This window comes from Epargyreus clarus, unplaced genomic scaffold (genome assembly GCF_041222505.1).
Source record: "Epargyreus clarus isolate Ecla_fem2 unplaced genomic scaffold, WU_Ecla_fem_2.2 ptg000018l, whole genome shotgun sequence".
Lineage (NCBI taxonomy): Eukaryota > Metazoa > Arthropoda > Insecta > Lepidoptera > Hesperiidae > Epargyreus > Epargyreus clarus.
This window is the reverse complement of record NW_027332226.1, coordinates 11,991,289-12,063,377: the sequence shown is the minus strand read 5'-3', so window position 1 is coordinate 12,063,377 and position 72,089 is coordinate 11,991,289. Positions and strand designations below refer to the sequence as shown.

Below are 72,089 nucleotides of genomic sequence, written 5' to 3'. Positions count from 1 at the left end.
AGGGACTTTATGTTACATTTTTATACTGGTTACCATCCAGAGTTACAGCTTTTAGTTCTAAACTCTAGGTTCTAAGTTCTTTAAATTCTTAGATCCTGAAATCAAATTTGACCCTACATTTTGAAAGCCAGATGCAAGCTGTGCAAGTAAATATCATAGATAGTGCGCATATAAAAAGCAGAACTAATTTTAGTACATATATTGCCATTCAGTTTTATTCCTATCACACACACAAACACACTTATTTATCGTTCATCGTACAATCTCGCTGTCACACATGCTTATGATTTAGTATGATCTGTACTGCGGAAATTTTAGTACAGGGAATACGTGTAGTGTTCTTTAAAGCAGTTCATTCGGTACCATTTGTACTTTTACTAGTTCTTTTCAACTGACTTTCAGGAAAGTTTATCTTTAAATCTAATAGGGGTAACAGCGAACAAGCACTTCAGATGTTAGCCACTGCCGCCCATCATCATCATCATCGTCAACCCATCACTGTTCCACTGCTGGGCACGGGTCAAGTGGCCAAGTATATTTGTTAAGATTTCTCAAGTATGCAGATTTCCTCAAGATGTTTTCCTTCACCGTTAAAGCAAGTAATAATTACTTTCTACGCAAATAACTTTGAAAAATCAGAAGTGTGTGCCTGGGATTTGAACCTCGGACCCCTCGATCAAAATGCAGATTTCTTAACCACTAGGCTATCACTGCCGCTCCTAGACATATGTATTTATTCTCAGATGGTCTGAAATTGGTTTGATGTCGCTACTCCTAAAGACTATATTTTAATGCTTCAAAATGGATACCCTCACATTAACTGCTAAAAGGATTTCCAAAGATCTTTCATATCCCGCAAAAACTAACAGGTGTAATAATGTTATGGATTAATGTTATCACATACACACATGTCATTCATCAACTTCATGCATGAAGACCTGGTATCGTATGAGGTAGCGGGTTGGTTGGTTGGAAATGTATTTGTACTATATAACCGTGAAAACATTCACACACACTTTCACACCCACACATACAAATACATGCATCGTTCTTACATTGACACATGCAACCACGCGCACATACATGAGCTTATAACTAATGTAATATTTATCGAAGTGGCGAATTTGCAATCTCCCTTTTGCTAAAGGACATGGTTGCAGCATTTGGATCCAGCAAGTGAGCGAAATTGCCGTGCATCATGCAGTCCATCTGATAAGTGGTCTCTGTCCATAGATTCTCAGTCCTGTAGCCAACTGTAAGGTGAAGTCCTACTGTCCTGACTTTAATGGCTGGATACAAATGTCGCCACTCCTTGAGGATTCAGATGACAGCCTCTTCTGCTAGTAAGTCTGGCTATCACACGTTTTATATCATCACAGATCATCTGCGGAATACGTGTGACGGTGGTACCTACCCATTCGAATGCGTGCAGCCGATTCTACCACCAGTATCACTCACACACTTCACACTCCACACCACACCCTGCCGGAGTCGAACCACAGTGGGTTCTACCACCTTCAAGCCTACGTTCCAACACATGCTATGGCATATTGTTGCGAAGTAATTAACACTAATTTTTATTTATCACTTGTCAAGTATCATACACATATTGCACTTACAAATACACTGCGTTGATATCCATATACCTACAGTCTACACATTTGACATCAGGTTAAGCATTATAACTACCAATATTATTACTAATTTCACACGCAACGTTTAATATTGTTAAACATTATAATATGCAGTCCACCTGATGGTAAGTGGCTGCTGCCGTCCATGGACATCTGTAATCAACCCCAGATAAGATTATACTTCTATCTGAGGTCGGCCACAAGTGTACTGCTACCCCTGAGGTCTAAGCTGGAACGCCTCGGAAAGTATGTCTCCCTTACCACCCCCTTCAAACCAGAACACAGCAGCGCTTAACTGTTGTTATTGGCAGAAACGGGTGTGGCGGTGGTGCTGCCGGAGTCGAACCACAGTGGGTTCTACCACCTTCAAGCCTACGTTCCATCAAATGCACATCGTTGCGAAGTAATTAACACTAATTAAAATTTATCGTTTCTCAAGTATCATACACATATTGCACTTACAAATACACTGCGTTGATATCCTTATACCTACAGTCTACACATTTGACATCAGGTTAAGCATTATGACTACCAATATTATTACTAGTTTCACACGCAATGTTTCACATTGTTCCCATGTATCATGGGATGCTTACGCAATCTACACATGGATTTTATCCCGATAGATCTCTACTAACATTGTCAGTATGACGACTTCACTGGTACATTATTTACAAGGAGCATCTATAACGATCGTACATTGGTGATGCAAAGAAAAATTAAGGAATATTCAATTTATGTTCGATTTTGTAATTATGTAATTTTTAACTCAATCAATAAAACATTTATTACAATTAATTAAATTTCCATATACGATACATAATTATACAGGTTATTAATTTTCATTTTCATCTCATTCACACCTTCCCAGACAAGTAGATATTACAATTTTATAAATATTTAATTTATACCAAAATTACATTGTTTTTGGAATATACTTTAAAATATTTAAATTTAAAAAAATCAAATCAAAGTTTCTATATTTTAGTTTTATAAAAATCAAAGAAATTACTGTAAGAATCGATTGTTCATGTTCACTGTTTTACGCCTAATATTTAGGGTTATCTTAGAATTTTGATAATTCTATTGAGAAATTATTTGAATTAATTTTCATTGACACCTTTTCTATGCATCACACAATGTCACTATCTCCGTGTACCCTTAAAACTATTCATATGAATTATTAACCAATATGTAGCATACATGAGGCGTGCAGACCATCTGATCCGCTCGTGCCGCCTGGACATTTGTGATCACCCCCAAAGAAGACGCTTGAGGCTGATCACAGATGAATAGCTACTCCTAAGGACTAATTTGGAATGCCTGAAGTGGATATTTTCATTACCACACCCTTTGAACCAGAACAAAGCATGAATGACACCTGAAGAGTCGCTGATGTATAACTCGGTTAGATGAAGAGCTATGATTTTACCAAGTGCTAGGATGTTTACAATGTCTGCAGGAAGGTCATAGGGTTATGTCACGACCGCGACCCTTTGGCTTTTGTACATTACGGTGTGTGTATGTGCCTGTATACATGCCCTGCACACAGAAGCTTCAAGAGACGAACAAAGAGGTTTAGAAACGCACTAACTCAGAGAGGATATCTTTATCTTCCATATTTGGCTAGGGAACCAGCCAGTGATCTTCAATAGCATCCGCGTGTGTGTATGCCTGAGTACAGACACGGCGAGAGAAGTAGAAAGAGGATTACAAACTCAGGGAATATATCTCCATCTTCATCGTACGCGTTTAGCGAGGGAACAAGTTGTAATGTTCTACATAAAACAATAGCCTGGAGCTCCAACTACTTATGTTCTACTTCAAAGAGTTCGTTGTATAATATATACATATTTACATTATGACTACCAAACTACTGTACTAAGACGAGGTTTGAACGGTAATTCTCGAAAAGTAACCTCTTATACGTATAGTTACTATTATTTAATTACATATCAATGAAAACGTAAACAATAAAAATAATTATAACATAATAATCTCAAACGAAAAAGGAATATAATTAATTATATACATAATTCAATTTGAAGTAAATTGGGGGATCAATAGGGACGAAAGGGTCTTTCATAAGGGTTAAATATCAGGGTCAGTTTATATGGATGTCACAACGCCTTTCGGTAAATCAAATATTCTACATGAATATAATAAATTACTCTATTTTATAAATTCATATTGAATACTTGGCTTGATCATTTCTTATCTTTTCTTTTTCTCTCTCCTATAGCGACAGTTCTTAATGTCACATTGTCCGCTAGCACGTTTGCATGCATGTTTCGTCGATACACGCATGCAAATATGCTGAAAAGTGCATGAATGCGCATGACGCATTCAAAACGGACTCCGCTGCAGGGTTATTTGGACTATTTTTTTTTCTTTTAATGATTAAATTAAATATAAACGTAAATATTTATTTAATATTCTCCAAGATTTTCCACCAAACGAGGTGATCGTGTTTGGGGAGCGTCCACTAATCTCAATTTGAAGATTTTTATATATGCAAGGTGTTTAAAAAACCTTAATAGCGTGATTCAGAAACGTATGTCGTCATCTCTCTGCGCACATTTTCTCGATTGCATTTTGAATTTATATTAATAACATTTAATATTTACATATTGATATTCATTGTCATTCATTTAATATGTAACTTTTTGTAGTAACATTAGCATAAGAAGCTTGCTTTTACCGTTCATTCCCCGTATCTACTATTATTATAGATCTTTGGTTTTCGTTCGTTAGTTTTGCCCAAAATGTACAATTGTAGGGCGCTTACAGACTAAACTAATGTTAATAACAGCATTGTGTTCCGTTTATATCTTATATATTACATCAAGATCATAAGACTAGGTATGTTATCTTAAACAAATTTTAACAATCATTTCTTAATTAGGGTATCACTGAGACATTAGGTAATGGCTGTATCGCTTTGATAGACTGAACTTTAGAGTTTCATAGTATTGCACAATAGTAAAACGAAGATGTAATTAAATTAGTAAATGATCTTGAACATAATATTTCTTTTTATAATATAGCAGTAGCAGACGAGCATGCAGTCCACCTGATGGTAAGTGACTACTGCCATGGACATCTGTAACAGCCCCAGATAGGACTCGATATTCCTAGCTGAGTTCGGCCACAGATGCACCGCTGCCCCTGAGGACTAAGCTGGAACGCCTCGGAAAAGTATGTCTCCCTTACCACACCCTTCAAACCCCAACACAGCAACGTTTAACATTGCTGTTATGAGGCAGAAATAGGTGTGGCGGTGGTGCCACCGGAGTCGAATCACAAAAGATTCTACCACCTTGGTAAGTGGTCATTGCCGCCCATGGACATATGTGACCACATAGAACAGGAACAGGAACAGTTCTACACGATGCCGCTGTCTGTGACATGTTGCTACTGAGAACTAACTTAAGGTGGTCATTATTTATGAAAGTGTAGCATTTTCGAAATAAACTATGGTACAATGACTATGATACAGGTTCCATATTTCAGATCTCATCAAAGACGATTACATCATTACAACGACTTTATATCACATTGTATTTATTACACTCATCATTTTCTTAACCTAATGAACCACATTATTCGCTTCCACCTCACGCACGTCAAAAATAAAAATTAAAGAAAAAGTAGTACTGAATCTAAAAAGAAGCTTTTAACTTAACTTTTTTTCTAACGTAAATTAAAAAACGTAAGTCACAAAGTAACGTAAATTACAAAGTCATTAAATTAAATTACATCGTAATAATAACGGAATTCGAATTACACACGAAAATAATTGAATGAACTCATAAATAATTAAGTAACAACAGAGTTAGGGAAACAACATAACAATTAATAATAACAATTTTTACCCCTATATTACACGTATTATTAAATGCAGATGTGCTTTGACGCCTTTGACACAGAATAGTACCCATACATTTAGTTTGTGACCTAAGATTATTTTTAATTTGTACCTTGTTGTTGGTAGTTTGTTACTGTTGTTTATTAATTGATTTGAACTCTTATAAGATTTGATAGCAAAATGCATTTTTCACCACCTCTGATAATGACTGACTTTTTTATCCAGTATATTTTACGGTGATCCGCGTGGCGGATCGGTCTGAGTATCAGTCCGCCACGCACACTGTTCCGGGTTTTGATCCCCGGTTCGACAGATATTTAGATTTATTTTTTGGGTCTGGGTGTTTGTGTATTCGTATTTGTGTGTCTAAACGACCCACGCCACAGGGAATGCTAGTGTGGTGCTGTGAGTGTACAGAGCGCCTTTTACGACACCCACTGATAAAAATATTTTTCGCCGGCACATCATCATCATCATCTCACCGCATCATCTCTCTAGGTCTATTTTGTAAAAAGATTTCGTAGGACCAATGATACAACTTCAAAATAACTCAAAATAACTTACAGTGTGGTTAATTATAAGTGCTAGAAGTCGCCTTCAAATCAGCAAAAGTTCGTGTGATTTAATACAAGAAGTAATAAGTATTTTTTACGTCCCATGACACAAACTTTTCTTTTTTGAACGCGGCTTAGTATTTACTAAGTTGTTTGTCACACTGAAATAGATAAATATTGAAACTGAACTGAAATAGACATAATTAAATATTGTTTTCGTAAGAATACACCTAATATATCCGGGATATTAGTTGTATTGAAATAAGTAAACAAGAAGTAAACAGTTTCATTGGTTACCTTTTAATAGCTCTTACAAATACTTTTAATTGGTTTATCTTTTCTGTTGGTATATTTTAGTGGTTTAGTTTCCTAGGACGAAGATCAAACTGATTTTTTACCACACTTTTATTAACTTGGGCTGTATGTATGTATGTAACGGAATCTTTGCACTCGATTTTTACCCACTTTGAACGGTCCGAATAATTTAAAACTTGGAACAAATTTTGAACAATCAAGAACCGATGACAAACGATTTTAATCATTTTATCCCATACTGCAGAATAGGATTAATGATTTTCTTTGCCACCAAATAATTTAATTTCTCATTAACAGTGTTTTAAAGTGCTAGAAGTCTCCTTCAAATCAGTAAAAGTTTGCATGGTATTGATTTATGTAGTAAAAATAAGCTTTATTCTTTGTGTGTCCCAAAATGCAAACTTTTCTTTTTTGGACGTGGCTTAGTACGTGTATATAGTTGTTATTACACTACTATTGGGTATGTAATCAAATATAATTTATATAAGATTGACTTATGTGTGTGCTAAGATTTGCACTGCAATTAAAAAAAATAGCTGACTAATAAGGATAGATTTTACACCAACAGTTTTAGGCAAAAGTGCTAGAAGTCGCCTTCAAATCAGTAAAAATCTGCGTTGTTTTCTTATTGGTATTATTTTAAACTTACAGTTTTTCGTCCAGAGACGCCAATTTATCTTTTTTGAACGCGGCTTAGTATGTGTATAAGGTTATTTTCACTGTTATAGGCTTCAAATTAGTTAAGTATAATATTATTGTCAGAAACGAAACAGTAAAAAAGTACTTAACATATTCTCTATACTAACAGTGTCAGTCAAAGTGCTAGAAGTCGCCTTCAAATCAGTAAAAATCTGCGTTGTTTTGTTACAGCTAGTAGTAAGCTTAGGTTTTGTGTCCAATGACGCAAATTTTCCTTTTTTGGACGCGGCTTAGTATGTTATGTTGTACAGTTAATGCATACTGTTTAGTGAGAATGTCGTCAAATATATCACAAAAAAAAATCGAATAGTGTTTCAAAAAAGTGTACGAAGTCGCTTTCAAATGGGTAACATTTCGCATCGTTATCAAAATTGTTGTATTACTCGTACATTTAGAGATATTTTTCTTTATGACTTTTAACGCAAAGTTTCCTTTTTTGTCTGTCACTTAGGATTTTTATATGCTTGTCAGTCATTATCAAAAGATACAGAAAAGAAAAATTTTCGAACATTTAGATTATTATACAAGTAGGGTTTACGTTCAAATTTCTGTAGTTGGTTTTGATACTGAAAATACCCTTAGTCGCCTCTTACGACACCCACGGGTTGACTGGGGGTGGTCTATTCGATGCCGGGAACCACACGGCGCGTGTGCGTGTGTTTGTGTGTTTTGTTACCTTTTTTCGCTTTTCCTTTCTTAATGGTCTAAATACTTATATCTACTTATGTATCTACTTATATGTACTTATGTGTACTTATATTTATGTTATATCTAAATGTTTTATACACTATATTACAGAACAAAAATTTGAACTCTGAATTTATAATCGTGACATAATTATTGATTGATTAATCCAAATCCAAAGTGTGGGTACTATTCAGTGGTTAATGACAGATAATTTATTATATTAGAGGTATTGTGGTTTGTTATAATATAATATTATCATTATAAGTAGCAGCATCAATTTATTCAGTACCACATGAAGAATACTTAATTATTACTTACTTTTTACTTAATAGTTACTGGTTGACATGTGCTTATATGTACATTGCACAGTCGTATATCTTACAAATATTAAACGATCTTGTCATCTGATCTATGAAACGTACAAAATCTGTGTCCGTAGAGTATAATCACAAATATACAAAATCCGTGCCCGTAGAGTAATTGATCAAAATGAAATAAATGCCATCAAGTGCGATAGAAGTTATACAAACCATTATTTTAAGTGTGTCTGTAAATTACGCGGTTTTTTAGTGCAAAGAAACAGGAGAAACATTATAAACCTGATTTAATTTTATTTTCGTTCCTTATTTTTGCCGACTTCGAAAATTGAGGTGGTACTTCTATTCGGTTGCATGTTTAATTTTGCCTCCCATGATATTTTGGTCATTTCCGGTTTATCGATTTTGTACCCTACGGACACGAAAAATACCTTACACTATACTAATAATAAACGTACCCATTATTCTTAAATGATTTATAGTTATAGATGGTTTTAGATCGTGACAATTTCAATACAAATTTAAAGATGATAATATTTGTATAATAATCTAACCCTGGCAGAAATGCCATTGCCATGCCTTTTTGTACCGGAGATTCATATTTTTGCGTTTGCATCAATGCACGTTTTGGGGACTCGATGCGTCCAGCGTTTTAGTAATTGCAGTAAAGCTGCATTGCGTTCAGTTGCTGCATCGAGCGTCCAAAAGCAGGCGGCGCTCAAAGGTGTCCAGGATGTAGCGTTTGATCACTACATCTTGTTTCCGAAAAGCATTACAATTCTGGATCGCCGATGCTAAAAGTGCAAGGTCTAATCGGGTAATAAGCTCCCTTAGCCGCCTCCTACGACATCCACGGGATGAGAAGGAGTGGTGCTATTCTAGGCCGACACCACACAGCCATGATAACCATAATTAGCTTGCAAGATGTTCTCAAAAAATCGGGAGATCTCAGTATTTCCGTCAAGAAGTTTTAGGTTAATTTGTCCGTTTCCAAATTTCACATTATACTTGTGCAATGACAAGACTACTGTCAAATTTAATTTCGGATGTGCCTTTACTCACACAGTATTTAATTCTTAGATTGATTCAAATTTTTCAATGAAAGACAATACAATCCTATAAAATCATGTCAAATTGGCGACATAATTTTCTAGGTTTCTAAAGCCACGTTAAACCTTTCGCGATATTTGTAACACTGCAGTAGGCTCTGGAAGCTTGGACGAAAATACGGATATCTCAGGTATAGAGAGAGGTACTCTGTTTCTCTAATTGTTTGCGACTATCCTAATATATACATGACGATGAGTACCTATTTGTTTCAATCAGAATAATTATCCACGTGCCCAAAATGGCTAGGAACTAGGTGACTCTGAGGGACACATTAATGGCCTTTTGGATGATAAATGATTTGATGGATGCAATGAGGATTAAATATTTAGTTCTTATTACATTAATTGAGCATTATATTTTCATTGTTGCGTTACAAAACAGCTGATGGTAGTATATTAAAATCGTTAGGATTATTAATCATGGTGAAATATTTTTACAAGTATTTGTTTGTCAATAAAATGACTACCACTTTTGTTAATTTCGGCGAATATTATAACGCACGTAATATTTAAAACAACGATTATCCGGTAATCTGGAGGCACGGCAGTGCCTCCGCCAAGTCGAGCCAAAAGATATGAATTTTAGATTTACCTTCTTAATATGGTGCTTTCAACGCGAAATATCGCATTTATGATTAATGGTGGTTTGATATTGTAGGCTCTCTGGTACCAACAGTGTTTTGTGCTAAAAGTTACGTCCAAATCAGTAATAGTTTACGTTGTGTTATAATATACTCGTACTTCAAGAGTTTATTAAAAAGCTGTGGTTTTTTTTTCACAAGTGTCCAATGACGCAAACTTTTATTTTTTGGACGCGGCTTAGTTATATTAAGATGCAACAAACTGTTAAATACCAAAGCCTTAGAATGTCTATAATTTTATATGATTTTTTCACAATCTTTGCACTACGTCATCCAGATATATAGTTTCAAAGTTATTACGTACGTTATAAATTAGCGCTATGAATAGGTGTTTTCTATCTGAAGATATTCTTATAATTTGCAATAGTTTGAAATATTTGCCATTAGTTGTCAAAACGACAAAACCTCAGATATCAACCTATTTCCAAACCAAATACACATGAACAAAATTATCACAGTTTTCTTTATATGACCGTTATTATTATTAAGTTCTATCATATACTTAACACAATTTATTACAAGATTAGAATTAGATTAGCTTAGTATTAAATTAGATTAGGTCAGGTTAAGTTTTTTATAATATAGGAGTAGCAGACGAGCATGCAGTCCACCTGATGGTAAGTGGCTACTGCCGCCCATGGACATCTGTAATCAACCCCAGATAGGATTAGATATTCCTACCTGAGGTCGGCGACAGATGCGCCGCTACCCCTGAGGACTAAGCTGGAACGCCTCGGAAAAGTCTGTCTCCCTTACCACACCCTTCAAACCGGAACACAGCAGCGCCTAACACTGCTGTTATTAGGTAGAAAAAGGTGTGGCGGTGGTGCCGCCGGAGTCGAACCACAAAGGGTTCTACCACCTTCCCAGAGGTAGGTTTCCACACGTGTGAATGTACCTATTTGAATTTATTGATTCATTGGTGTTTCGGTGATCGAATTTATTTATAAAAATAATGATATACACAACTATGATACAAAAACAAATTAAAAAAGTAACTATTTTTGTATTTTTTATGTTTTATGTTTTTTTTTTCGTTTATACAATTTTTATTTTGTGTTTTTTTTGTACTTTTTTATATTTATATGCTTTTTTGGTTTTTATTTTTTTGTAAAAAAATATGTTATTATTTCTTTATTATATACATTCGCTATTCCTATCATACTGATATCCCAAATACGAGCGCATTATTATATTTTATACTAATTATTTACAAGCTACTCATTTTGACTAGATCACTCTTCATGAGAAATTTCGTTCCGTACATGGAGTCAATTTGACTATTCAAAATTAGTTCGGAGAGTCGACATAATATTTGTTGGCAAAATAATATTTTTTGTGACTATGATGCTTAGTTCATTTTCCATGTAACAAAACTAACAACTATGAAGTTCAACTGACAATTGCTGCCCAGAAAGAAAGATCAATATGAAATCGGTAAAAGCTGACAACAGCTTTAAACGTTTTGATTTCTACGACTTCAATGACTTCTAAGTCATTCACAAATATACTGCTAGACTTGAGGATTAAGTTGGAATGCCTCGCGTAAGTATTTTCTTTTCCCAAAACACAACTTAGCAGAAACTGTGAAGGTTGCTACAATTTGATGTAATTTAGAATTAATTTGGAGGTTTACCATAGTTTACATGATATTTATCAACGTGCTGTGAATCGTATCGATAACAGTAAAGATTAAACTGTATTGTTAATGTTGTTAATATTTATTTCAACATATCCAATAATATAAGATTTTTTGAAAGTTATGATGTGATCTCAAGGTGGTAAATAACCAGTATAAATCCGCAAAATTTAAAATACTGTTTGATTGGACTTTATATGTTTTACATCGTAACTATCGACGATAACCTTAACAGGTATGCCATTTAAGTTGAAAATTAATTCTTTAATGTGTTTTATTTAAACTTTTACACTTTGCAACTCTCTATCCTAATTTCAATGTGGCTAATTTGACTCCTGTACAGTAATTTCATCAAATAAAAAGAAAAAAGCTTATACCTAGTATTTACTCTCATACACGACTTAATACTGATTACATAATAACTTAATATATATTTACCATTCGAAAGACAGCATTGTGTAAGCTTCGATAACTTACATAATTTAACTTAATTTTAAACTTACGATGTAGAAATTACAGGCTAATACAGAACCCTTGCCTTATTTGGTATTTCAGTAAGCTTTTAAGTGCAAACTTAGTTTAATATTAGGCCCAGGTTAAGTTTATTTATATACATAATACATTAAATTAATACTGAGGAAGACTTTTCAGCGTGAAACTTGATTTTTGTTGTTTAGATTGTTGTTATAATTTACTTAAATTAGCACCTTATTGAACAAGAATATTTTTCACAAAATGTGTTCTAAATAGATTTTTTAGAAGTGGAAGTAAATCGATAGGGAAGGCGAAGATGCTTTATGAAATATAGGAGTAAAATAGGAAAGGAGTAGGTGAAGAAAGTTTAGAGAAGGAAGCATGAACATTTTATTCACAAATATCGAAGGGAAAATATGGATAGATTTAAAAGAAGGATAGAAGATAGAAGAAGGTGAAGTAAAGAGGATAGAGGAAGAAGAGGCGAAGAAGAAGAAGAAGAGGAGAGAAGGAGAGATAGAAAAAATATATAGAAGAAGAGGAAAATGGAGAGGATAGCAACATGAAGCAAAAAGGTAGAGGATAGATAGGAATAGGAGATTGATGCTTTTTAGTAATTAATCTCGAGTGCTTTGTACCTTACGTTTTTTAAACTATTTAACATTTTGCAACTAAGTCCTTTCGCACTAGTGTTTGGTATAAGTTAACTTTTTTGTCATTTTTTTTTCTAAATGTACATACATGTCATTTTAAAAACATGCGATTATCATCTTCAAAGCATCGCGGTATAATTTCTGTTTTTAAAATTCCACATAGTTATATATGCGGGCAGTTTGTATGCCACATAGTCATATATGCGGGGAGGGTTGTAATTACAGTGACTTTATAAGTCCTAAAAGTCATATTCAAATCAGTAAAGAATTACGTTGTATGTAATGTCTATGGTATCTCTTTAAAATGCGTCCAATGCGTAGTTCTTTCTCTTTTGATCACGACTTAGTATATTTCTAAGTTTTCGTCTGCACTGTATTTTATATTACCATTATTATTATTTTCGTAGCTATATTAATCATTGTATTGTATTTGAAATAGATATCAATGAATTGTTTTACAGTACCATTTTAGTCCTAAAAACCAGATCCAAATCAGCAAAGTTTACCTCAAGGGAGTGTTGTTCTTCCATGTGTCCATTTATGTAATCACGTCATATATAATAGCAAAATGAAAACTTATCTGTTTTGGAAGTGATTTAGTGCATTTTCTTGATGATTATCACTGTAAAATTTATTTACCGATATCATTTTTTAAATTCGCATTTTTAGTTTTAGATCAGCCATTCAAACTTTTGTAGTACTTCCAGAAAGAGTAACTTTACAATATTTTCTTGATTAATATTGAACTTGGTTCCTATTTTAGTTACATGTATAGTGTCTCTAGCAGTCCTAAAAGCCATAACCAAATAAGCAAAAAAATGCTTGGTTTTAATGATGTTTATTATATATTGCTTATATTACTAAGCAAAGTACTAATTACTGACCCATAACGCATTTTTTTTTATTTTGGTCATGACTTAGTATTTATTTAGGTTTTAAATTCCACCGTATTATGTAACTATTTTTATACTATGCCAGTGATTTTACAGGTTTCATTTTCATATTTTGTTTATAATAGTTTTCTATTGAGGTTCTAGTGTATATTAGTAATGTTTTCCTTTGTATTTACGTTGCGATGCGAAAGGACGAATGTGGTTTAACTGCTGAGTATTAAGTCAAGATTTAAAATACTATGTACAAGGGAAAATCGTATATAATATTCGACCATTACTTAAAGCCAAATGTGGCTCATATTTAACATATGCGTAACCGCGAGCATAAATCTAGAACTAAAATAATATTTGGCATATTGTGCATGATATGATAATTAATCTTTAAGTTAAATCACAAACGAAAGTAAAGATAAAATAAATAATATAAAAACGAAATAAATAATTACGCACTCTCAGATACCAGCGAACCGCGATGTTTATCAATCAATATTGGTCTCCATCCATCATAACTAAACCTTGCTGATAAATAATACAAATTTGTACCAATAATAATAAAATAATTATAAAAAACAAGAAATAAAAAATTAAGTCGTGACAATAAATCATTGAATAAAAATAATAAATAAAAAACCTTATTTTACGAGTAGGCATTGAAGGTACTAATTATATACAACTATTATGGTTATTGGCCGTACCACCAGGTCATAACGCCATTCTCATTACATATATTTACATTATTAGATATAACACTATAAGCCGCCTTCTATTTATCAGAACTCGTACTAAGCGAAAAGGTATTGTCACAGTCTAAGAACATCCCTATTTAGTCAGTCCTCGTACATTAATTGTATGGAGTACTGAATAAATGAGGGTTTTTGTCAACGATGCAATAACTTTTCGTTCAAAGTACTACGGCACTACGCAACTAAGTATCATAAGATGGGGACAACTGTTTTTTACTAAATTAACTTATATTCTAAATATCGTCATAGATTCGTAGCCAATCCTCGAATATATGCATTTAGTTTAAGAGATTTAGTTGTTTTAACATCTTTACATCACAACTACTACTAACCTTACCTAGAACTACTCATGTCACACTTTTTGGAGGCCTTATTTACAGATTCAAGAAGGCACGCATACCATATAACAAAGAATAGCTATTGATAGAAGAAGTATTAGCATCAAAGAAATTAACGTTATTAATACTACATCTATCTAATATTTTGATTCCAAAGATCAATTGGACAATTACTTAATACTATAAATTGTCAAATTTCAATGTGGTTCAAATTTGGATAGATTAAGTATTAATTATACGCGTTTATCGTATTTTTTGTTTAATTCTAGCGTTATTTATAGCATTGTTCTTATTAAGTTAATAGGTCAGTTGTATATCCTTTTTTGGTTTTCTAATAAGTTACTTTTGTACAAGACTAAACTTTTAATATAACACCAAGGCATACTCGAAGCGATCCTTCTTCGAAGGTGTTCTCTTTCTTATCCTTAACTTATGCTGTAAAGATAGAGTTAAGCCGTCCACCTGTCAAATAGTTGTCAAGACAAATGAAGAATTTCACTCATGTATATGTTTTTTTGAAATACCCTAAAACCCTTTATTAAGCTCTCCAACACTGTTCATTCCTCACTGATGAGGGTTCCAACTTCATTATTGATCTTGACACTCTTTGCAACCAGTTTTTTTCAAGATTACTTTTGTGTAAAGTCTAATATAGGTATAGTCTATAAAATAGTTTATTTAAGTTCCTAAAATTTAATTTTATACGTAGGACATTTGGCAAGTGGACGGGTCGTATTGGTGATGCAAAGATTCGCACTAGCGGTTTTTTAGATGTCTGAAAGCAGGATTCGGTTGGATGTCTGACAATTTTATTTCAAATAAACCATTCCGATGTTATACAAAATCAAAATCTTTTTGGGCCTAATTACAACAGGCGACGAAAACTCATCCCAGGACCAAGCCACCAAACTTGGTCCCAAACTAACTCACGTAAGTATTATATTTTTACCACGCTTTTATTAGCTTGGGTTGTATGTATGTATGTAACGAAATCTTTGAACTCGAGTTTTACCCACTTTGTATGGTCTGATTAATTTACAATTTTGAACCGATCAAAATACACGATTTTAATAAATTTATCCCATTCTCCTCATCGGGATCGTCAGGAATCAGGATTAACAATTTTCCTTGTGCGATTTTAGCGTAATTTTTAGTTTTTAAACTATAATTATTTAAGATATTCAAACACCGTGTAATTTCCAATCCAACTCATCCACGTCATCATATCGTAACAGTCCTTCTGCAAAAATTTTAATATTCACTTAGTTTTAGATGTTTTATAAACAGTTCCCTGATGTTGACCATTATACTAAAACAAACCCAAAACTGCTACACACTCTGTGACACTGTGTGATTTCGTCACATAATTCGATGATCTAGCACGCTACCTCAAAACATAGAAAGTATTCAAGTCGTCTGTTATAAATTCAACTTCGTCTAATTGTATTAATCTAACCAACTTTTCACTATATCTTTTTAAAAAGTCATTAAAAGAAGCAGTGCAAAATTGGTTCATAACACCCAAATGCCGTCTAAATTTTTGAAATCTAGTCGAGTCTTTCTAGTAATCTTTGCATCACAAATAGTAACAGGAAATATAGTAAAGATATATGTATAAGATACGGAGGTATACTCAAAAATTAATACACATTCAGAATATTAAGGGTCCTTATTTCTAATATAAATTAGATACTGAGATTAGATAGCACGAACATCGTATCCCTTCTTCGCCGCGGTTGGTAAGCGTTCGCCCGTTAGAAATGGATTCTCTGGCTAAAAGAAATAATGTAACGTAAGAAAAAAATACCGAATGTCATCAAGTACATTTTATATTTTAAATTAATGCCCTTGTTGGCCCTATCACTAATATTGGAGCTTTGAAGCTTTGGAGCTTTGAAGCTATTTGGAGCTTTGAAAGACAAACAAGTAGCATAGGAATTAATTAGCGTTCATAATTTCGGACGTAATATAATTTCTGAAATATTAATTTTGTATGGAATTGCAAAGGTCATTTCATTATACATGATAACCATGTTTCATTTGCTAGTTGAATCACCAAAACGTTTAATTGATTTTGATATATCCTGTCATAAAAATAAGAGTAGATGTAAATACTTGAGAGGATAATAACTTCTGAGAAAGCGATATTTTCTCCTGTATATTCTTAGAAACAATAACCTAGATACATTTCAACAATATATATATATATATTAATAATCAATGTAGTTACTCTTTTATGTTTAAGTCTTAATTACTGTCTCATTGAATGATTCTGTAACTATTGCGTTTTATTTAGCCACCACGCTCAAGTCTATGTAAAAACTTTCAACCTAGCTTAATTTGGCAATGAAAAATTATTGTAATATCTAAATGCTTATGTCTTCTATATACTTACGTCGGGTTGGTATTTCTTAGCGACCAAGTTCTTGTGATGGTCGGGGTATCTGATGTCCATCTCGTTGGGGGACTCTGGGGGGCAGCTGAACATGTGCTCACCGTCACACATGCACCGCTGGGACAGCTGGTACTCTCGGCTGAAGGCCGCAGTGTTCTCGAACTCGGTGATGCAGCCTTGTTCTTCTAAACCAACAAAATTTAGAATTAAATTTGGCTGCTTAAATTGTAATGCTAATAAAAAAATGCAATGTTAGTGATGGGATACGAATTGTATTGGATTTTTCTGCAAAACTAGATTCAATATTAATTTGGTTTAGCAAGATATGCTTTGAGGAAGTTTAGCTTATTTCTATATTTCGGTGAATTTAATTGAATTTTATTTACCAATAGTTTTAAACATTTTAAGGCCATCTAAATTTGAGGCCAACTGTCTAAATTTCAGTACTCACCTGATCTTGCTGAAAAAATCTATTGATGAAAATATCAAATAGGATTACTTACCAGTGTAGCCAACGGGGCAGGGATTGGGCGGGTTGCAGTAAGCGGGAAGGACCGCGTCGGTCTTAATCATTTGGCGGTTCAGCACCCCTCCTGATGGTTGCAGGCGCTGTTCTCCCTCGCCTGCTCCGCCGGTCACATATTGATGGCCCCACAAGGAACTGTCGAAAACTTTACTGTCAGCACTAGCGCGAGGCTGCTATCACTATTTCTAGCTAGTGGTACATGAAATAATGCTATCGATAGTAGATATGATTTCGACTACCTTAATAGTAGTTAGTTGCATTCAATAGCACAATGGATACTATCCATGGGATTTACTATTTAGGTCATTGCATTAGTAGTATTAAATTATAGATAAAAGGAGATGTTTCATTTTCGGCCATCTCATGTACACTATATCTAAAAAACACGAATAATTTGTATAATTGAAGAAAAATACACATATATTTTGATAACCTAAAGTATTCCTGTTTAAAAATATTTAAAATAAGCATTCCTCATTGAAATATTAAATATGGCGGAATACTGTCAATGTCAAGTTTTCAAAACTGTCGATGTCAGTCAGGGAACCTATGTGTACCCCACACATAGGTTACTATACTCTTTGGATGTCGGTAATTCTGTATTTCGCTGTTTTTGTCGTAAAGTTATTGTTACCTTAGTACTTTACAACCATGCCTTCTTTTTGGGTATCCCGTTATTATTTCTGAATTTAATTAATTATAACAAAACCACCTTTTAAATAGTATCTGGTTTTATAGATGTAAGTGCATGTCAAATTAAAAAAGAAGAAGTTGTCAATTTGATATGTGTAAAAGTGGATATATACATATTATATACTAGGAATCCAATGTAAACGTTGAATAAATATGTACTGATGAGAAGATTCCATTTCAATTCTGAATATGTTTTTGCTCTGTGCTGCTTACGATTTTGGACTGATTGTACCTTACTTGTTTACCCAGCTTATGTTTTATGGACTTTTGTGATTTTCGTGCGATCGCTGTGGATTGTGTTGACAAGGATTCAATATCATCAGGTAAAATATACATCAGTTAGTTGTATTAATCGTGATATAATCGTTATTTCTCTTTTTTAGATAACTACAATAGCAAGACAAGGACATTCTTGGGATGACAAAATAATCAGTTATTATTGCAACTGCATCGCTGGGCAACGAACCGTACTCGTAGGTAGCTGCGTTCACATTATGACCATTGTTTGATGTTTGGGCTGAGATCGTCACAGGATATTACAGAACCTGCTACATGATTGGATGAAAATATTGATAAGGGAAGATATTGAATAAATAATGTATCTAAGTGAAGAATAAATAAAATATTATGTAAATGTGTACCCAAAGTTGTTTTATTTACACGTTTAAATGTTTTAACTAAAATAAATTGGTATAGAAGTGCATATTTTGGTATGTTTGTTTTAAGTCAAGATTTATGAAAGTAAATATAATTAATGTTTATCAAATATAGGTATTGTTTCTCAATACATACAATGCAATATTTATATATCTACGCCCATTCGCGAAAAAATATATTAAAAAGTATATAATGTATATAGTAAGTTAAAATAGAATGACAGATGACATTATTACGGTAATCACTACCGCCATGATGTTTTTCAACTATTGTGTTGCAAGTTTAAGTGTAAATTATTGTTTTTTAACAATTAAACGAACATGATTTGAAGAAAATGAACCGCTACGAATTGTTCTTTGCATGTTATCTTAGTTTTTAGTATAGTGTACAAAAGGTGGCCGGGAGCCCATACATTTTGAAACATCTCCTTTAGAATTTTGAGAGAACATATAATATGGTATTTACAAAAATTTATATTGCTTTAGCTACATAGAAATCACAATGCATGTATATTATAGCTTAGCAGAGCATACATTGGATGAAATTTTGTTACTCATTTGTAGCTTTAGCACAACATGTTATATTAATATAACACCACAAGAATCCCCTTATTCATAAACGGCCTAAAAGTAAAAATCATAATTTAAATATCTTACATTATATAAGATCACAGAAGCAACGTACATAAGGAGAATAACCGAAATATGGGTAACGTTATGAATAAGAGGACCAGAATATTACAAATAAAAATAAAGAAACAAACACACATATTGATAGCGACAGCACAATTAACACAAAAATAGAAGAGCAACAACGAAAAACAAATAATGCACATTTCGTGTAGCCGTATAGTCAAAAACACATAGCTGATGTAAAGTTGTTACCTGTGCTGCAGGTATTCCTGGTCACGAAGGCTTGGGTTGGGGTTTCCATCGATCAGCGAATCGTAGTCCAGTTGTTCGTGTTCCAGCTCCTTATTGGCGCGCGCCATCAGAGCAAGGTGTCTCTCGCTGGAGGGGAACTCGAGGTAAGAGGAGGCTGCATCGTTAAAGTCCTTGCCCATCCTCTCGACCACTTCACGCAGCAATGCCTCGGTTAGGATTTGGTCTTGCTGCAAGTTTATATTGGGTTAACTAAAAATACTTTCAAACCTGGTGCAAGATATGTTGAGTTATTTATGTAATATAGTAGGATTTGAGGTTTTAAGAAAACTTGTATCCAAATGTAGAGTGGGTCTTTTCACAACGTATTCTAACAATTAAATTTATTTTTCGGCTATGTTTACTAGTTATCTCTAAGTTGAGATTGCGACCATCCATTTAAGGTTTAAATCAATGTCTGAAAAGAGCAGTTTTAATGTGTCCAAAAAAAGAGAAGCTACTTACAGGCCTTACCCCAATAGAACCAAGGGGGGTAAATGCTATTGTTCCGATGACGCTTATCGCCAAAATTAGTATTCCTCGGGGTGCCATTACGTATCTGAAAAGAAAGGAGAAAACATTCAGAAAAGATGTACATAAACCACGAAGTGTTAGTCAAACATAAGTTGTGACCCGGGAAGATATTACGTTTCAAGAAAAACTCTAATGGGTAGCCTTCAACCGTATATTATTTATTTATTTGAAGTAAAAAACGAGTCATCCGTTCCATAGTGTATGGCTTCTACTGTTTGTGAATATGTGCTATCAATTCCAAATAGGATTGAAGTCCAATTGGGTGGACAAAAATGCGTCGCTAATTCAACCCTTAAGGACCTTAGCGTACTTCGGGTGAATCTTTTTTACTACACTGTTCAATTTAAACCAAAGCAGTAGGTGGTTCTGGAGTTAAACCATAAGAGGTCGTATTATCAAATAATGGATATCATTAATTATCGCTTAAGTTTTGTTATACAACTTGTTTAAGTTTGCATTTGGAGTCACCTAGCTTAGGTTATCATCATCATAATGTCCTTTATGAAGAAGTTTGATTATAAGTGCAGATGTGTAGATTTCATATACTCTTGGTTTATTGTTGGAAATGATCTTTAAAAAAATATCTTATTATTGATCATATTGCCAATTCGTCATATTCCAATCCGGTTTATCTTGATCCTGGTAATTCTAGACGTTAAGTGCCGTTTTTGTCTTTTTTTAAATCGTCATATTGTCTAAGAAGCTCGATGTTTGAACAGGGCGAATCAGCACTTCACGTCGGGTCCACTGCCTTTGCTTCTGGATCACAAGTTAGGCCCCACATGGAGTACTGTTCATCCCTGTAGGACGTTTCCAAAAACCGAAAGGTTCTTCAAGCAGCAGCCACTTTTAAATTGATAACAATGTCACAAATATAAACTTGCAGAAATTCACTCTCTATGGCGAACTGTGTAGCAAGGCAGACATCAGATAAATCGGATCTGCAAAAAGTTGTTCCATCCGCAACCAGATAGTCATCAACACGATGAATCCTAGAAGTAAGTACGAGGACTTGTACACTATTATATTCTAGAATGTATTAGAAGACATAAGGAGGTAATATAAGATATGAAGAGACGCTTAGCGGTTAGTAAATACAATTGTTTAATCTGTGGCATCTATATTTTTTCCAAGGCAAGATCGAAATCAATCAGATGATACAATACTTGTTCCGAAACGACATAACATGCTTGTTTAATGTTTTTGGACGTAAAAACTTGTCCGTAACCATTGTGTTCCTACGCGTAGGTGTCAGCGATTAAGATACTATCAAATGTTTTGGCATTCGGCTTCTTTGAAATGTCTGTCTTCTTCAATGAGTTATAATTGATTCGAATTAATTAGAATATCTAACATGATGGTCAGGATATCCTTGGCATAATGCTTGTCACATTTCAAGGAAGTCAGTGCACAAAAAGTATGAATGAAAGGTCGTTCTGTATTGATTTAATTATGTAACTTCGGTGAATTGTAATAAACAAGCAGTGTCATCTATTTATATGTGGTAATTTCCAGTCTCATTATTTTAGCTGATCGTTTATGTATGATTTTCTTGAGATGAGGAGTAACATAGACTTTATTCTCAAGCTGTCTAGTAAGAAAGTACAGAACATAGAAGAATATATTAAAATAATAGTACGCCGAAAAGTTTAGTAAGTATTTTGGTATATATGTCACATTTGTGTGCATATTGTCTCAGTGCCTATTATTTAAAAGACAATGAAAGAAAAAAATAGAGTCAAAGATAACATTTATTTAGAAGTGCTATATAATAACTAGGATATTGGTTGGTAGACAAGAATGAAAGAATTTTAATCAAAAAATCCGAATATACTGAAGTCATTTCTGAAGTTATAAGTAACTTGTAGTAACGTGTAAATTTGTAGTATTTATGTAGAATAAAAATATAATCCTAATAATAATCTTTCAAAGAAGCAATAAAAATCGGTATCTATATTTCACGGAAAAATTGAAGTAGTACTTATTAGTAGTGAGAGGAAACTTTTATTGAACGTTACAGGTCCATTTCAGATGACTCAGCACTTGAGTAAGTTTCAGTTTTTATTTCATGGTAATTGGCTTACTCAATCAGGAAATAAGGGAATTCAAAGTACATTCCTTGTATTAAAATAAACACATATTGATGAATAAATAGACATGGTACAAATTGTATCGTTGTATGTATTATGATTACCTGACAGCGAAGGTTGATGTTTTCCGAGCGTATGTATGTACAATTGTACATAATATGTGGAATTATGTGGAACAGTTTTTTTAAATAACTCTTAGTGCGGATTGCATCGAAAGCCCGTTTAAATTACCGTTAAAGTTAAATATAACAGCAACTTTGCGGCCGGTATATTTTTTTTAGATCATATTAGACACTCTGTTTACATCGTTATCCAACGAAATATATTGAGCGCCGACTTCAGAAATATGTACTAAACCAACATTTATTTCAATTATTTTTTACTTTGTAGTGATATAGAAGTCGGTTGTATTTTTATGTTAAAATTTTTTTCCGGATATTTTTTCGTAGTTCTCAGGAGTCCTTACTTCCTAGTAAGAGTGTTGATCTATATCATAACAAAATTGGTTATAGATTTTGACGGGCAATAGTTTACATATTAGGTATATTAGGTACTATTTACATCAGGCGTTTTGCATGTTCATTTGATACTAGATAGGTCGCAGATAGTAAAATAACATCCAGAATTAGCTGACGTTTCATTTTACTGGCGTTGGAAGCAAACATACTTTGTATACCTATAACATTTATGCCATTATAAATACATGAGGCACTACAGGCGAAGTAGTAGTGCTAAGCATCTATTTCTAACGAGCTGCGCCTCGCGATTTCACCCGCGTTTAGTTATAATTTTCAGATTTCACGGGTTTTAATTAAACTCTATTATTTCCTTTTTCTATACTAATATTATAAAGAGAAAAACTTTGTTTGTTTGTTTGGTTGTAATGAATAGGCTCAAAAACTACTGGACCGATTTTAAAAATTCTTTCGCCATTCGAAAGCTACATTATCCACGAGTAACGTAGGCTATATTTTACAGGAAATATATTTGATAAATAGATTTTGAGGCGGTACAAAGTTTGCCGGGTCAGCTTGTTCTTAATAAAGGTATAAAATATCAATGTAAAAATTATAGTTCTTCTAAAATTGCCAGTGAAAGTCCTGACAAAATCAGCCTAGCCGTTTTGTAGATTAGCCGGAACAAACAGACAGACAGATAACTATTTTAATAATTGTTTTTTTGTGATTGATTTGTGTGTCCACCAAATTTAAGGAATGTGTAATTAGTAAAAATATTTGATTTTGATAGTACAAACAGACACTCCCATTTTATTTATTTATATAGATAAGTTACTATTATAGACGGTCTTCATTTTTTTTTCAAAAACGATTTTAGTGGTATCTTCCTACGTACAACCATTTCGAGATGAGATTTGAGATATAACTGCAAAAAGAGTATGTTGCTCATTTGTTTCGACAAATAGACGACACATATGGTAGAGTGGTCACTATACAGCAGAGGGTTTCGGTGTCGATTCCCGGCCAATTTTTATTTGTCGAATCTTAGTGAGGTCTATGAGTGTGAAAGTGTATTTTAAATTTTTATCTATTATCTTTGCGCCTTTGTTTACAATGCATGATTTCTAATGCAAGGTTGCATGTTGTAATGTACCCATAATCAATGAGGTAAATCAGTGCACTGCCTATTATAAACGCTATCAAGCCTAGTGGTTGAAACTCGGCCTGTCGATCGACGGGTCTGAGATTCAAATCCTACAGACGTACCTCTAATTTCTCGAAGTTATGGGCATATTAGCAATGTATCACTTGCTTTAATGGAGAAGGAAAACATCGCGAGGACACCTGCATACCCAATATATTTAAAAAAAATCTCAAGTCTTAATATGAAGTCTACTAAAAGGCACTTGAACAGCGCGGTGGACTATGACCTAATCATTCTTATTCAGAAGACCCGTGCCCAGCAATGGGACAGTGTCGACGTTCTCGAATTAAAACTAACCGAACAGAGAAGTTGGTTTTCTACGGGTCCCTTTACCTTTGTGCCTTGTGTTATTAATAGTGTTTTGCGTGGGCGCCTTAACGGGAAATACCTTGCAGATATTTAGTTATATCAGGATCAGGTTGGGTTATAATCGCGAAAATTTATAAGCCTCCATAGTTAGGACTTGTTTTGCAATGCTACTTGGTTACCTAGGTTTTTAGGGTTCCGTACTCAAAAGTTAAAAAACGCGAGTCTATTAGTATCCGCTGTGTATCCTCTACCTATCTGTTACAGGGCTCTATCTCTTGAAAATTTGTAAAAAAGTGTATTATTATGGGCATTATAACAACAACGCAACAACAAATACTAAGTAGAAAAAAAGTTAAAAGTAAGGAAAATATTTCTCCCATCCCTTAATTTTGACCTTTTTAAATTTTATATCCACAGCAAAAAATGACAAATTACAGCAGCAAAGGCGAAAAAGTTATTTACAATAACTATAAAAAGTTATACTCCCAATATTTTTTACTACTTTTTCACTCCTGAAAATAACTGTTTTGAGTTAAATAACTAAGTGTAACAAACATCGCCTATTTTTACCGTAACTGCCTATAAATAATAGCAAATAAAGTATACAAGAAATGATATTTCAATAAACAATATTCAATATAGTATACATAATAGATATTTCAATAAACAGCGTTTATAACATGGATTCTCCTACCGGTAAAGTTGGTTATTTACCTACTTGTGATAAAGTACCGGTTATCAAGTACAAAGTAGCCGGCCCATTCACTGTATTCATTCAAGCTCTGTGCCATAGAGTAATATAATATAGAGTTGCTAATATGTTATTATGTAACAGATAAATTTTTGAATACGACATACATTGCAATAGATAATTTAGTTAACACTATTGCCAATATATCTAATATATGTAGTTGACATATAGGATTTAAAGCAGGACGTCATGCTACGCCTCAGGACTAACGACTAACTTTACGTAAAAGGCAGAATTACGTGACGTCGGTTTCTTCTTCATCAAAATACGAATGATGCTTATGGTTTTATGGATGGCTTTTCCCTTCCAACCATTGCTTTTATCTATCACGTTTAATTATGATGAAATGTGTGTTCTATTAATCTCTTGTTCCAAAGAAGATGTTACATAACTGTACAATTGCTTTATTCAAATAACGTGTATTAAACTTTTTCCTTTAAATAACATTTAAGACTTGCTATATAATATGTTAATTCAATATGAATTAAGTGGAAACTCTACATTTAGTTAGCCTACAGTCCATCGTAGGCGGAGTCTGTAGCGTCCTCCGCCCGCGCCCTGCCTGTCGTCGCTTATATCAATCGTAAACATTGGACCAAATATAATCTTACTACTAAATTTGCCCTTTGTTAATTACAAACTGTGTAAATAAGTCACAAGTGGAAAAAATAAATGAGAAAATCGATTACGTAAAAAAGTTCCGGGTTAAAAAAGCCAAATACAAGATGATTCATTCAAGCAAAGTTTTTTCTATGTTATTATTACTGTCATTCGTATCTTCAACTAATAATTATGTTATTTTAAGATGTTTTAAGAGACCCCAAAAATAGTCGTGTTATCGAGCACCTATATTAACGAAATATGCATGCTTATTAGAGATGCGCCGAATAGTGGTTTCACCGAATAAACGAATACCGAATAATATTCGGTTTAACCTTTACCGAACCGAATATTCGGCCGAATTATTCGGTTTATCATATCTTTATTGTCAATTTGCCAGTTACTTGTGTTCATTATCACTTAAAAATGTTGATTTGCGTTTTAAAAATAATTACTGATTAAAGGTTTAAAATAAACGTTGATTATACTATCTATAGATTAAGTAATAAATGTGTTGAGGTTTCAAAATAAATGTTGATTTGAAGTTTAATTGCTTTATTTTATTAGTTTTATTCAACACATTCTTCATAGGATTGGAGTTTGACTTATAATATAACATAAATCTTACATAAGAAGTTTTGTGTTTTAGTCCTGTACCATGTCATGTACACAAGAAAATAGAAATACTCGAACCGAATATATTCGGTAAGTAAACCGAGTAATTCGGCCGAATACAAATAGCAAAAAAAATGCCGAATATACCGAATACCAAACGAATATTCGTCTCATCTCTAATGCTTATTAAAAAAAAACAAATAGTACCTATATGTATAGCTTTATAAATATAGTCAGTAACATGAGCGCGTTTTAATAGACGCTTTAACAAGAAGCTAGCTATATATATACTCCACTGGTTAGTAAAACGTTTGTTTGATTCTGCGTTTATCAATACACGTCAAATATTTTGATTGCGTTCAGTAGTAATAATAGACGATAGGTATGATAGTACAAAGACGCTATGGGAGTTACAAATCTAAATTAAAAAATGTACTTACAGTAAGTACACGTTACACGGTATTATCGACTGTATATTTATTATTCTTATCATTTTACATAAAATACTTTTTCTGCAATATAGAAGTATAAAACGAACATGCAATCCACCTAATGGTAAGTAGCTACTGCAGCCATAGTCATTTGTAATAATCTCTAGGTTAAATTTGATTCCTGTCGCGGGCTGAACACAGATGCGGTGCTATGCCCGAAGTCTCGTGTTAAACCTATCGAACTTTACTAGCTATAGGTACCTATTTGAAATTCTCCGTTCTCTTATCTTCATAAATTTATGCTCAAATCGTTTACTCGCTTGTATTATATTACTTTGATAGTCATTCATAGTTTCATATGATCTTCGTTTACAACTCTTCATTTTTTCTACCTTTATCCATTACGGATAAATTTCCAATATATAAGATGTACAAGCTTAATTTTCTGTTTCATATTTCTTCCTTGTATTTCCAATGACTATGTCATTAATACAAACTACTCATATAGTCGTAATGTTATCATTTTATTCAGCTTTCTCTGTCTATATCAGTGTAACTTATTAGTATAATTCAATTAATACTTAGTTTAGCATTATGCAAACGTTTGCTCCACGACTTGGCGCCAGCCGTGGGCGGGGTTTGAAGCGTCCTCGCTCACGCCGGTATGTGTTGCGGTTATCGATATTCGACAAACATTGGACGTATGTTTGATTGATCGATTGTTTCACAAAAATTACTATAATTAAATTAATACTTAGTTTAGCATTATGCAAACGTTTGCTCCACGGCTTGGCGCCAGCCGTGGGCGGGGTCTGAAGCGTCCTCGCCAGTTACGGTATGCTATGCGGTTATCGATATTCGACAAACATTTGGACATGTTATTGACAACTTATTGACGATTATTTGACACGAACTGTTTTATTAAACAAAAAATATCAGGAGTTGCAGCTTGAAGTTTTTTATCGTATGGTAATAAATATAAGAATCGTTTAATGTTTAGTAATAGTGTTTTACTGATTAATATTTTCACAAAAAAATCGTATAAGTTTATTTGATTACTAACTAAGCATTTACTTATAACATTAGTGGTATGCGGAATAATTAAGCATTAAACTTTATCATCTTAAAACTTTTGTTTACATGGGCCTAAGTATCTTAGATATTGCTGTATCGATTTTGACGGGCCTTATAAAAAATATTATATTTTAGTCCGATTAAATATTTTAGTCCAATGATTGCAATCTATAATTGCAATGAAAAGTAAAAAATAAGAGGTTCCACCAGTAAAACCTTGTATGTCCATAAAGAATTAAGAGATCTACATTTTTGGATCATTCCCCAATTAACAACAACAACTACTAATATTTCTATACTACTTCTTAAAGTTCCTATTACGAGTCTTTCAAGGACCCAAAGTCGTTATAACTTATTCCAATAAAGATTTTATCCAATTCTTGTGAAACTTGCGTGATCATAAACAATGCCATATATTAAAATAATGTCAGTGACACGAACTGGCGTCATAAAACAATCTTATCAGATCTCTGGCGATGGTATCATCATTTTATATGTCTCTCTCCTTATATACGACACTATTTCGAGCGTTATATATGACCTGTAATGGCCAATGCAACATCGATTATTGTATCTCTAAAACAGAATTAAAACCTACAAGTTCACATTCATATTAAATATCAATAACTGATAATAATTATATTTCTAGTTTATATAATAGAAAGAATAAGACTTATTTAATGTCCACTAGACTAGAGTTACATAACTATTATCAACTTGTAACGTGACTTAAACATAAACTTGAACATAATATTAAATTTGTAATGTGGTATCTCCACACAAATTCAAACGTGTAGATAGAGTGTTTGATTTACTTTTTGTACCAAATTGTACAAAACAAATTAAGCGGAAAGTTTGTAAAGGTTTGGAGTTTGCGTCAAGTGCAACCGTGTGAACTATAAATAAATAAAATAAAGATATTATAACTCTCGATAACATCACGTCACAGCACTAGTCGTAAACCAGTTGGCGAGTGCGGGGGTGCGGCGCCACGAAAGTACGACGTATATCTAGTTTTATATCGACAAACATATACAAATTGACGGGTAACCGATACGCTACCGTTGACCGCCTCGTGCTGCCTTTACACTTTGTTACTTGTTTTGTCATACGTGTTTCAATTAAGTATTTGTCAATTTGTTTATTTTGTCATAATTCAAATTCGTCATATAATATTTAAATTATCGAATAAACATTGCTTTTATTTTTATCGCAGTAAATGGTTTGTGGCTATTTTTGATATTTAACAAGTCTCTTATCGTAATGTGCTTTTGCGATTGAATTTTCATAAACACTCAAATATTTTTTTGGTCGAATTATTAAAGTTAAGTGTTTGTCAATCAAAATATTTTCGTACGAAGTCAATTCTTTACAGAATTGTTTTTGATCAATAATACCTCTCGTAACATAATAAGTAAGTATATATTTATACATCTATTATATTGCAGGTATATATTTTTATACCTTCACCTCAGTTACTAGTAAGTAAATTCTAAGGCAAGAAAGTTAATAATGCAAAGGCAGCATTTGTTTCTGTATAGCAATATTAGATATGAAATTTGAGCTTTATTTCACTAATTTTAGTATCTAGCGGCGGCTTAGAAGCCTACTCCCCTTTGGCTAATAGCTGATATTATAATTAATTTATTTAAACGGCTATCACAAGGATATTTCAATATTTCCTAATGGTTTTGTTCAAAGTGCTAATAGTTCGAGTTTGAGATTTGTGAAGGTTGGTAATCAAAGGACTGATAACGATTTGGGAAAACGGTATTTGAATGGCGAATATTATTTATAAATTTCAGATTTTTTCATCAGGTTCTCCCTGAAGACGATCACATGCATTACTATTCCTGAGGATTAAGATGACTACTTCATCTATTCAGCCAACCGATATTCACACACCACAACTTCATCCCATACACCGCAAAGCAAGAACTGATTCCTGCTAGAAATACGTGTGACAGTGGAACCTTCCCGGTCGAACCATATCATATGGATTTACATCTCCTTAGGTAGCAGTGTCCACTTTCCATCAGTACTCTTAGCATGACTTTTCAAAACATCCATCAATTTTACATTACGTTTACTGAATCCATTATTCTGTTCCGTTTGCTTCCGTAGACTGAGTAAACGTAACAATAAGTAAGTGCTCAAGTCTTTTTGTCTGCCTCACATGTTCGCATAATAGAGAGACAAAACATAAAGCGCCATTTTGTCACATTAGACATTTAATGTTACGTTACTGACACTATAGTTTTGATACAATCCGCTAGGGGCGCTGATTGGCAAATGTATGGGCAAATACGTAAACAAATACCAAAACAGTCATATTTGTCAAAACGTAAAAACTCATGGTAAGGGTACAGAATTGCATGTTCGTTTACTACTTCGATCTTATAAAATGCCATGTACAATTGTACAATTGTACAATAGCTATAGTTGACAGGGCGTTTTCACCTAAGTCTACGTGCTACATTAAAGTTGATGACGTATAAGTTTGAACATTTCTGTACGTTTGACTTATTAGTAGTCAATGCGTTTATGTATCATTTAAATAATGATTTGTTGATATGTATCAAAGCGGATATAACAAATTGCTTATAATTATAATATGTGCCTTTAAAGAGAGAATCGTAATAAGTATTATGTAATTTCAATATCTTATTTATTTCAATTTAACTTTTGACGTGCTGGTTAATAATGAAATATTATATTTTTTATTTTATATCACATTTCGATTTTAAATTAATTGAAGACCGTATTAAATCTTAAATATTGTAAAAATATAATAAAATGATAATTAAATATTGCACTAGGTAAATAAATTGTACATCTTATTATGTTAAATGAATTTATTGAGATTTTTTGTAAATTTAATTTAATTTGATGAATTTTTAGATATTAATAAGTAATAAAAATATTTTTTCCATCTCGGTAAAATTCTTACATCTGTGATATATTATATTAATGTTTACTCTTTATTAAATCGTGTAATATCTTTGTATGACGTAACAACTTTGACCCGGTACTCATTTTAGGCTAATTTAGACACGTACGTAGAAATGACTTATCGATTATCCTGGAGTTAGGCGAGCGATGTGTGACTGAAATTTTAATTAGATCCTACATACTGACGTGTTCCACAATTATTTAGTTCCGTGACACATAGTGCCCAATTTACCATAAAAGAAAATCATTCAGTTTTTATAATTTATTTATTTTACCATTATAAACTATTCCATTAATTATAAAATAATTGGATTTGTGAATTATATCTAGGATGTTAAAATATCGTTTTAACTTTTTGTCTGTAGGCACGGTGGTACGTACTGAATCGAACCAAAAAGGGTTCTAATGCCTTCAAACCTTTCACGCCTTCAACACTTTTTCATTATTATGTATTAGTTTAATTTCTATCCTTATGCTTTATTTCCAATACTAGAAATAACGTGATAATGTTGTTGACATCACAGATACACAAGACATATGGTAATATTGAATCTGTCTCCATGGGATACTTAATAAAGGAATTATTTTACCACCCCAACCTCCCTATCAGGGAGAGCGGGTTGTGGGTCAGACGGTAGTCTCGGCAACCGGTTCCACTCGCCCCCATTACCCCAACTCCACCATACCTCCCCCACCCCCGTATCTTTCCATAACAGAAATCAATAATGACTGTCTGCTACCCCTGGCAACTGTCTATTGTTATTATTGAAACTCGAAATATCAAATTTAGTTTTTAATGTCGGACTGTTCTTTTTATGTTTATTAGTTATACCTACATGTATGTATATATTTTTTAAATTAATTTAAATGACGTTTCTTTAACACAATTTGAATTATATTATTTTTGCTGCTCTTTAATAAACCCGGACAAACAGTTAATTTTCGTCCCGAATATAGTTAAAATAATAATGAATGGAAAAAAATCTTTCCAGTTTTTTCTGTTCCGTGAGTTCATAACAACTAATTATCGATTGGCAATAAGTTCGCTGATAATTGATAATAACACGATAATGAGACATTAATGTGCTTCAGATAAACTAACTCACCGTATAAAGTGCACTTTTATTGTTTGGGGCCTCACCCTATTCCAGTGTTTTGAGGCAGCGGTAAAGTTAGCGTTGAAAGGTCAGGGGCGAATCCTTGAGGTACAAAATCAATAGTCCCAGACGACTACCACGTACAAACTTCACGAGCAAGAAAATAAAAAATAATATATTATTTTATATATATTTGTATTAGTTGTAACATAAATGTAAGTAAATTCATTTATTTTTATGTTTTATTGATTAATCTCAATGTTTTTGTTTATTATGTACCTATGTTCATATATTAATATTACACAAATATGTTTTTAAATAATTGAACGCGAGTAAATGTTTCAGTAAAACCAACAAAGGAAATTGCTGGTGGACAAGCCAGTCTGAGATGCAACGCGCATGTCTCGATGCTTAATCGATAAAGCTAGATTGCCCGGGCGAGGTAAAGCGCGTTTGTTTCACTGCAACCTCGCTGATGCCATTGTGTTTAGTTTTATGTGTAAAGTTTTCCATATTTTCAATATTTTTTTTTGAAGTTAATAGAAAACATTTTTATTTTTTATTTATTGTAAAAAAAAATCGTAATATAATATTGTAAAAATATAAAAAATCCATACGCACCAGTATGTCCGTAGCCAATTGTTGAATAACGAACACTACTAAAATATCTGATAAGAAACTACATTTCAAATCACAACTTGTTCAAATTTTCAAAATTATAGAGATAACCGAAAACTAAGGGAAAGCACCCTCAACGCTCAAAGGTCAAAGATAAAATAACGCATTGCCTGCAAAGCGCCACGCCCTAGATGCACCCACTGCGCATGTCCGTATGCATGACGTCAATAACTCTTCAACTCCCACCCCCCTTTTCCACCCTTCCGCGAATATATCGATATAAAGATATTCAATATAAAACTATCAAATAGAACAAATAATGTCTTTACCTGAGATTTTAACAGTATATATCTGGAAACTATTGATTATATCTATTTTATTAAGAGTAAAATTGATAATTATTTTAAATTAGCCTGGAGTTGATCCTTTTATGTAATTTAAATTAGTTGTTATTTTTTAATTTATTATATTTAAGTTAAATTTAAAAACTAACTACTTAAATTTAAAATTATTTTTATACGTACCTAATTAGGGATATCTTCTTTTTTTCAAAATAAATAATTGTAAAACATCGAACACAACACCATTATATTAAATTTGAGGTTAAATCAAAACTAAACTGAAGTTAAGCGTAAACCTCTACATTTATTATCCAAGAAACATATTATTTAAAATAAACCACCAATAAGTTGAACTATAAAAGAGATAACATACTAAACGAGCGCACTCAATGAAGGTAAGAGATGATATACCGCCCTGCAAGAGACACCCCGCCCGGGATGCACCTTGCGCATGCCCGGGTGCACGAAATCAATAAATACCCCCGCGCCATCCAGGCCTAGGCGTGTCCAGACTGCCATAGAAGTACTGAACAAAAGCCTTTGTTGATGAAAATGTCTGTCATTTTTATTGATAAAATGACAATATTTCGACGAAAAAAGCGGTGAAGGATATTTTTTATATAAATAGCGATATTACAATATTACTGATAATAAATGTTTTATCATACTATATTAAAACACCTGAAAATGATTTTATTCTTAAAAATCACAAATATTGTAAAAAATATTGTAGTATATAAGTGCCAATATCGTGTCAAATTAAAATCATTAAAGATTTATCATAAATAAATAATTTTATTTAACAAAATATATATCAACAAATTTTTAATTATTGTATTCCTAAAAGTATAAAATGTACTATAAAGCTTTGCAAGGATTATAGTAAATAAGTAATAAAAGAGATGTTCAACTAACGGAAAAAGGAAATGTAGCTTTCGGACAAAGGCTTCATAGCGCATCATAGTAGCGCATCTGCAAAGGACCACGCCCGGGATGCGTCTCATTACGCATGTTCATCTACACAAAATCAATAAATCTTACTGCAGTGCCGATCTCTGGACATATTCAGATGAGTAATATGATAAAATTTATCTTTAGACGATTTATATCAAAAAGAGGTTAAACCTGTAACTATGTAGCTTTGTAGACCCAAATAAGCTTTACATTTCTTTTTATATAAATTAGAAATCAATTTGAATGGTTCAAAAAAAATATATTATGAAACATTTACAAGTCATAAAATGATATTATAAAAGTATCTCAAGAAAAGTTAGAGGAAAAAATATTATAAAATATATATCTTACCAATCAATGTAACAGCTAGTTGGTAAACTGTGTAAGCACCAATCACTCTTAGACTCAGTAAATTAAAAATATTTCACTTCAAATACTTAGTTAAAATTTTTGACTTAAGAATTTCTAAACTGTTTTTGTAAGAATTAAATATTAGTACTATTATAGAAAATATAAAGGGACACCTAAATGAACTACCAGGCGCGCGGGATGAAGGGCGTAGAAGATATCCGAGCTTATTGTAAAGGGCGCTCAGACCGGGATGCATCTCATTGCGCATGCTCTTGTGCATGAGATCAATAAATGCCAACGCCCAGGTCGGGAAATTTCCAGAGTTGCGTAATATATTATTTTAGCTTTCACCTGGATTTTATTTTTCGTTGCGAAATACTACAAAAAGTGCATACAGTTTGACAAGTTTGGGCGTGGTCTCTATATAATCTATATAATAAGTGAAAAATAATTTGATTTCATTTGAGTACCGAATGTAAATCTTTCATAGACTTTATTTGTTAACCTTTTAAGATTCGTTTTTTCAAATAGACTATTTATTAGTGACTATTTTCATCGATACGAATATACGATCCATATTACCGATAAATTACAATGTTTTTCAAATCAAACGAACGGCAATAATCAGACATGAATACTATAATGCTTAGAATGCCAAATGAAAACAAGGTCAGACTCATGCCTTATTTATGTAACAAAGTAAAAAGGGGTTTGTAGTAGAAAAGGGGCCAGTGAAAAGGGGCCGGAGGAAACAATTTAGACCCTTTCAAGTTCAAGGGCGTATGCCTCGATTATGATTGTCAAAATGTAACATCCGAACAAAGGCTATATAATGGCGTGTCTCCTGAAGGGGACCACACTCGAAATGCGCCTCATTACGTATGTTCACGTGTACGAAATCAATAAATTTTACTGCAGTGCTGATTTCTGATCACATTCATATGATAGTAATATTAAAACTATAACTATTAAGCTAACATTATTTGTTTTCTTTTTATCTATTTAAACATGTAGCTTGTAAAGTTAAATAGGTTTTACATTTCTTATTAAAAAATTCGTGAACTATGTGAACTAAGATTAATTAAGAAATATTTATGACTCATAAATGATATAAAAAATTACAATAACCAATATTTTTTCAATAGATAATAAATATTTAATGTCTTACCTGTTAATGTACATACTTATTGTAAAGCAGCAAACACTATAGAATTTGATATCAAAAAATAATATTTAGCAAAAAAAAGATTAAGAAAACCTTCTATCATTTATGGAGATTCAAGAATGTTATCTGTATTGTAAAAAAAACTTTGCAGGAAATACAAACCTAATCATAAATCAACTAACAGCTGTACGGGATGAAGGCTGTAGAAGATATAACGAGCTTATTGGAAAGGGCGCTCCGGGCGGGCCGCGGGATGCATCTCAATGCGCATGCTCTTGTGCATGAGATCGATAAATGGAAACGCCCAGGTCAGGAAATTTCCAGAGTTGCGTAATAGTTTTATGGGATATATTATAAATAGTACACCTATCTATGGGAATGGGTCTCTATATAATTAATGGAAATATAATTTTGACGTTTTATATTTCTAGTCGCGAATGAAAATCTTTCACACACAGTATTTGTTAATCTATTTGGATTAGTTTTTAGATTTTTAACTAAATAATTTCGGCGGAAAAAATATAGTAATTATATTACCGATATAATCGGAAATAGCGCTCCGGTCGGGTTGCACGTCATCGCGCATGCGTTTGTGCATGAGATCGATAGATAGCAACGCCCAGGTCGGGAAATTTCCAGAGTTGCGTAATCATTTAGTCGAATTGACTTCCTTTTTTTAATGATATATTTGATGAAAACTACACTCTCATATCTCGGCACGGGCCTTTATATAAATTAAAATTAATTTTGATTTAAGAATTTGAGTGAGTAATAAAAATCGAGTAATATTATTGAAACGATTACATCGTTACAAATAGAGTAACTACAAAATGAACGTTAAACAAATGAAAGAAACTGTAATTATCAAACAGATAATCCAATACAACAATACGCTGAAAAAATAAGGTCATTCCTATTATGTGACAAGACTGAAGGGGTTGGTGGTAGAAAAGGGGTCGGAAGAAACATTTTAGACCCTCTCAAGTTCAAGGGCGCCTCGGTTATGAACGACACAATGAAGTTACCCTTGTAATAGGGTAGGGTTAGGAGCGATGTTAAAGACGATACATTTTTCATTTATATAATTGTAGACTTGTTTATTTCATTGATATTAAAAATTTTAAAAATAGTTATTAGTATCAACGATAAACCATTTTATAAAGTTAATCAGCATTAAATCATGCATAAACCACTAAGACGATTAAATGTACAAATTTTCATGTTTACACCATAACAAGGAGAATAGACGATCGTTTTACGACGAAATGGAACCGATCTAAAATGCTATTTAGCATTAAGTCCGCTTTTTGCACCACATTGTTTTTAACATGGTCAATAAACAGTAAATAAATAAATAAATAGATCTATATTATAAAACTCAGCCAACACAAAACATGTTATTATGCAACCTCGCTAATACGCTCGAGAAATGTTACGTATACTTATGTAATGTATATTTTTTATTTATAATGTATATTTTTTAATAAACTGGAACAAAAAAGAAGAATACAAATTATAAATTGTTTATAACAGGAACCTAATATTGCAGATTATATTCAAAATAAAAGTGGTTACGTAAATTAACATAAAACATAAATGAAATTAATAAACAAAGGAAAGCGCTAGCAGTAAACACGTATATTTTGCATAAATAACGTACTTGTTGCCGAAGTAGCTCTAATCGGGATGCATGCAAATGCGCATGTCTGCTCGCATAAAATCAGTAAATCACATTGAAACGCCCGGGTCGGAAAATTTCATGACTTGAGTAATAATCATCGTAAATCTAGTTTATTCTCTGTAGTTTAGTACGAGTATATTGTTAAGATATTTTTTTTTTCTTAATTTAAAATTACTTAGAAATCAAACCGATGAAATATTGGATTAATGAAAAAATATATACATATCAGGAATATTTTTCGATTTATTTTCGCTTTTATTTTAAGTATAATATGTTTCTGATTATTTTATGCGTAAGAAGTTGTAGTCAAAGTATGATAACACCAAGAAGATGCAATGCACATGTTTGGACCTATAATAATCGATATATCTAACATGTTCGAAAGAGATATAAGGCTTCAAATTCAAATTCAAATTCAAATCTCATTTATTCAAAATTGATTCATATAGAATACTTTTTGAAAGTCAACAAACTACCACCGCTTCGGAAGGTATTTCGCTATGGAGAAGAAGCGGCGCAAGAAACTCCATACGTGTGTGTGTCCAAATTTACATAAAGTAGATTTGTATTAAGAGTAATTGTTTTTAATTATATTATAAAAGCAAATATACTTACCGCTAGTTGATGTTTACACGTAGTGTTTAAAAACCGTATTCACTTTAAAAGCATTTAAAATAAAGTCAAATTTAGAATATACTAATCTATTTATTCCTTATACTACACGTTTAGCGAAACCGAGCGTACAAGATGAGAGATACTGAAAAACAGAACAGAAGAATGCTAAGTATTAAATATATCATGTTGGAGTGGCGCCGATACCAACGAGCACCCTAGATGAAAGCAGCAGACTAAATAAAGTAGTCATTGGAGGGAGCTGTACGCCCGGGATGCACCTCAGTGCGCATGCCCGTATGCATGGAATCAATAAATCACCCCCCAGGCTTTGAACGTTTCTAGACTAAACAGGAACGGACTGTAAATTTAATTTGGTGTAGTGGAAGTTTTTGGTAGTAATTTAGGTGAATTATTTACGAAATAGCGGTATTTCTCGAAAATACTGAAAACATATATTCGTTTTTTAAACATTAAATGTTACTTAAAAGTATATTATAAATTAAAGCATCACATTTTAAAAATATCATTACAACAAACAAAAGATATTATAGTATTTATGTTTTAATGGTATCAGAGTAGGCACGTATTAATATTGTTCATAATATTGGTGTTGTTAAGATGCTGTCTCTTTTGTTTTTTTTTAAATTATTCTAAGGTGGTATTATCAGGGGAATTAGGGGTTGTTTAAATCCGGAAGGTAGACTGGCAAGGTTTGGGATGAGCGGGATGGTTCCTGCGGTTGGTGGGCGACAACGGGGTATGGGTGAAGCCTAGGGGTTGTTGCGTGAAAAAGTGGAACGGGTGAAACGTGGGGTTGGTGGGTGTAAACGGGGGATGGGTGAAGCCTAGGTGTAGTTGCGTGAAAGTGCAACGGGAGAAACCTAGGGTTGGTGGGTGAGAAGGAGGCCGCAATATTAAATGGAAAGAGGGGTACGGTATTATGCAACGCGCATATCAGTATGCAATATATCTGTTAGCCATTACAACAATCTCTTTTTACGAAGAATTATTGCGACTATTATATGCATTTGCTTTTTAATTATGTTTTTTAGAGATTTGAATACCCTCGTTGAAGTATTACTGTTAAATCATACACCATCATGCTGGTCAAAAGCGAATTACGACCAGTGAGGAAGTAGGGCTCTAAAGTTTGACGATGACAACATATTAAAGGAGGCCAGACATAGCTGGATCCACATTGAAATAGTCTTTCATTTCCTTGTGAATGTTATTTTTAAGATTTTTAAAGTGAACTTAATGCTTACTAGTGAAAATGCAGAGAGATGAACAGACTACTAAAGAAGGAACGTTTCCAATATTGTTATTTACAAGGAAAATTACCACTCAAAACTATCTATTGGTCTACGTATGCGGTATTGATTTATTGAAGCTATAGGTGATATAATATAGAGGTATTCCAATTTGCCACCCGCTTCGTCTGTCAGGCGTGGGGGTAAGGGTGTCTGATTAAAGGTGGGCGTTTTGTAGTATTGTAAAAGATGGAAAGGAGGGACTGTTGCATCTATCTATAGGATATTTTGTGAAAATCAGTGTTTTCCTTCGTGTTCTAATTGTGTTATAACATAATTTGTATTAGTCGCACAAACTTAAATTAGTAAAACTGGCATAACAGGGGCAGATAATTCGCTCACGTCTTAATGCAACCTCGCTAATATGCCTGAGAAACATTAAGTACCTTATGTACGTACCGTACGTACGTATTAAAAAACATAACTTAATTTGTATTATTTTAAAGCAGTGTCGTAATATGTTTGAAATTAACAAACACGGGAAAGCGCTACCTGTTGATGCCGAGAATATTTATTTATATAACGCACTTGTTGCCGAAGTAGCTCCAACCGGGATGTATTCAACGCGCATGATCGTTCGCATGAAATCAATAAAGCTAATTACAGCCCCCGGGTCGGATAATTTTCAGGTTGGCGTAATAATTATTGTTGATGTTAAGTTAAGATTAAAAACGTAAACGATTGTTTACGTTTTTAATCTTCTTATCAACTTAAATTAGTTCAAAATTATAACCGGCAAATTATCGGATCAATTAAAAAAAATAGGAATATTTTCACGATTTATTTGTACGTATAATGTTACATACACGTATTGTGTTATTATTATTTTATTAATTTAAAAAATATTATACGTAACAAATAGAAAAAACGTTCATGGTATAGTAACACTAACAAGATGCAATGCACAATGCACATGGCTAGATGCACAATAATCGATGTATCTGACATGTCTAGAAGAGTTCTAATATTAAGACTATATATATATCAATCAAGCATATCACATTGAGACTTTACGCGCATGTCCGCATAAAGTATGATTAAAAATTAATAGCATAGTAATAAAGCGTTTTTTTTATTATAAACAAATTCAATATGAGGAATAATTTATTTTAAAACAGTTTTAATTCAAAAATTCAAACAATGAAGTATTACTGTTCTTACCACTTTATGCTTACACGTAGTTGTTGAACACCAACACTTCTTAAAGGATTAAAAAAAAGTTTTCAATAAAGTTCAATTCTTTAGAATGCACTAATCTATTTTTTAATAATACAGATCTAGCGAAAACGAGCGTACAAGATGAGAGATATTGAAAAACAGAACAGAAGAATACTAAGTATTAAATATATCATGTTGGAGTGGCACCGATGCCAACGAGCAACCTACATGAACGCAGCAGACTAAATAAAGTAGTCATTGGAAGGAGCTGTACGCCCGGGATGCACCTCAGTGCGCATGCCTGTATGCATGAAATCAATAAACCACCCCCCCAGGCCCTGACCCTTTCTAGACTAAACAGGAACGTATAACAAATTGAATTTAGTGAAAATGATACTTTGGTAGTTATTTAGGTGAATTATTTACGAAATAGGGGGATTTCTCGAAAATTTTGAAACCAAATATACGTTTTTTAAACATATTAAATGTTACTTAAAAGTATAATATTACGCTTTTATACATATGGATAGATCTTCCTATCAAATTTAAAAAATATCATTACATCAATTGAAAGATATTATTGTAATTTTAGTTTTAATCGTATCAGAGTAGGCACGTTTTAATATTGTCCGTAATATTGGTGTCTCTTTTGTTTTTTTTTTATATTTGTCTGAGGTGGTATTATAATTTAGTATCGAACAAGGCTGCAATACAACATACGGTACAAAATAGGGGAATTAGGGGTTGTTTCAATCCGGAAGGTAGACTGGCAAAAGGTTAGGGACGAGAGAGATGGTGCCTGGGGGTGGTGGGTGAAAACGGGGAATGGGTGAAACGTGGAGTCAGTGGGTGAAAAAGGAGGATGGGTAAGAACTAGGTGTAGTTGCGTGAAAAAGTGGAACGGGCAAAATCTGGGGTTGGTGGCTGAGAAGGGGCTGCAATTTTAAATGCAAAGGGTACAGTATTATGTAATGCGCACCTCAGGATGCAATTGGTTTACAATCTCTTTTTACAAAGTATTATTGCAACTTAACATATACATATGCTTTTTAATTATGCACGTTATAGCTTTAAATAGACTAATAAGTATTTTTTGAAGTCCTCGACATCCACATGTCTGCTCGCAGAATTAGAAGTGTTACTGATAAGTCATAATCCACCATGCTGGTCAAGAGCGAATGACGACCAGTGACGAAGTGGGACTCTAAAGTGTGACGACGGCAATCAATTCAATCCGGAAGGTAGACTGGCAAAAGGTTAGGGACGAGAGAGATGGTGCCTGGGGGTGGTGGGTGAAAACGGGGAATGGGTGAAACGTGGAGTCAGTGGGTGAAAAAGGAGGATGGGTAAGAACTAGGTGTAGTTGCGTGAAAAAGTGGAACGGGCAAAATCTGGGGTTGGTGGCTGAGAAGGGGCCGCAATTTTAAATGCAAAGGGTACAGTATTATGTAATGCGCACCTCAGGATGCAATTGGTTTACAATCTCTTTTTACAAAGTATTATTGCAACTTAACATATACATATGCTTTTTAATTATGCACGTTATAGCTTTAAATAGACTAATAAGTATTTTTTGAAGTCCTCGACATCCACATGTCTGCTCGCAGAATTAGAAGTGTTACTGATAACTCATAATCCACCATGCTGGTCAAGAGCGAATGACGACCAGTGACGAAGTGGGACTCTAAAGTGTGACGACGGCAACATATTAAGGGAGCCCAGATGTAGTCGGTTCCAAATTGAAATAGTCTTTCATATGCATGTGATTATTGTTTACAATTTTATTTAATGTGACTTCAATGCTTCCTAGTAAAGATGCAGGATATGAAGTTATGTATACGAGAAGATAATAAAGCACTAAAGAAGGAACGTTTCGAAAATTGTTATTTACAAGAAAAAATATAATTCAATGTTATATATTAGTCTACGCATGCGGTATTGATTTATTGAAGCTATAGGTGATATAACATTATAGTCATTCTAATTTGGTAAATGTGGGCGTTTTGTGGTATTCTAAATGGTGGAAAGGGGGACTTTTGGCTGTTGGTGAAGCCTAGGGTTTAATGCGTGAAAAAGTGGAACGGTTGATACCAGGGGTTGGTGGGTGAAATAGGGGGATGGGTGAAGCCTAGGTGTAGTTGCGTGAAAAAGTGGAACTGGCGAAATCTAGAGTTTGTGAGTGTGAAGGGGACGCTATATTTAATGGAAAGAGGGGTAAAGTATTATGCAACGTGCATATCAGGATGCAATTGATCTGTTAAACCATTACAAAAATCTCTTTTTTACGAAGAAAGATTGCTCTGTAATTATGTACGTTAGAACTTTAAATAGACTCGTAAGTATTTTTTGTTGTCGTCGACATTCACATGTCTTCTTGCAGAGTTAGAAGTATTAAGTCATAATCTAACGTGCTGGTTTACCAGCTCTTTAGAGCTAGTTATGACCAGTGACGAAGTGGTGGGTTGTAAAGCTTGACAAAGACAACATATTAACCCAGACGTAACCAGTCCATCCAAATTAAAACAATTTTTCAATTGTATGTTAATGTTATTTTTTAAGTTTTTTTTAATATGAATTAAATGCTTACTAGTGAAGATACAAGACGTGAAGTTACTAATCACAGGAGATGAAATAAGTAATGTAGGAGGAAAGTTTCAAAAATTGTTATTTACAAGGAAAATTTCCACTCAGAACTATCTATTGGTCTCCGCATGCGGTATTGATTTATCGAAGCTTTAGGTGATATAATATAGGGGTATTCCAATTTGCCACCCGCTTCGTCTGTCAGGCGTGGGGGTAAGGGTGTCCGATTAAAGGTGGGCGTTTTGTAGTATTCTAAAGGATGGAAAGGAGGGACTGTTGCATCTACCTTTAGTATATTTTGTGTAAATCAATATTTTCCTTCGTCTTATAATTGTGTTATAACATAATTTGTGTTATTCGCACATAATTAAATTAGTAAAACTGCCATAACAAGGACAGATACATCGCTCACGTCTTAATGCAACCTCGCTAATATGCCTGAGAAACATTTAGTACCTTATGTACGTAAGGAACGTTCATATAAAAAAAAATAGTTAATTTGTATTATTTTAAAGCAGTGTCGTAATTTGTTTGAAATTAACAAACAAAGGAAAGTATAAGCGGTATATGCAAAGAATATTTATGTATATAACGCACTTGTTGCCGAAGTACCTTCAATCGGGATGCATTCAACGCGCATGATCGTTCTCATGAAATCGATAAAGCTCATTACTGCGCCCGGGTGGGATAATTTCCATATTGGGGTAATAATTATCGTAACTCTAGTTGATTCTCTCTAGATATATTGTTTACGTTTTTAATCTTCTTATCAACATAAATGAGTTCAAAATTATAACCGGAAAATTATTGGATCAATAAAAAATAGGAATATTTTCAAGATTTACTTGTAGGTATAATGTTACATACTCGTATGGTGTTATTATTATTTTATAATTTATTACTATTTTATAATTTTAACATTATTATACATAACAAGTAGTAATTAACGTTGCTAGTATGGTTACACTAACAAGATGCAATGCACATGTCTAGGTGCATCTAGACATGTGCATTGCATCTTAATAATCGATGTATCTGACATGTCCAGAAGAGTTCTAATGCGCACATCTGTGACTACGCGTGTCGGCATAAAGTATGATTAAAAATTAATAGCATAATAATAAAGCTTTTTATTTTATTATAAACTTATCCAGTATGAGGTGTAATTTTATTTAAAACAGAGTTATAATTAAAGAATTCATACAATGAAATATTATTGTACTTACCACTAGTTTATGTTTACACGTAGTTGTTAAACACCATCACTTAAAGGATTAAAAAATAAGGTTTAAATAAAGTTCAATTCTTTAGAATGCACTAATCTATTTTTTAATAATACAGATCTAGCGAAAACGAGCGTACAAGATGAGAGATATTGAAAAACAGAACAGAAGAATGCTAAGTATTAAATATATCATGTTGGAGTGGCACCGATGCCAACGAGCAACCTAGACGAACGCAGCAGACTACATAAAATAGTCATTGGAAGGAGCTGTACGCCCGGGATGCACCTCAGTGCGCATGCCCGTATGCATGGAATCAATAAATCACCCCGCCCCCCCTAGGCTTTGACCCTTTCTAGACTAAACAAGAACGCACGGCAAATTGAATTTAGTGAAAATGATACTCTTTGGTAGTTATTTAGGTGAATTATTCACGAAATAGCGGGATTTCTCGAAAGTTTTGAAAACAAATATTCGTTTTTTAAACATATTAAATGTTACTTAAAAGTATATTATAGATCTTCGTATAAAATTTTAAAAATATCATTACATCAAATGAAAGATATTATTGTAATTTATGTTTTTATGGTATCAGAGTAGGCACGTATTAATAATAATATCCGTAATATTGGTGTTACAAGGCTGCAATACTACGACACAAAATACAGGAAATAGGGGTTGTTACAAGCCGGAATGTAATGGGAAGGCAAAAGGTTGGAGATGAGAGAGATGGTGCCTGGGGGTGGTGGGTGAAAACGGGGAATGGGTGAAGCCTAGCGGTTGATGCGTGAAAAAGTGGAATGGGTGAAACGTGGAGTCGGTGGGTGAAAAAGGGGGATGGGCAAAGCCTAGGCGTAGTTGCGTGAAAAAGTGGAACGGGCAAAATCTGGGGTTGGTGGGTGAGAAGGGGACGCGATATTAAATGGAATGGGCACCTTATAATGCAATGGGTTTGTTAGCCATTACAATAATCTCTTTTTACGAAGTATTATTGCAACTTAACATATATGCTTTTTAATTATGTACGTTATAGTATTATAAGTATTTTTATTGTCGTCGACACCCACATGTCTCCTCGCAGAGTTATAAGTGTTATTGTTAAGTTATAATCCACCATACTGATCATGAGTGAATGACAATCAGTGACGAAGTGGGGCTCAAAAGTTTGACGACGACAACATATTTAGGGATCCCAGATATAGCCGGATCCAAATTGGAATACTCTTTCATATGCATGTGAATGTTATTATTTTTTTTTAATGTGAATTCAATGATTCCTAGTGAAGATGCAGGTTATAAAGTTATTTATACGAGAACATAATAAAGTACTAAGGATGGAACGTTTCAAAAATTGTTATTTACAAGAAAAAATAATACTCAAAACTATCTATTAGTCCACACATGCGGTATTAATTTATTGAAGCTATAGGCGATATAGAGTTATTCCAATTTGCCACCCGCTTCGTCTGTGTGGGGTGGGGGTAAAGGTGTCTGATTAAAGGTGGGCGTTTTGTGGTATTCTAAAAGGTGATAATGGGAGACTATTGCATCTATCTATAGGATAAGTTTGTATAAATCAGTATTTCCTTTGTGTATTTTGGCATAACAGGGGCAGATACATCGCTCACGTCTTAATGCAACCTCGCTAATATGCCTGAGAAACATTTAGTACCTTATGTACGTAAACATAAGTTATTTTTTATTATTTCAAAGCAGTTTCGTAATTTGTTTGAAATTAACAAGCAAAGGAAAGCGCTAGCTATTGATGTTGAGAATATTTATTTATATAACGCATTTGTTGTCGAAGTAGCTCTAACCGGGATGCATTCAACGTGCATGATCGTTCGCATGAAATCAATAGAGCTCATTACAGCGCCCGGATTGAATAATTTCCAGGTTGGCGTAATCATTATCGTAACTCTAGTTCATTTTCTCTGGATACATTGTTTACATATTTAATCTTCTTATCAACTTAAATGAGTTAAAAATTATAACCGGCAAATTATTGGATCAATAAAAAAAAGTATATTTTCAAGATTTACTTGTACGTTACATACTTTTTTACATTGTGTTATTATTATTTTATTAATTTAAAAATTATTATACATAACAAGTTATAAACGTTGCTGGTATGGTAACAATAACAAGATGCAATGCACATGTCTAGATGCACAATAATCGATGTATCTGACATGTTTAGAAGAGTCCTAATACGCACATCACGGTGAGATCTTACGCGTGTCCGCATAAAGTATGATTAAAAATTAATAGCATAATAATAAAGCGTTTTATTTTATTATAAACAAATTCAATATGAGGAATAATTTTTTTAAAACAGTTTTAATTCAAAAATTCAAACAATGAAGTGTTGCTGTACTTACCACTAGTTTATGTTTACACGTAGTTGTTAAACACCATCACTTCTTAAAGGATTTAAAAAAAAGGTTTGAATAAAGTTCAATTATTTAGAATGCACTAATCTATTTTTTAATAATTTTGCGAAAACGACCGTACAAGATGAGAGATATTAAAAAACTGAACAGAAGAATGCTAAGTATTAAATATATCATGCTGGAGTGGCGCCGATGCCAACGAGCACCCTAGATGAACGCAGCAGACCAAATAAAGTAGTCATTGGAAGGAGCTAAACGCCCGGGATGCACCTCAGTGCGCATGCCCGTATGCATGGAATCAATAAATCACCCCCCAGGCTTTGAACGTTTCTAGACTAAACAGGAGCGGACTGCAAATTTAATTTGGTGTAGTGGAAGTTTTTGGTAGTTATTTAAGTGAATTATGTAATGGCGAGATTACCCGAAAATGGTAAAGACAAACATATGCTCTTCATATATGTTATAAAAAAAAAAATATTATGAAATGTCATTTAAATGAAAAAAAAATCTTGCAATACACCGATTGCAATTTTCTTACCGCCGTGTACCGTAACGCACCTTTTTCAATTTAGGGTGGTAATATATTCTCTGGAGTTCTAATTTATTGTGTTTTAATGGTATCAGTGTAGGCACGTATTAATAATACGTAGAAATGCCGTTTCCTTAGGTTTTTTGATATTTGTCACAGGTGGTTATTGTTTGTTATCAATCAAAGCAATTTTTTATACGAACAAACTAGGCGGAAACAGGGGTATCAATCCGGAAGGTAGACTGGTAAAAGGTTAGGGTTGAGAGGGATGGTGCCTGGGGTTGGTGGATGAAAACGGGGAATGGGTGAAGCCTAGCGGTTGATGAGTAAAAAAGTGGAACGGGTGAAACGTGGAGTCGGTGGGTGGAAAAGGGGGATGGGTGAAGCCCAGGAGTAGTTGCATGAAAAATTGGAACGGGGTGAAATCTGGGGTGGTGGGTGAGAAGGGGAGACACTATTAAATGGTAACTGAGGTACATAATTATTTAACGCGCATAGCAGGATGCAATTGATTTGTTAGCCATTAAAATAATCTCTTTTTACGAAGAATTATTGCAACTTAACATATATTCTTTTTAATTATGTACGTTATAGCTAAAAATTGACCTCTACTCATAAGTATTTTTTATTGTCGTCGACATCCACATGTCTCTTCACTGAGTTAGAAGCGTTTCTATTAAGTCATAATCCACCATGCTGGTCAAGAGCGAATGATGATCAGTGACGTAGTGGGGCTGTAAAGTTTGATGACGACAACATATTAAAGTAGGCCAGACATAGCCGGTTCCAAATTGAAATAGTATTTCATTTGCATATGAATATTATTTTTTAATTCAATACTTACTAGTGAAAATGCAGGATACGAAGTTATTAATACGAAAAGATAATAAGTACTAAAGAAGGAACGTGTCCAAAATTGTCATTTACAAGGAATATTTCAACTCAAAACTATAAATTGGTCTACGTATGCAGTATTGATTTATTTAAGCTATAGATAATATTATATAGAGGTATTCCAATTTCCCACCCACTTCGTCGGTCTGGGGTGGGGGTATGGGAGTCTGATTAAAGGTGGGCGTTTTGTGGTATTCTAAAGGGTGAAAAGGGGGGACTGTTGGCTGTTGCATCTATCTTTATGATTTTTTTGTGTAAATTAGTATTTTCCTTTCAATGTTCCGTACGTAAAGGGTAAAAACGCAATGACATCTATCATTAGTCGTAATATATTTAAAACTTTATGGAGTTATACATATGTATACATTTAGAACAATTTTGTTAGCACCCTGTACTGATCCTTTGAAGTAAGCCCGTTTATGAAAACACTTGGGTGACGACGAGGATGTATTTTATAAGGTCATGGCCGTGCAACCCTCGCACACTTAATCAAAATCTCTCCTTTTCATGCCAAATTGAGTTTTATTTAAAACTGTTATGGTAAAGGTATAAAGAATTACAAGAAAAAACATATGAATTAATATTATGTACTAATTATTTGGTGATGAAATTCATATGCTTCGAAGTTTGGTCTATGAATGGGCCTATGTAGTAGATTAAACTAAAGGATTATTAAATAAATACGTATGTGTTATAAAACTAAGTGAAGTCGAACAACATAATTTGTGGTAATACTTAAATTAGTACAACTGGCATAACAGGGAAAAACACATCGCTCATGTCTTTATGCAACTTCGCTAATACGCCTGAGAAACAGTTATTATATTATGTACGATTAAAAAAATAATACAATTAAAATTCTTTTTTTTAGCAGTGTCGTAATTTTGTTTGAGATTAAATAAAATAAGTAACTAGGTGAAAAAATAATTATCAAACAAAGGAAAGCGCTAGCTGTATGTGCAAAGAATATTTATGTATATAACTCACTTGTTGCCGAAGTAGATCCTACCGGGATGCATTCAACGCGCATGATCGTTCGCATAAAATCAATAAAGCTCAATACAGCGTCCGGGTTGGATAATTTCCATGTTGACGTAATAATTATCGTAACTCTAGTTGATTCTCTCTAGATACATTGTTTACGTATTTCTTCTTATCAACTTAAATAAGTTCAAAATTAAAACCGGCAAATTATCGGATCAATAAAAAAACATAGGAATATTTTCAAGATTTATTGTGTTATTATTATTTTATTAATTAAAAAAAGGTTATACGTAACAAATAGTAATAAACGTTCTTGGTATGGTAACACTAATAAGATGCAATGCACATGTCTAGATGCACAATAATCGATGTATCTGTCATGTCTAGAAGAGACGTTACGCGTGTCCGCATAAAGTATGATTAAAAATTAATAGCATAATAATAAAGCTTTTTATTTTATTATAAACTAATTCAATATGAGGAATATTTTAATTTAAAGCATAGTTATAATTCAAAAATTCAAACAATGAAATATTATTGTACTTACCACTAGTTTATGTTTACACGTAGTTGTTAAACACCATCACATAAAGGATTAAAAAAAAAGGTTTAAATAAAGTTCAATTCTTTAGAATGCACTAATTTATTTTTTAATAATACAGATCTAGCGAAAACGAGCGTACAAGATGAGAGATATTGAAAAACAGAACAGAAGAATGCTAAGTATTAAATATATCATGTTGGAGTGGCACCGATGCCAACGAGCAACCTAGACGAACGCAGCAGACTAAATAAAATAGTCATTGCAAGGAGCTGTACGCCCGGGATGCACCTCAGTGCGCATGCCTGTATGCATGGAATCAATAAATCACCCCCCAGGCTTTGACCCTTTCTAGACTAAACAGGAACGTACTGCAAATTGAATTTGTATCAGAGTATCGTAACAGAGTTGGCACGTATTAATAATCCGTTGAAGTGCTGTTTCAGTAGGGTTTTTGATATTTGCAATTTTTATACGAACAAACTGGAGGGGGAAATAGAGGTTAGGGTTGAAAGGGATGCAGGTGCCTTGGGTTGGTGGGTGAAAAGGGGATGGGTGAAGCCTAGAGGCTGTTGCGTCCAAAAGTGGAAGGGGTGAAATCTGGGATTGGTGGATTTTGGGTGAGAAAGGTATGCAATTATAATGGAAGGGAGTTAGCTGTGCGCATGTTAGAATGCAATTAGTCTGTTAGCCATTATAATAATCTTCGTACAATAATTCTGTTTACGGAGAATATATTTGCTTTTTAATTTTGTAAGTTATAGCTATGAAGAGACTGTTTCTCGTAAGTAATTTATGTTATCGCTAACATCCACAGGTCCAAGCTAGTCAAGAGCGAATTAGGAAATTGGTCAATGACGATGTGAAACTCTACAGAGCTCACGACGAAGTCATATGAACGGAGCCCAGACATAGCCGGTTCCAAATTAAAATAGCCAGTAATTTGCATGTGAATTTTATTTTCTGAGTTTTTTTAAAGATAATTCTGTGATAATTAGTGAAGATGCAGGATATGAAGATATAAATAGGAGAAGATGAATAAAGTACAAAGGGAGGAACGTTTTCAAAATGGTTATTTGCAAGGAAAATTACAATGATCCAAACTATCTACTAGTCTACGGATGCGGTATTGATTTATCGAAGCTATAGGAGATATTATATAGAGGGATTCCAATTTGCCACCCACTTTGTCTGTCCGGGGTGGGGTATGGGTGTCTGATCTGGGCTGGCCGTTTTGTGGCATTCTAAAGGGTGGTAAGGGGGGCCTTTCGCTTTGTTAATAACATAATACATCGATAAAGATGCGCATGTCAAACTGCAATGGACTATTGGCGGCTGCATCTATCTATGAGTTTTTTGTAAATTACTGTTTTGTAATTTTCTTTCCAATGTTCCTTACCTGATGGGTAATGCCCCATTCAGATGGATAGAGTTTCTCGTCTCGAAGATACGATTATGGAAAGAATATAAACTATTTTGTTCGTCTAAACATTCGCTCTTCTCGCTCGTTGCCTTGGGCGATAATTGCCTCGCATGGACTATTTTATTGCATCCGTGTAAAAATAATTTCAAAGCAATCGTATTTCGAGATTTTATGCCAGTTCTGTTTAATTGATTCTTGTATTTAAACAGAAAATGAAGAAAAGGTATTAGGCTTAAAAATGGACAGCGAGATGAAATGGTTTGGAAGCATCTAACATGTTGTTCCTTGAGTTACAATTGCATAATAACTAAACTCGAATGAGAAATCTTGCACTGAAAACGATTCTAACTGATTTTTACGATTGTCTTATGAACTACAAAGTATGTCATACGAGATCGTGTTTATACCAGTCGAGATTCTCATAAGCAAGAACCTCCTTACTATAATTTCGTGTAAACAAACATAGGCCATTATCGCTTGGTGATGAGTCATATGCGAGTCTCGTATGACATAATCTTAGGCGAGATTTCAGTTCTCGCCTATGCGTAAACATTTTGATACGATTATGTTATGGCGACTATCGCTTATGATAGTTGCTTACGATTTCTCGTGTTTCTCGTGCTAACGTGCGAGGTAATGTACCTATAGGACAATTTTGATAGCACCCTAATGAACTGATCTTTTGAAGTAAGCCTGTATACGGAAACACGTGGGGGATGACGAGGATGTATTTTTTAAGTTAAGGCCCCGCAAACCTCGCTTACGTTATCAAAATCTCTTTTGATTGACATGAGAATTTGAGTTTTATAAGCAACCACTAAGGTAAAAGTAAAGGTAGAAGGAATAAGAAGTAGTAGATTAAACTAAAGGTTTATTTAATTTATAAAACTTAAGGACATCGAGCAATATAATTTGTGCTACTCGCACGTATTTAAATTAGTACAACTAGCATAACAGGAATACTTCGCTCATGTCTCAATGCTCAACGTCGCTAATGTGCCTGAGAAATATTTAGTAAATCATGCACGTATTAAAAAACCATAAGTTAAATTGTATTTTTTAAAGCAGTGTCATAATTTTGTTTGAAATTAATAAACAAAGGAAATCGCTAGCTCGTAGATGCAGAGAATATTTATTTATACATAAAACGTTCTTGTTGCCGAAGAAGCTCCAACCGGGATGCATTCAACGCGCATGATCGTTCGCATAAAATCAATAAAGCTCATTGCAAAGCTCGGTTCAGAAATTTGCCACACTTGCGTAATAATTATCGTAACTCTGATTTATTTTCTCTAGATGCATTGTTTAAATATTAATATCTTCTTATCAACTGAAATGAGTTCAGAGTTATAACCGGCAAACTATTGGATGAATCAAATAAGCAATAGGAATATTTGTCGAGAGTTAATTGTATGTATAATGTTAATAAATGAATGAACTAGGTACTAAGTCGTAATAAACATTGCTGGTATCGTAACGCCAACACGATGCAATGCACATGTCTAGATTCACTATAATCGATGTATCTGACATGTCCGGAAGAGTCTTAATGCATATTACGGTGAGACCTTACACGTGTCCATAGAATGAATAGCATAAGAGAAGAAAAGCATTATATGTATTTTTTTTTATTTTTAACCAATTTAAATCAATCATTTTATTTAAAATAGAAAACGATTAACAAATCGAACAAAATGAAATTTTACTGTTACTTACCTCTGATGATGTTTACACACGTAGTTGTTACACACCATCACTTATTAAATGATTTAAAATCATATTTAAAATAAAGTTCAGTTCAGAATGCACTATATCTATTTTTAATATTAATGACTTAATGAAGACTGCGATAAAAGACAAGTACTGAACAACAAAACAGAAGAATGCTAAGTAATAAATATATAATGTTAGAGTGGCGCGATGCCGACGAACAACCTACATGAACGCAGCAGACAAAATAAAGTAGTCATTGGAAGGAGCTCTACGCCCGTGATGCACCTCAGTGCGCATAGCTGTGTGCATAAAATCAATAAACCACCCTGCAACCACCACCCAGACTTTCAACGTTTCTAGTCTAAACAGTAAATCTACGGCAGATTGGGTCAAGTGAACATTTTTTTTATTTCAACAATTATGTTCTGGTATCGAAAAGAAAGCAGTAATTCAAATGTCAATTAATAACGAAAAGGCGGTTATTCATGAAAACACTAAAAAAATCGGGTCGTTACCATAATATCTCTATTTGTATAGAAACATGATGTAAAGGACTTTACAATTATTTTTAGCTGGAGGCGTTTTGTTCTTTGTAAATTTTGTGATACTCGTCTACGGATTAAAGGGTATTTCGGTTTAGTTTGGACCAGGTCTATAAGGTTTTATACGACTCAAACTGGGAGGAGATAGGGGTTGCATTACAGGGTTGCAGCATGGTGGACGAGGAAAATAATAGGATTGAGAGGGAGGCATGTGCCTGGTGTTGATAGGTGAAAAGGGGAGGCCGGTTTGGTGGGTAAAAAGGAGGCACGGGTAAAGCCTGGCGTGGGTGGGTGAAAAGCGGGGATGTGTGAAGCCTAGGGTTGAAAAGGGGAACTTTCACCTTGTCACCCACTAGGGAGTTAAGAGGTGGTAATGTTAAATCAATCGTGGTAAGTGGGGTACAGTAGGATGCAATGCGCATGTCAGGTTGCAATGAGTCTGTTAGCCATTACAATATTGTGTTCTCTTTGTACAATGAATTATTGAGACCATATATTATATTTTGTTTAATTAGTTGCCGTTTGAGTCAAATATGGGTTTAATTATATTTGATTAATATGTATATTGTACATGGAAATAATACATTTTATGCAAAATGTATTGAAAAATTAATATTCCTATTTAAGCTAAATTTTTTTGCAACTCAATTGTAGTGCTCTGTGGTTTTAATGGAATCAGGGTAGGAAGTGGTAGGAACGACGTTTAGCATAGGTAAATTCAGGTAAATTCAGCTTTGATGATTTTATCGTGGAAAACTAGTAATAATCCAGTAAGCGGAATAGACAAAGGTTAGCGTTGATACGGATGCTGGTGCCTGGGGATGGTAAGTGAAAAGGAGGGATAGGTGAAGTCTGGGAGAAGGAGGAGGAGAAGAGGAGGTTCAGTAGGATGCAACGCGCATGTCAGGGAGCAATGATTCTGTTAGCTATTATAACAATGTCTTCTCTTTGTACGAAAAATTAATTACGACAAATATATTTTTGTGTTTCAGTAAAATTAGTAGAGGTTTGAGTAAAATATGGGTTTGATTATATTTTAAGTTAATATACAATCATTGAAAGTATTTTTTTTAAATAAGTGACAAATTAAAATTCTTGCTTAACAAAATTTTCTTGCAACACAAATAAATTGTCGTACTGTTCTTGGCTTACGAAGGGAGAATACCCAAACTGTGTTCTGATTTTAAGGTGTGGTTTTAAGCATATCAGTGTAGGAACGCATTTGCGCATAAATTCAGACTGAGATTTTTTGCTATCCTCCTTTGGTTTTGGCCAGGGTTGTATGGATACGGCATAAAGTAGAAGGTTAGGGTTGAGTGGGATGTAGGTGCTTCGGGTTGGTGAAAAGGGAGGACGGGCAAAGTCTAGGGTTTTGGGTGTAAAGGAGGAACGGGTGAATCATGGAGTTGGTGGGTGAAAAGGGGGAACGGGTGAGGAAGATGACGCAATGTTAAATCAATCGGGGGAAGTGGGGTACAGTGGGATGCAATGTGGATGACAGGGTGCAATGAGTGTGTTAGCCATAACAATATTGTGTTCTCTTTGTACGCCTCTGTGTTTGGTCGCTCAGAGAATTCATCCCTGGAGACTGTCAGCGACTGCCATTTGGACATTTTAGAGATGGGTATAGTAAAATTTGATTGTATCGTTTCTTACTTCTGAATTTACATTTAGCATAAGAAAAATACAAATAAGAAAATACATTATATACAAATGTTTTTGTGGTTGGATATTTTTATCGTTATACACGAGTGTAATAATATTATCGATGATGTTATCAATTCTGATAAATCCTTAAAAAAATCTTTTAAAACGTCATGAAGACATATCTATTTATTTATTTAATCTTTAAAATATTTGAATCAACAAACAATGCATGGTGACATTCTGGGTAGCACCGAGTGAGGGTCTAAAATGATTACAATTCGCAAAAAGTACGTAGTGCATACAAACGAAACCTGATCATAATCATCTCCATATTAAAATGACCATTAATTCACTATGTGTTTTAATGTGAATTGATAACTTGCTAGTGCAAATGGAGGATAATAAGTTAAAAATTGCTTGAAGATTAAAAGAAAACAAAATTACGGTCTCGTCCTAAACGTACTGGTCTATGGATGCGGTATTGATTTATTGAAGCTATAGGAGATTGATAATATATAGAGGTATATCGATGTGCCACCCGTTTCGTCCTTCGTTTTGTGATGCCCGAAAGGGTGGTAAGGGGTATCACTTTGTTAACGAAGTAATAACATCGACCATGATGCACTACGCATGTCACATTGCATTGGACTGCGGGCTATCGCATCTATGAGAATCGTCATAGTAATGAAGCAATTACTATCCCATAGTTGGGCACGAGTGGGCTATCAGATTGAGAAGGGATTGGGCCAAAGTCCACTGTGCTGGTCAAGTGCGGATAGATAGAATTCACACATCGTGATATTTTTAAGGACTAGGACAATATTTTTTACATAATAGTATCTTCAAGGTAAGAGTTCTTGTAAACTGGAATATTTTTAAATTGGTGGTTAATTGTAAGTTTAAAATTAATGCTGAGTGTTAGGAAAGAATTTGGTGGTATAAAGTTAGTTTCTTTGTTACGGAAATGGTTACATGTATGTAAGATCTAATACATATGTGAATGTGTATTGGATCTTACTTATGTTTTCGAATGTTTTCATATATGTGCATGTAAATGTTAGTGGGAAAAATATTTTATTCATGAAATATAAGTAAAGTGGTGGTAGTATGGGTTGGCCTGTTAATAAAAGTAGTGTCGCCAATCTTTTGTTCAACTGTTAAAAGAGCATAAATATAATGTTTCCATTTAAATAATCCTTTACGTGATGAGTAATGTTGTATGGTAAATTAGTGATGAACTGATAAGCAATGTTGTATATTAATTAATTTTGTACTGAATAAAAATAATGCAACGTAATAATATCAATACTAGATAGTGTAAAAATGCTTTACGGGTCGTGGAAGTACCTTCAACCTCCTGTTTTCCAGTTTTGCTAGGCGGGGGGAGGGGGGGTAACAGGTGGGGAGAACAGCCACAGAGTGGGGGCTTTTCGACCAGAGCGATCTGGGGGTGGGAATAAACTTACAGGGTTTTCATTTTTACTGTCTTCTTCTAAAAACTTTAAAATCACAATGACTGGTTCGAATAAATATTGTTATTATTATCAATATTTTCAATGTTTTGGCCGAAGGTGTAAAAATTAAAAAAAAAAGTTCTAAATTGGCTAGTAGTGTATTTAAGTGTAATGATTTTAAAACTTTTTAAGTAAAGGTAAACTAACTACTAAAAGTTAACTTTTACAGTCGATACGCGTACTTTGCAATACCAAAGACCATTAATACAGTTGATACTACAAGCACATTATTGTAAGGAAACGTCAGAAACAAATAACCGTCCCCTATAGGACAATTCAAAGCACCCTAATGTTATCTTTTGAAGTAAGCCTCTTTATGGAAATACATGGGGGATGACGAGGGAACATTATCCGAAGGTCACGGCCACGCAACCCTCGCTTATGTCATCAGAATCCCTTTTGGGTGAAAATCAGTGTTTTCTAAACAATCGTTAACGTTAAGGGTTCTTAAATTAGGCGATAAAATAAAAAAAATATATTCGTATTGTTCATTTGTCCGTAGAAATATTGAAGTATTGAAGTATTATTTTGGAGGGTTACTAAAAGTAATAGGTACTAAGTATATTTACATAATGATTGCATAAGTATTGAATAATATTTCAGTTCAATCAGTTTAGAGTTATTTAAAATCACCGATTAGTATAAATATTTCTGCCTAAAAACAGCAATAAAATCGCTGCTGTGTTCCGCTTTGAGGGGTAGGGAGAACGTGATACTTATCTAAAATATTCCAACTTTGTCCTCAGGGGTAGTAATAATCTTCAATATAAAAAAAGTCTTAATAAATCCAATCAGGTTCAAAAAATATAATTACTATCCTATTCAGAGTACATTAAAGAATAGCGTATTAATTGCATCACCGGCCACGCCCAAAGATATGGAAAGCGCATGTGCAGAGGCCTGGAAATCGATAAATATCTCATCTGGGAGGCTATTCTGAACGCACGGAATCCGTAGTTCCGGATGAAGTTTTCGACATTTTCTACTTTAGGGCACTAATATTTGAATTTGTTTAGTTTAGCAATAACACAAAAAAAGAATTATACAGTATTTTGATTTTGACAGGGAAGGTACAGCCGGTACATATAAATTATACATTAACACAAATTCTTAGTATTCACAGAAATCTTTAATTTCGTTCACGAATGTAGACTTCCTAAGCTTGCAAATGTTTTTTGTTGTAGAAATGACCTTGTTAATAATTACTATAACTTCACTTATATTTTTCATAAAATGTTAGTAAAATCAATTTTTCAATACAACTTCTCCAAATTGGAAATCCTAACCTAACCTAACCTAAGGTCGGCCTCAGGTCGGCCACAGCTGTTAACCCTGAGAAATTGAAGTGTCATGAAAATGTTTTGCCCTTACGACGTTTTCAACCTAGTACTGTCTCATTGATTAAACGAACTTGCTTACGAAGGCTTCTGATACCACCTTTCAAAACACATTTGTTTGCTATGGAATAACAACTAACAGGTTTCGATTAAAAAATAAAAAGAAATCCAAGCGGTTATTATAATCGCCTGATTTTGATGCCTATCAAGTTTCAGAACCAAACTGTAAAACATACAGATTAGCAGAAATCCTCGTAAAATAGATCTTTACATTATTATTTATTATATTTAATCTTAATGCGAATTAGCTAAAAAACTGTCCTTTATTTTGGAAAGTCAGACAAACACTTCAATTTTTTTTTATTTGCATATATACCTAAGAGACAAAGGCAAAATCACATCATCATTAGTTATTTTAAAGCAAAAAGCTAGACTACTAACCGATAGGTAATCAAAATTTCAGCAAACTATCAAAGTAGTAAAGTACTTCCACATCTTGTTAAAATCAATCGATATAACAGGTGTGCCCGGGAGACGAGCTTCGCGGATGCCGAGAAATGCAATGTCAGAATGTACCAAAATTTTTATATTCATAAAAATACAAATCAATACCATACGCCTTCAATTAGCATAACAAATTATTTTACTTTTTTGATAATACAAAAATGTACTTATCTCTATTGATACTTACTTTTTATTAATATTTGTTGGGTTGATGGGCTTCTCTTTGTTGTAGTTGTAGTAACCTTTCTCTTAGTCTCCTCTTCAACAACTTAAAGAACAGCACAAGGAATATAACGAGGTAGCAGACGATGAAAAAGAAACTCATGTTAACTACGCCGCAACAGATGAGAGAGTGGGGCTTGCAGCTCAGAGGTGCAATGCGCATGCCTGGAATAGGACCCTAAGAGACGGGTACCACCGCGAGATGAACGATAAAATATTTTCTCGCTCATAAAGGTTTGTGTGATGAATATTACATTTTTTTGTTTGTGAAAACTTTTCATTTTGTGTTTCGCGAAAGTTAAGTTCACACAAAGCTAGATATTGTAGGTAAAATTGCAAATTTAAAAATTGGATAAATTATTTTATTTATTGATATCATTTTAAAGTTGTTAATTATGCAAAAACGGAAGTTTCTAGCAACATTTACCCTGATCCTGATTTGCTCGAAAATAATGTAAGTCAAGCTGTCACCCCATACAAAATCCTTTAATTTCCCGAGGGAAATCTCGAAATCAGTTTTCAAGATTGTGTAAACAAAATCGGATAAATAAAGACTTTAAAAAAAGTTTTTGAGTTTTGGTCTAGGCTTCTTTATTATTATTTTATTACTACTATTTTATTGTTATTCGTAAGGTTACATTTTAATTGAGTTTATATAAAACAAAATATTGATTTTAAAAATGGATTAAAAATTTTGCTTCGGGTTTGATTGTTGGCCGTAGCTATGACACTTTGGAATGAAATTAAAAAAAAAATGGAAGCTTCGGCGCGAAAAAACGGAGGGAAAGGGGGCTAATATAGAAATTTCTAGTTGAGTCGTCACCAGCTTGTGAAGTAATTGATGTACTGAATGTATGGTGGTAATATATTGGAAGAACAACAATCTGAGGCTTTGATTTGCTGTCCCGAACTCCCAACAAACATATTATATCAACTAGTGATAGTTGATGATGTGGACAGATAAGAAGGATTGCGCATGTCGCTCTGTAATTTGATTTTACTGGCCAAAACATAATCGATATGACATACAAGTACCTATGCTACTTGGAAGCTATGCTTTAGACTATCGGTCGGCAACCCCCTCCTCCCGGCCTGGGGGTCGTCCTCTCCCACGGCCCACGGACTTTTTCACGATCTTATTTCATCTTAATTCAAATTAAAGACATAATTTTGAGACGATTTAGTTCCAAAATAGTATCAAAATACATTATTTTTCTCGCCTGCGAATTTCAGTGAGATTTTTTTTTATTTTTGACGACATTTTTTTTTTACGCAATCAATTTCTCAGAGACTACTGATAGAATTCGGTATTGTGTTGCTTTAGACCAATGAACTAAATATACTCCTCATCATCATTATCTACCCGTTACCGTCAAATCAAATCAAATCAAAATTTTTTATTCAAAATAGGTTCTTTACAGATCACTTTTTGAATGTCAAAGCAACTACCACCACTTCACAAGGTGTTTCGTTATGGAGAAGAAGCGGCGAAAGAAACTCCATAACACACATCTTTTAAAAAAAATGTTTTTGACAATGTTAACTTAACGTAATGGTACATGTGGAGCTGGAGCTAATTCAGACCACACCGTTTTGTCAGTCAAATAATCACTTACTTTATAGTACGCTTTTTTACATAGCGTTAGTTTAACGACATGTTTAAACTTTTTTTCTGTGAGATTCAAAATGTGGTCGGGTATTTTATTGTAGTAGCGAATACAGTTGCCCACGAAAGATCTAGCCACCTTACATAATCTACGTTTAGGAATTACTAATTTATTTCTATTTCTGGTATTAAAGTTATGGTGGTTACTATTTCTTTCAAACATATCAGTGTGTTTTCTTACATACATAATATTTTCATAAATGTATTGACTATGCACCGTCAATATATTAATAGTGGGAAACAGTTCTCTTAGGGACTCACCACGCCGCAGACTATATATTGACCTTATTGCTCTTTTTTGAATAGTAAATATAGAGTCTATGTCAGCAGCACTGCCCCACAGTAGAATGCCATAAGACATAATGCTGTGAAAGTAACTGAAATAGACAAGTCTGGCAGTGGGTATGTCTGTTAACTGTCTAATTCTTCTGACTGCAAAAGCTGCAGTACTAAGTCTGCTGGACAAAGCAGAGATGTGGGGACCCCACTGGAGTTTAGAATCAATGGTAATCCCCAAGAAAACAGTTTCATTGACGAATTGCAAAGTCTCACCATTTAGAGTGACATTCATCCCCATACTCCTTACATTTGGTAGCATAAATTTAATACATTTAGTTTTATTAGAATTTAAGAGTAGGTTGTTTGCATCAAACCAGTTCTGAATCAAGCAAAGAGTTTCATTAATATCGTTCGTATCCTGTGTTTGTCGTTTTACTCTAAACACCAAGGAAGTGTCATCAGCAAACAAAACAACCTCAGATAAATCCTTTACTACATTTGGCAAATCATTTATATAAACTAAAAATAGAAACGGACCTAGGATGGAGCCCTGAGGTACACCTATTTTAATATTAGAACCTGCTGATAATGCTCCATTTACTTGCACTCGTTGGACTCTATTGTTTAAATAAGAATTTATCAACTTTAGAGAATTTCCCTGAATACCATAATATTGTAATTTTAACAATAAGGTTTTATGATCAACACAATCAAAAGCTTTAGACAAGTCACAAAAAATACCTATAGCATCATGTGCTTGTTCCCAACAATCAAAAATATGTCGCAGCAATTGAACACCAGCATCTGTGGTAGAACGGCCTTTAGTAAAGCCAAATTGCTTTTGATGTAAAAGATTATTTAGTTTAAAATGAAGCAACATTTGCTGTAAGAGGATCTTTTCAAAAATTTTACTTAGAACAGGCAGTACTGAGATGGGTCTATAATTGTTGGGATCTTTAGTATCACCTGCCTTAAACAATGGAATTATTTTGCTATGTTTCATTAAATCAGGGAAACAGCCCTGATCAACACACATATTAAAAATAGTGACTAAGTAGGGAGCTAAAGTTTTAATGATTGATATAGAAACTTTTACTGACATTCCCCAAATGTCCTCTGTATTTTTAACAGTTAATTCTTTAAAAGCTTTTAATATGTCATTAATTAAAATATGTCTAAATTTAAATTTAATGTGACACTGACTTAAATTCTCTTTAAGGATGGTCACTGCTTTAATTGGGGATGATTTTAAAAATTTAGTAGTATTAAATGGTATATTCGAGAAAAAAGTTTCAAATTCTTGTGCAATTTCTTTATCTGAGGTAATCTGACCACGTTCAGTAGTAAGAGATACTTTACTGATACTTAATCTGCAAGTTCGTGTTTCGGCATTAATTATTTTCCAGATTGTTTTAATTTTATTATCAGAATTTTTTATTTCCGTCCGTCCGTCCCTCAATTAGGCACGGACTTCCTTTTCAAAATGAGATATGTTTAGTCATAATCAACCACGCTAATCAATTGGTGATTAGTAGACGTCACGCATCTTCCAGGACTCTATGAAAAATTCTAAGGCCTATGGGCTCCTCGTGTGACAAACCGAAAACTATTAAAGTTGGCTGTTAAAGTTCAATCGATTCCATATATGTATTTTTTATACATAAATGTCAATAAATGTAAAATATGTTATTATTTCATACATAATTTATGTTTAATGTAATTGAAAAAAGTATATTTTGAAAAAATGATTCTAAAAAATAGTGCAAATAACACTATAATATCAACAATATCGGACAATGTTGGAGTGTGCTACATAAAGCATGAATTCTTTATAATGTGTAGCGTCACTTGACTTAATCAATTGATCTTCAATCAATGAAAATATAATTAATAAAAGATCAGATGCGCTTCAGGACTTGGTGATTAGAAACCTCATGTAAGAAACCTGCAATCTTACGTACATAGTTATTACGCGCACAAACTGCGAATAGTAGAATATTTGCCACATAATCTGCCGAAGATTATATTTTACAGCAAATTTTTATGTACAGGGAAGTTAAATTATATTGCATCACAGAGAGTCCCATTAAAATATCTATCGATGGATGCTCATTAATTTATATAGATAAATATTTTTAACCGACTTCCCAAAGTAGGGAAGTTTTCAATTCGACGTGATATTTTTTATATTTAAGAAAATTTAAGAACTATTTGATCATAAATTCTTAAGTAAACTTACCTTACAAGACTTGTTGCTGAAGCTTAACTACGTAGATCCTATAAACAAAAATAATAAAAAATAAAAATAACAGAAAAAAAAAACAAAATAGAGAACAAATTTTAAGCACGTTTTTCTTTTTAAGGGTGGTAAGGAAAATAATTGACTTTTAAAAATCTCCTATGCTTTAATATTGTAATAAAATGTTGAATACTAAATAATTAGAAATAAAATCTTTATAAATATAAAGTAGATAGAATTCGTCCACATTTCCCATATTTCACGTTAATATAACATTCAAATAATACATTTACTTTGTGTTCTTACCCCTAGTCATAATTTATTTCCATTTCAGAAGTGGCAAACCAGTATGTAGTCCATCTTATTATAAGTCACAACTATCGCTCATGTATATCTTATTATATAAAATTCTCGTGTCACAATGTTAGTTACCGTACTCCTCCGAAAGGGCTTTACCGATTTTCACCAAATTTTATATGCATATTCAGTAGGTCTGGGAATCGGCTGCTATCTATTTTTCATACCCCCCTTAACATTTTTTTATTTATATGGCAACACAACGTTTGTAGGGTCAGCTAGATGTATATAATCAGTCTCAGATAGAGTCCGTAGAGACTTGTAGCCGGCTACGGACGCTGCCCTTGATGAGCAAGTTGTTTCCCAAATAAATATACTTACTCCCAATTTAACCCAGTCAATATATCATAAAAAATATGTATAAAAAGTAAATTCCATAAATTGTATTTTAATAAAATTAATAATATTTCATGTATTTGGGCGTGGTCACTCGCAATAATGAGGTCAGTTGCAATGCGCATGTCATGTTCCAACATGGCTGCTCTGAGGAACGTAATTTCAATCCACTCATCAGAGTGATTGGTAATTACAAAATTTAAAAATTTTGGGGACTTTAGCAAAATTTTAAAATACTTGTAAGTTTCCTTTTATACAAGTAAAAATTTAGAAAACTATTTTTGAGTGCTTTTATGATTATAAGCGTTTTTAACATGTGAACTTGTTTGTTAATGTTACCTGTACCTAGTTCCTTGGCTTATATAAAAAGAGGTAAAGGGAGGTAAGGATTGCGTAGACCCTGGGACTTCGGGGGTAACAAAGAGAAAATTAAGCAATGGCAAGTGTGTTCGGGACAGTGATAGCCTAGTGGTTAAGAAACTCAGCCTCTCGATCGTGGGGTCAAGGTTCAAATCCCAGGCACGCACCTCTGATTTTTTGAAATGATGTGCGTATTAGAAATTAATTATCACTTGCTAAAACGGTGAAGGAAAACATCGTAAGGAAACCTACATACCTGAGAGATTTATAAAAAAAATCTCAAATGTATGTGAAGTCTACCAATACGCACTTGGCCAGCGCGGTGGACTATGGCCTAATCCTTCTCATTCTGAGAGTGCCCAGCCCAGCCCGTGCCCAACAGTGGGACACTAATGGGTTGATGATGATGATGATGACGTGTGTTCGGGTGTTGGATGGGTACCGTTATTTGCTAAGTAAACGAAGGACGCATCAAGACGTATTCTATTTTTAGGGGAAACCTCTGCCCAGATGTGGGTAACGTGGTAAAGTACAGTAGTTTCAGATGTGATGTAATTATCACATTTGAAATCAAATTCTCGTCAAACAAGATGAAATGATCAAACCAACTTTTAGTGTTCCAGGTCGTATAGACCCGGGCGTGGTTCCGGAAGGCTGAAGGGGGTGGGCGATGGGGACGCTCATCGATAAAATGCAGTGCGCATGTGTGCAACGGGGGAGGTCTGCCTCCCGAAATTGAATTTAAAATCTATCAGACTAGACAACATACTACGGGAAAAAGTTATATATGAGGAGTAGAGTAGAGAGTAGAGAGTAGAGAACCCCAGGGGATATAAGCAATTTAGAATAATAATATTGTTGTTTATTAAAAATATAATGTAAAAGTTTTGTTTCTTAGATTTATTTTTATTACAATAATAATTGTTTTTTTAAGTATATACACTTTAAAAATTGTACTGCAGTAGTGCGACTCATTGTCAAAGTTTCAATTTAATATGCTTTTGAATATAAATAGACATCGCCATTTTAAAGCTTATTACAACATACCGAATTGACTTGGTTTGAAAAAAATGAAATAGTGTCAACAAGTTTACAAACTGAAAAATAGAGATAAACCTCTTAAAATATGGGAGCTCATTCGAATCAGAACAAAATAAAGACAAAATTGCCTTGGCCACTTTCCAGCACCATCAACAGGTCCTGGATATCATTTTGAACCAAAGTCCTAGTCCAAAGTCTAAGGGAATAAATTGAATCCACACTCGATAGTGTTTCGTCGTTTAATTAAAGAGTTCCCATAGTTACATCCCAGATTCGTCACGAGACGACCGAACGAACGAACGTCACGACGATGAAAACGAATCAAGCGAGTCCAAACTCGATGGGCGTAATCCCATATTTTATTACAGAGATCTTATGGTCACTTTCCGTGTCCTTCATCATTTGCTCTAAATCATAAAAAATACACTGTCGTCGGTCATATGTATATCTGCTAATAACTCAAAAATATTAGCTTAGTAAATAAAAAAAGATCCAGAAAGAAGTGAGTGAAATAAAAATTTGAAATATCAACACATGTTAATTATCAATCATCATCATCTATCAATAATAATAAAAACTAAAAAAACGCTTTCTACACTCACAGCCCCATACTAGGATTCCCTGTATCGTGGGTGCCATGGACACACACAGAGACAAATACACAAACACCCAGACAGAAACAGAAGAAACAGGAAACTGGAATTATAAATCTGTCTGGCCGGGGATCGAACCCGGGACCCTGTGCGCTGTACGCGTCTGACCGGCATGGTGACTGCTCCGCTACGCGGGTCGTCATAATAATAATCTTTTTCCTCTTTCATCAGTAGACATTAAATAAAGGAATTAAATAAATAAAACGTCCTAACTGTAAACCCTTTTAGGTGCGAAAGGATGAATCATACATTTATTCATACATACATACATATGAACATATGTACATACTTACATACATAAACTCGAAACCGTAACTCTCCTTTTGACGCAATCGGAATGATGTACCTATAATTAGATCTGCCGTCAGCTTTACACGAGCTCCCACGTTTCGGGGGTGAGGGTTGCTCTTAGCAACTACCCCCCTTCAGTAGGTGGGATAGCCGAGTGGATTGGCTGACTGTAGGCTCACAGATAAATTAGATACGAATAATCAATAGCAAACACATACTCAGATGCCACATCACATTCTAAAGGTCTTAGAAACCATTGTAGTTCCTCACAGCCACACCTAATTCTGTCTAACAACTGCCTTGGTAAAGGCTGCTATGTTCCAATTTGAAGAGTGCAGTAAGAAATTAATTAGATGCGCTCCAACTTAGTCCTCAGGGATAGAAACATATTGGTGACTGTTTCAGAAAATACTTTAATTTTATCTAAGTAGGGTTTTATATTTATTATAGATCAAGTGTATAATTCGAAGTATCCTTCTGAAGAAGTCTGAATAATATGCCTATATACATATCTTTCTTTTTTAGATGCCAAAGAATGAGACATACATATACTCGAAACCATTACTTTCCTTTCGAAGTAGTCGAAAAATATGCTTATAATTAGAAGTTTATTTTTAGGTGCCACAGAATGAGACATACATACATACAATACATACGTTCAAAATCATGACTCTCATTCTAAAGTACTTGGATGAAAGATGTACCTATAATTAAATCTGCCGTCAGCCTCAGCCTAGCTCCCAACTTTCAGGGAGAGAGTTGTTACTAGCTACCCCCCGTAGGTGGGATATCTGAGTGGGCTCCCGGTCAAAATAGATACGAATAATCAATAACGAACAAATACGTCGCGTCTATCAGAACATTCAGAACCCTTTTTGGTTCACCACCTCCACACTTAATTCTGCCTAACAACTACTGCTAAAGGCTGCTTTGTTACGATTTGAAGAATGCGGTAAGAGATGTATTCGATGCGCTCCAACTTAGTCCTCAAAAGTATCAACGCATTGGTGACCGTCTCAGAAAAGACCTTAATTTTATCTAGGGTTTAGTATAGATCAATTGTATAAATCGAAACCATTGCTTTCCTTCCGAAGTAGTCGAAAAAATATGTCTAGAATTAGATCTTTCCTATTGAGGTGCCAAAAAATGAGACATACACATACATACAATCGAAACTATTACTTTCCTTCCGAAGTAGTTGGAAAAATATGCTTATAATAAGATATATTTTAGGTGCCAAAGAATGAAACATAAATACATTCGAAACCATCACTCTCTTTACGAAGTAGTCGGAAAAATAGGCTTATACTTAGAAGTTTCTCTTTTAAGTGCCACAGAATGAGACATACATACATACAATACATACGTTCGAAACCATTACTCTCATTCTAAAGTACTTGGATGAAAGATGTACCTATAATTAGATCTGCCGTCAGCCTCAGCCGAGCCCCCACCTTTCGGGGGTGAGGGTTGCTCCTAGCAACAGCCCCCTGTAGATGGGATAGCTGAGTGGGCTAACTTCAGCCTCTCGGACAAAATAGATTCGAATAATCAATAACGAACAACCACTCAGGTCACATCTACCAGACCTTTTTGGTTCACCACCACCACACCCAAATCTACCTAACAACTGCTGTTAAAGGCTGCTATGTTCCGATTTGATGAGTTGGTAAGAAATATATTCGATGTGCTCCAAATTAGTCCTCAGGGGTAGCAACGCATCGGTGAAGGTTTCAGATAATACTTTAATTTTATCTAGGATTGATTGGTAATCCGATTATATACACGAAATCATTACTCTCCATCTAATATACTCAAATGAAAAATATACCTATTATTAGATCTGCCGTCAGCCTCAGCCGAGCCCCCAACATTCGGGGGTGAGGGTTGCTACTAGCAACAGCACCCTGTAGGTGGGATAGATGAGTGGGCTGACTTCTGACTCCCAGACAAAATAGATACGAATAATTAATAACGAACAAACACCTACGCCGCATCTACCAGAAAACTTTTTGGCTCACAACCGCCACACGTAATTCTACCTAACAACTTCAGTGTTAAAAGCTGCTATGTTCGGATTTGAAGAGTGCGGTAAGAAAGATATTCGATGGGGTAGCAACGCATTGTTGTCTGTCTTAGATAAGGCTCTTATTTTGTGTGAAACCATTACTTTCCATCCGAAGTAGTTGGAAAAATATGCTTATAATTAGATCTTTCCTTTTTAGGTGCCAAAGAATGAGACATACACACATACATACAATCGAAACTATTACTTTCCTTCCGAAGTAGTCGGAAAAGTATGTCTATTATAAGATCTTTCCTTCTTGGTTTCCAACGAATGAGGCATATATGCATATACTCGAAACCTGTACTCTCCTTTCGAAGTAGTCGGAAAAATTATGCTTATAATTAGACCTTTCCTATTTGGGTAACAAAGATGTATGTATGTACGTACATATTACATACATATATTCGAAACCATTACTATCCTTATAAAGTATTCGAATGAAAGATGTACCTATAATTAGACCTGCCGTCAGCCTCAGCCGAGCCCCCACCTTTCGGGGGTGAGGGTTGCTACTAGCAACAGCTCCCTGTAGGTGGGATAGCTGAGTGGGCTAACTTCAGCCTCTCGGACGGACAAAATAGATTCGAATAATCAATAACGAACAAATACTCAGGTCACATCTACCAGACCTTTTTGGTTCACCGCCACCACACCCAATTCTACCTAACAGCTGATGTTAAAGGCTGCTATGGTCCGATTTGAAGAGTTCGGTAAAAGATATATTCGAAGTGCTCCAAATTAGTCCTCAGGGGTAGCAACACATTGGTGACCGTCTCAGAACTAATTTTATCTAGGGTTAAGGATAGATCAACTGTATAACTCGAAACCATTACTCTCCTTTCGAAGTAGTCAGAAAAATATTTCTATAATTAGATCTTTCCTATTTAGGTGGCAAAGAATGAGACATACATACACTCGCAACCATTAGTCTCCGTCCGAAAAAGTCGGAAAATATGCTTATAATTAGATCTTTCCTTTTTAGGTGGTAAAGAATGAGACACATATACATTCGAAACCAATACTTTCATTCTAAAGTACTCAGATGAAAGATGTACTCGTACCTATAATTAGATGTGCCGTCAGACTCAGCCGAGCCCCCACCTTTCGGGGGTGAGGGTTGCTCCTAGCAACAGCCCCGTGTAGGTGGGATAGGTGAGTGGGCTAACTTCAGCCTCTCGGACAAAATAGATTCGAATAATCAATAACGAACAAACACCTACGTCGCATCTACCAGAAACATTTTTGATTCACCACCGCCACACCTAATTCTACCTAACAACTTCAGTGTTAAAAGCTGCTATGTTCCGATTTGAAGAGCGTGGTAAGAAAGATATTCGATGGGGTAGCAACGCATTGTTGTCTGTATTTAATAAGGCTCTAATTTTGTATAGGGTTGATTACAAATTCATACATGCTGCATGTTCGTTCAGTACTTCCAAATTATTAAAGAAATGTAATCGTATTACGTCACTTATTTACTTTTCGAAAAAAATCCTTTAATGGCCTTTTAGATGGCAATTTATAATACTCTACAGGCCGGCGGTCAGCAACGTGTAGCCCTCTCCTCTCAGAGCAAGAGGGGTTTTAGCTATAGACCATCGCTCTGGTCAAGTGGGTGGAGGGTGGTGATTAACATGTTGATGGGTGGAGGGAGAGGGGGATCTGGTCCATACTGCGTATCCTAAAGGTACTTTACACTTTCAGTAAGTTGTGCGATCAATTTGAAAACACAAGTACATACATATTGAAGATACGTTGATTGATATGACATCGTAGCAAAAGTTTCATTTTAATTCTTTTCAAGTCTAAACTTTTCTAGACCTTTACGTCAAATATATTGACGTAAAGGTCAATCTGATATGATTAAATTGTCTGATAAAAGTATCAAAATAGGTTATCACTAAAGATGCGCCGAATATTCGTATGGTATTCGGTATTCGTCGTATTCGGCGTCTTTTTTTCTATTTGTATTCGGCCGGATTATTCAGTTTTGGTGCTGAATATGTTCGGTTCGAGCATTTCTATATTTTTGTATACACGATAGGGTACTAAAACGCAAAACTTCTTATTTGAGATTTATGTTATATTTTAAGTCAAAGCCAAATCCTATGAAGAATGTGTTGAATAAAGTCAATTAAATAAAGCAAGTAAACCTCAAATCAATATTTATTTTGAAACCTCAAGTCAACATATTTATAACTTCTCTATCTATCTTTAGTTAGTATATAAACAATTTTAAAGTTTTAATGAACACACACAACTGGAAAATTGACAATAATGAAATGGTAAAGAGAATAATTCGGCCGAATATCCGAATGTTATTCGGTTAAGGTTAAACCGAATATTATTCGGTATTCGGTTATTCGGTGAAACCACTATTCGGCACATAACCGTAATCACAGTAACAGTAATCACCATGTATGTATTAAAACAACACCTATGTACCTAATTAAAATATGACGTAATTTACATAATAACAATTATGTAACTTTATTGTCTCATTCGATCGATATAGATATTGTGTACATAATTCTTGTGAAGTAAAATATTTCGTTTCGTCATGAAAAAATCTATATGTATGCGTATTCTTCCATATTGTAATGTTCATGACAATTTTATAAATACGAAAAAATGGCAGTACTCTGTATTTAATATACGTTCTAACGGGTATCATAAAATCAGTTATTTTCCTTCACCACATTTTTTATGTAAAAAAAGAAAAAAATGCAAATTGGAAACATTGTAAGTCCAATGTACAACGTAACAACATATCTTAAAAAGAAAGAAAAAAGTTAAAAAAAAGGAAAAACACGATGACGTCGACACAACCACGTAGCCGTTCAAAAATGGAACATATTTTTTTATTTAAATAATATATATTGTAAGTCCACTCACCTGTAACCGGACCAGGCTCGCGATGATGATGATCAGGGCCACTGCTAGGTACATGCACTTTGTTTGAATAAAACGTTAAACTCGGCAGGACTTCTCGTGTGGAGACACCACCAGCGAAAGGCCGTGGCTCAGATACGCTCCACGATCGATGAAGCCGCGCATGCGGATTTCGGTAACTACGCAGTTAGGGACGAAATGAGGTGCGTTTATATAGTTTTGAAATTGGTATTTTATTATTTTTCTTTACTAGGATGCCGTATTTGTCCGTCTGTCCGACAGTTTTGTAGTGTGTATTACTATGATCGCTAAAATAACAGATACTGAAAATGAAATAAATGTTGAAAATAAATGAGAACTTATACAAGAACCCGGTATTTTTCGGTTTACCTATTAAATCCTAATAGGACAGTTTTTTCACAATTTATGTACTATAGCTGCTACAATAGGAAAAAAATAAATATAAATTAGAAATTGTTTCGTGGAATCCTCCATGTGCGTGTTTAATTTACAGTTGGCAAATTATTTTATGATTATGAAGTATCAACTGACCATCTTATAGTAAGTGGTAAGTGATTACTGCCGATTATATACCGAAGCTCAAATAGGATTGGTGTTCTACCTTAAGTCGGCCACAGACAAAGGTTCCCCACTTTGCTATCTGCTACTTTACTATGTGTAGCCGTAAATATTTTTAGTCAATTGTAAATAGGATTGGTGTTCTGTCTAAAGCATACTATTGTATTATGTGTGATTATGAAGTGTCATCTGACCATCTTATAGGAAGTGGTAAGTGATTACTGCCGATTATATACCGAAGCTCAAATAGGATTGGTGTTCTACCTTAAGTCCGCCACAGACAAAGGTTCCCCACTTTGCTATCTGCTACTTTACTATGTGTAGCCGTAAACATTTTTAGTCAATTGTAAATAGGATTGGAGTTCTGTCTAAAGTATACTATTGTAACTTAAGTTGGAACACCCCTGAACTACATAAGGCTTTACAATTATCCACTTGTATGATAATATCATATGATACTCACAAAATTGCGATGAATCTAACCACACATCTTATTATATGTTAAAGTCCGACATACATACATACATACATACAATATACATACATACATAGGTTTGAAAAACATCCCTCGGCAGTCGGGTAAAAGTCGTCTCTATAAAAGCACCCTGTGATATAATGGCTTAACGAAAGAAATTTCCTTTTGTATATAAAATGTTACGAGGCTTCTCACGTTTTCTTTGTCAACAAGGGGTCAAACTAAAAATAACAAGTATCAACAGGATTCATAATTGCGAATAAATCTTGCTCAATATTTTATATAAGATTGAAGTAGAAAATGAGCTTGCAGTCCACCTGATGCTTGATGTATGTGGTCGAAGCGGTGACAAACACCATATAGATCAGGTTCTATGTTACGCTGACCACACATAAGTTGTCATTCCTGAGGTCTGACCACTATCCACACCCATCTACTGAAAAGGAAAACTGTTTCGTGCTAGAAACGTGTGGCGGTGGTACCTCCCCGATTTTTTTTTTTTTTTTTTTTTTTTTTTTTTTCCGCTGAAGGCGGATTTACTAGATTATACTGCTGAGAGGTCCTCGCAATTTTATACGGGCGGCCCCAAGCAGGATTTTTTTTTTAATTAAAGCTATTAATATGCAAAAATGTTTTAAGACAATTTAATCTGATTTGTGAGGAAGATATATAAAATGTATATGTATATATATATATAATTTTGTACATACATGTAATTTGAAATTTATAAATCAGGTTTCG

General features: G+C 33.9%; 1 protein-coding gene across 2 annotated transcripts; it reads right to left on the bottom strand.

The window, feature by feature from the left end:
* Nucleotides 1-13,670: 13,670 nt before the first annotated feature.
* 7B2 (Secretogranin_V domain-containing protein 7B2) lies at nucleotides 13,671-70,425 on the bottom strand. 2 transcript variants are annotated; one of them, XM_073082912.1, is made up of 6 exons: nucleotides 70,298-70,425; nucleotides 20,221-20,314; nucleotides 19,720-19,946; nucleotides 17,463-17,620; nucleotides 16,960-17,144; nucleotides 13,671-16,337 (listed from the first exon to the last, which is right to left on the bottom strand). In XM_073082912.1, exons 2-6 carry the CDS (start codon nucleotides 20,305-20,307, stop codon nucleotides 16,263-16,265), a joined length of 732 nt encoding a protein of 243 aa, XP_072939013.1. In that variant the 5' UTR covers nucleotides 20,308-20,314; nucleotides 70,298-70,425; the 3' UTR covers nucleotides 13,671-16,262. The 2 variants fall into 2 exon arrangements, with proteins under 2 accessions (XP_072939013.1, XP_072939014.1); XM_073082913.1 differs by lacking the exon at nucleotides 70,298-70,425 and adding an exon at nucleotides 32,492-32,630.
* Nucleotides 70,426-72,089: the final 1,664 nt, after the last annotated feature.

What these genes read in the sequence shown, in the direction of transcription:
- 7B2 (XM_073082912.1), bottom strand. Translation starts at nt 20,307, where the DNA reads ATGGCACCCCGAGGAATACTAATTTTGGCGATAAGCGTCATCGGAACA. An exon ending in GTTCTATTGGGGTAAGGCCT is followed by an intron (nt 19,947 to 20,220) that starts GTAAGTAGCTTC and finishes ATAAACTTGCAG; the next exon opens with CAAGACCAAATCCTAACCGA. An exon ending in CAGGAATACCTGCAGCACAG is followed by an intron (nt 17,621 to 19,719) that starts GTAACAACTTTA and finishes AGTTTTCGACAG; the next exon opens with TTCCTTGTGGGGCCATCAAT.